The sequence below is a fragment of the Equus caballus genome, chromosome 5 (assembly GCF_041296265.1).
Source record: "Equus caballus isolate H_3958 breed thoroughbred chromosome 5, TB-T2T, whole genome shotgun sequence".
In the NCBI taxonomy this organism is placed as follows: domain Eukaryota; kingdom Metazoa; phylum Chordata; class Mammalia; order Perissodactyla; family Equidae; genus Equus; species Equus caballus.
This window is the reverse complement of record NC_091688.1, coordinates 63,184,905-63,245,852: the sequence shown is the minus strand read 5'-3', so window position 1 is coordinate 63,245,852 and position 60,948 is coordinate 63,184,905. Positions and strand designations below refer to the sequence as shown.

At 42.4% G+C, this 60,948-nt stretch overlaps 2 protein-coding genes across 5 annotated transcripts; both read right to left on the bottom strand.

The window, feature by feature from the left end:
* Positions 1-233: 233 nt before the first annotated feature.
* SLC16A4 (solute carrier family 16 member 4) lies at positions 234-33,344 on the bottom strand. 4 transcript variants are annotated; one of them, XM_014740126.3, is made up of 10 exons: positions 32,802-33,344; positions 23,689-23,734; positions 22,299-22,417; positions 16,875-17,007; positions 16,030-16,173; positions 15,700-15,861; positions 13,617-14,135; positions 11,421-11,632; positions 10,165-10,258; positions 234-964 (listed from the first exon to the last, which is right to left on the bottom strand). In XM_014740126.3, exons 3-10 carry the CDS (start codon positions 22,383-22,385, stop codon positions 840-842), a joined length of 1,476 nt encoding a protein of 491 aa, XP_014595612.1. In that variant the 5' UTR covers positions 22,386-22,417; positions 23,689-23,734; positions 32,802-33,344; the 3' UTR covers positions 234-839. The 4 variants fall into 4 exon arrangements, with proteins under 4 accessions (XP_014595612.1, XP_023497209.1, XP_070123331.1 ...); XM_023641441.2 differs by lacking the exon at positions 32,802-33,344 and adding an exon at positions 27,292-27,375; XM_070267230.1 differs by lacking the exon at positions 32,802-33,344 and having other exon boundaries at positions 23,689-23,850.
* A 5-nt stretch (positions 33,345-33,349) lies between these two features.
* Positions 33,350-39,199, bottom strand: LAMTOR5 (late endosomal/lysosomal adaptor, MAPK and MTOR activator 5). The gene is made up of 5 exons (XM_014740219.3): positions 38,891-39,199; positions 37,519-38,045; positions 36,434-36,495; positions 34,349-34,466; positions 33,350-33,677 (listed from the first exon to the last, which is right to left on the bottom strand). Exons 2-5 carry the CDS (start codon positions 37,551-37,553, stop codon positions 33,617-33,619), a joined length of 276 nt encoding a protein of 91 aa, XP_014595705.1. The 5' UTR covers positions 37,554-38,045; positions 38,891-39,199; the 3' UTR covers positions 33,350-33,616.
* Positions 39,200-60,948: the final 21,749 nt, after the last annotated feature.

Sequence of the window (60,948 nt, the reverse complement as noted above, 5' to 3'; positions counted from 1 at the left end):
TATTAATTAGTTAACATGATTATTCCATATTTAAGAAACTTCTTTTAATTTAAGTTTATCTCCCATTAAAAGCACCTATTTACCATTCATATAAAATTTGTAGTTCTAAAGACACATCTAGATATTTAGCTTGATATTTTAGATAATTAGGTGTAGTGAAAAAATAATACTGTTTGGATGGGCAGGAATACTGTTCAAATGATCTTGAAATAAAGGTTTATGGTTTGTTTGGGTTTTTTTTTAGCAAGTCCTATTTATTTTTTGTTACATAGCAATACATGTTTATCATAGAAAGTTTAAGAAACAAAATAATGAAAAGAAAAAAAAGATTACTTCTAATCAATACACAAGGATAAACTTTTTGGGGGGGTGTATACTGTTCCAGTCACTAAGCAAGGTGTTAATATGCATTCAGATTCCAGAGTTGTAGTCAACCAATGGCTGTGTTTAGTAACTCTTTAAACTAGGAAAAACTATTTTCCATCTTCACATATTTTAGTATTGAATTACTATGGTACAATTGAGAGTTTGATTAATTTATTGTTAAAGCACATTCTGATTTTCATTTAATACCTAAGGTAGCTGCTTCTGCTAATGAAAAATGTTGGCCTATTTGATTAACTACTAACAGTTTAATTTAAGTTGCTATTACTCTTTTCTTACTGCCAGTTAGATTCCTCAGAATGCTAAAGCAAAAAGAACTTAAAAACTGTCTGCTTCACCTTCTCATTTTGCAAATGAGGAAACTGTTTTCTTCCTAGCTTTTGTTTCCAATGACTGATTAGTTTAGATTTTCTTTTGTTACGCTCTCGCTTGATTGCAGTCCTCTTTCTTTCTGGTCAGACTCCGTTTTTCCTTCTCTCAGCCAATGGTACAAAGAAAAGGGAAACTGAAGAGAGGAGATAGCATATGCCAGAGAAGAAGAAGGAGCCAGTGTATGTCTGGGTATAATCATATAACCAGCCTGGAAGGAAGAAATGATTTCTGTTAGTGACACAAACCTTTCCATTAGTGATTCACAGCCATGACCTCCTCCTCGAAGGAAGGAGCCCCCTGTACTTACCGGTCTGTATTATGTATTCTGACCCATCAGAAAGTTGGTCAAGCTACTTATCTGTCTTATTTTCTATTGATGAAGTTAAATCAGTTCCACCTGAGTTAGGGACTGAAAAAAGCTGTGAGAGAAAAGTCACTGTGGTCCCAGAACTCATCTTCAATCTTATAAAGGAAGTTGGAGAAAATGAGGGACAAATACCATTTCATTTTACGATGAATCTTATTAGAAGGCCACTATTCTTACAAAGAAAATAATCATGAATTACTATTGTTCTCCAAAGAAAAAAGTGAGAGAGCTGATTATCTTTTTTCCTTTTCACTGAACGAACAATTGAGTACTTATTATGTTCCTAGCAATGTGCTAGGTGTTAAGACTATAATAATGAGCCAAAACAGATATGGTCCCTGCCCTCATAGACTGTACAGTTTAATGGTGACATAAATTACACATGTGATATGGACGATGAAGGGAAGATTCAGGAAGTTATGAGAACATATAAAAAGGAATTGACCACTTGGTCAAGTGGGTTGACTGATGACTAATTCCTCCTGAAATCAAAATGCTCTTTTAAAGCAAAAACGGGAGGGTCCTCAAAATCATTTGGCTAATGGCACATGTTAGAACTTCTTAAATGAAACACCTTTTTTTGAATTGTGAGAGTGTGGTATAGAAGAATATTTGTGCAAGGCACCAGCATTTAAATATGGTGGCAAAAGTCAACCCTGTGAAGAAGAGAAATAATGTCTCATTATGAAAAAAGTTTTGACCTCATAGACTCCCTACAAAGATCTCGGGACCTCTGGGGATCCACTGACTGCACTTTGAGAACCTCTTTTCTAGAGTATCATATACATATTATGTTTGTAATGCAAAGTTACATTATGGCTTTTATAAGTTTTTATGTTTAAAATCCTAAGGGCTGGCCCTGTGGCCACCTGGTTAAGTTCCTGCACTTGGCTTTGGTGGCCCAGGGTTTTGCTGGTTCAGATCCTGGGTGCGGACATGGCATTGCTCCTCAAGCCATGCTGAGGTGGCGTCCCACATAGCACAACCAGAAGGACCCACAACTAGAATATACAACTAGGTACTAGGAGGCTTTGGGGAGAAGAAGAAGAAGAAAAGAAGAAGATTGGCAACAGATATTAGCTCAGGTACCAATCCTTAAAAAAAAAAATTAGAAAAAAAATCCTAAAAGACCTTAAAAAAATTAGAGCTATTATTCTGATCACTTATTCAAAATGGGGTGCCAAAAAACTGCCAGCACAGTTCTGGGTACTGGGGATATACCTACCCATGAACAAAATAGATGAAAATATCTGCCTTCATGGAGCTTACATTGTGTCTTTTGATTTTTATTTATATCTTGGAACATGATTTCTCACTGGATGTGTATACACTTTTATTTTTTGGTCTGATTGTGTCTTTGTCTCCTGTCTTCTGTTTTCTTATTTGGCTCTGATAAAGACTTTTAATTTTTTTGTTTGTTTCATTAGCTTTATGTTTCCTGTTCTTAATGTAATAAATGAATGGAATTTTTTATAGCCTCTTAAATTCAGCTAACTTTAAGTTGCTTTTTACTTATTGACTCCTTGTTTGATCAGTGACCTCAAATGTTTCTTGTAGTTAAGCAAAGGGGTCAACTAGGACAAGTCTTTTTATTATGTTGATTGTTACTGACTTTTAGATAGCTAAGAAATAGGTGACCAGTCTTTCAACTCATCTAAAAATTTCTAGAAAGGAGGGAGTGTGGAAAGAAGCAGCACCCTGTTACTTTCATTCTTGCCTTAGTCCCACCAGTACAGCAAATTTACTAGTACATAGGTAACCTGTGAATTTTAAGACAGGGGTCTTAGAAGTGACACTCTGGGAAAAGACTAGAAATTCTTGGACAAGGAGATAGTGCTACTGAAAGATCAGGAGGGTACAGTTGAAAAATGTGAAAATGGATTGTTGTTTTCTTTATAAATCTCAGAGGGACTAAAACAGTTTAAGAGAAAACTGCTTACAAGCCTTTCATTTCACACACATACATACATTTAAAGTCAAAATGTTGTTTCTGAAACATTAAAGATTAAAATATATTTTATTTTCTTACCAGGGCAGGCAATCATTTAGCATATTTTAGAACTGTTTCCATGTTATTTCCATGCAAAATTTAATGAAATAATTTGTTTTAAATCTGTTTCTCCCATTCATACTTGATAATTGAGATATTAGTATTTTTTCACTCCTCTCTCTAATTACGATCCAATTGCCATTCAGTAGGATAATAATGTACAGTTTAATATTTGCTTTTAGGATGCTATTTATAGTAGCAAATATAAGGTAAAATGTAGGATGCAGACTATATCTTATTTATTGTCTTATGAAAGTATTAGTTGTCATAATAAAGCTTAGATTTAAGTGGCTACTAGGTAAAAGTTAAATTCAGAGCTTCATTGGTATTGAAACATCTACTCTATTGGGTTGAAATTATTAGCCTTTCCCCACCACTGAAAGTAAAAGAAGACTGTGTATTTGGTCTGATATTATTAGATCTCTGTACTTTTTTTGGTAACAGTATAAAAAAGCTATATACAAATGCATTTTCAACCCTAAACACTTTAATGCTTCTATTTCTTTTTAAAAGAAATTATTGTTGGTAGTTCAGAAGCCACTGTATTCTAACCATTTTAAATAGATACACACATATAAGTTGACATTCAAAAGACTGGGTTCCTTTGTGGTCATAGCCAAAGCATTGTGAATGACAGAGAAAGACGTGATTAGATACCAGCCACAATCCAGGAGAGTGTGCATGCATGTGAGTGTCCACTTCATGCTGAGCATTGCTGTATGTAGGCAACACTGAGGAGTACCCTGGCAACTGGTGCAGACTTCCCAAGCTGGAGTCCCCTGTCAGCATTTCTTCAGTGTGTCCAGACTACCTGCATCAGATTCACCTGGGATGCATGTTAATCATGCAGATTCATTGGCTTCCCTCAAGCATACCTCATCCTAGGTAGCACTCAGTTGATTCTTACACACAATAAAATTGTTGTCCACATTATTTCCTTATGTCTATGGGTGTGACCCTTGTTTTGGGCAGGATTTGTCTAATGTTTCCCATGATAATTGAAAACAACTAAGAAAATAGGGTTCAGCTTCCTTAAATAGTTTTGCACACCAGTTTTCTTACAGTCAATAAAAAAGGGATTAGAATAATCTTTCAAGTTTGATATGTAATATAAGATTCTGAATTCTTTTTTTTTTTTGAAGATTGGCAACTGAGCTAACAACTGTTGCCAATCTTCTTTTTTTTTTCCCCTGCTTTTTCTCCCCAAATCCCCCAAGTACATAGTTGTATATTTTAGTTGTGGGTCCTAGTTGTAGCATGTGGGACGCTGCCTCAACGTGGCCTGATGAGCAGTGCCACGTCCGCGCCCAGGATCCGAACTGGTGAAACCCTGGGCCACCGAACGGAGTGTGTGAACTTAACCACTCGGCCAAGGGGCCGGCCCCTGAATTCATGTATTTAAATGTCAACATTTTTAAACTATTCTACATCATTTTATGGGTTAAGCCATACACGTTTAAAAATGAGTTTAACATCCTGTCTAAAAAATATTCTTACCTCTGATATCTCAGAACTTGACTGTCGAGCTGAGTTATGAATCTTTTTTTATTGGGAATATTACTGTAAGTTTATTGTTGGTCATCTTGTTAAAACTTGAAATACCCTGAAGGCTCTTAATTCCAAAGTTCCTTGATGCTGGTTCAAGTTAGTGGTTGAGAATTCTGTAAGTGATTGGTCATTGTTGAACCAGAACTTCCAGCTGTTGGGCTGCAGCGTAGTGGCAGACTCCTGGGGTATACAGAGACAGTGATCTTCTCTCATCCCTGGGGTCACCAGAGCTGCCAGCTGGCTGTTAGCAGCTTTGTCATTTTACTTTGGATATGCTGTACAAATATTTTCTATATGTGCCATGATGGGAAAAATCTTGGGAAACGTGGCTTAGCAAATTTCAACCTCAAGTTCTTTTAAGACAGGAACTCTCTAAAGGCCCTATGATAGAAGCTTGCAGTAATATTTACTGGGAGTGCTTTAAGAATTGCCTCTGTGCTGTGAGTTTTCTTAGAAGGATTGTGGTCTATGTTAGGATTTTGAAGCTTGATTCCTTGGCCATGCAAAGGAACGTATTTTCAAAGGAAGAACTACTCTTCTCCTTTTTAAAAGCACAATAGAGAGCTATTTGGAATTTATTTTTGATGTCTTTGTAGGTATTCATCAATCTTAGGAATACTGAATCAAAGTAAAGTTCTGTGGGGCTTTGTTGTTTATGGGGAAAATAATCACTGGATAGGGGCTGGCCCCGTGGCCGAGTGGTTAAGTTCACGCGCTCCGCTGCAGGCGGCCCCGTGTTTCGTTGGTTCGAATCCTGGGCTCGGACATGGCACTGCTCATCAAAACCACACTGAGGCAGCGTCCCACATGCCACAACTAGAAGGACTCACAACGAAGAATATGCAACTGTGTACTGGGGGGCTTTGGGGAGAAAAAGGAAAAAAATAAAATCTTAAAAAAAAATAATCACTGGATAAATAAATGGTTTACATTATTTGCTTTTGCCTCTTCAGGGTATAATATATTCCTCAGGATTTAGAGGACAGAGAACTTTGCTCTGCCTTCTCACTTGTCCTCTACTTATCCCCAACCTCCAAAATGGATTTACATCAGACCAAAAGGTTGAGTAGTTTTGTTTTGCAAATAGAATTTCAGGCCCTGGAGAAACTCTCAATTGATAGGTCAAAACTGTAGATGGCATGGTTGGTAAAAGGTGGAGTGAGGACCAGGTGGAATATTTGTTTAATAATGTATCTGAAATGAAGATGGACTAGAGATAGGAAATGGCCTGTCATTTCGTGAGGAGATGAATAATTTATCTGTGTTAACGGGTAGAGACAAGTTAAGATGAATGAATTTCCGTTTTAGCCGTTGTCTTTTTTTATGAAACACAGATGAAGAAGCGCAAATTGACCAGTTTCACTCCATGGTATTTCTGATGTGGTGTGAGGTTGGCAAATAATAGCAAGAGAAAGATGTACTTCTCCAAGAGCTAGTTAATTTTAACTTATTCTGGAGTACAATTGACTTATAGTTATTCAGGATTAGAAATGGCTTTCCTTGAGTATGTTGAAAAAAATAACTTGTAAAACGACCTGCTTGATTGAGTGAAGCTTCAATAATATTTTAAGGTCATTTTTATTATACCATAGCTCAGAATATCTTTATTTAAAGGTAAGAAAATGGAGACATGGGTGACAGTGGCTTACCCAAATTTTCAATTAATGAAATGGAAGAAGAATGTAGATTCTAATAATTCTCAGTTTTAGAGGTTTTAGACTATATTCGTTAGTATTAATATTAACTAGTTAATATTAACTTAGTATTAAGTACTTAGTATGAAGTCCTGGCAGTGTACGTGGCAGAGTGGGTGCTATGACATGACTGAATAAACTCTGAAAGAACGTTAAGAAATAACTTTTGTTTTCTCTGTGTCCCATATAGTAGCTAGCAGAGTGCTGTTAATAAGTTGCTTGATAGTTATTGCATGGATATATTGACTTACAATCAAATAATTATTTATCATGTTTTAAGGGAGTTTTCAGGAGATATTTGTGATTGATTTAAATATATAAAATATATTAGCATAATATATGCATTTATCAGTTGAGATTGTATGGAGGAGAGGGGAACTGCATTTAGTTTCATTTTATAGGCAACTAATATGGGCCCTTGGTGGTTTATTTTTAAATGAAATTGAGCCTTTAGCATTTTGAGCTAACATGTCAAATGCCTTGGAGACAGGAATGGGAATTTCATATAAGTAGCTTACATCTGACCTGTATGTTGGAGAATGTGATTGTATACTTGCTTTTTTTGACCAAGGCACTATTTTTGTACTTCTGTTTGCTTTCTGCAGGTTTACTTTTGTTAACAGTGATCTACTAGAAATGTAATAAGGTTTTAAAATATCAATAGTTTTTATTTTTCATGACCTTCCAAAGCTTCCATATTGGTGGCAGCATGTAGTTCTGGGTGCCATCTACCAGCAAAAAACAGCCCTTGGGTTTGGATGAGTGATGACATTCGGCCCTCACTTAGGTCTTCTGACACCCGAGGTCAGGAAACCTAGAACAACCCTAAAACTGACCTAGTCTGAAGCAGGCCATATTACTAACTAAAAGTGAATTTGTCACTGAGTATTGGAAGGGAATAGAACGGGTTGTGGGGTGGAGTGGGCAGGGCAATGGCTTGTGGAGGAGGTGTGCATGTGGGAGGGTCATTTTTAACTTTTATCAATTTCAATCCCTGTCAGTTTCAGCAAAGATGTGATAAAAAAAAACTTTGTTACTACTATATATTTCTTACCATATTCACAGTTTAAAAAGGTGTATAATTTTCTTGCCATATTCTCTATTTACATCTTTTAAAAGAAAAGTCTATATTTTAAAAACTGTTATATGATTCCTATGGATTTCCTATGTTTTTTTTTTCTTTCCTTGAATTATTAAAATATGCTAGATAAGACTAACTTGTTTTTCTTTTTCATTTCCATACAGGAAGGAGAAAAATATTGTTCATGTAATCAGTGTTACCATTTTTAATTAGTGTTTTGATTGAGGATTATTGTGAAAAGTTTTACTGTTTGCTAGATTCCTAATTTAAAATGCCTGTAATCTTTTATAGGAATTTCAGCTTTTGCAATTTGGTAATAACAGATCTAGGTAAGTAAAAAATGAGAATCTCATACAGTTTTGAAGATCTAAGATTGGCTGAGAATTTAATATTTTAGAACCAGTAAGCCTATCAATTTAGTTAAAGTTAAAGACAATAATGTAACTGCCATACTTGTTGAGAACTGAGTGAACCTGTAAATCAAAACTTCTGATTTTTTTTGGTAGTTGCTGCTGGAGTCAGAAGTTAGGAATAAATCTAATGGCTTTTGTAAAATCCTGTCTGTCATTTCACAGAGGAATGACCTTCAGGAGCAAGGGCTATCCTGAAGTTTCTCTCCAACAAGGTGTTTAGCACAATGTTGCAGTCTGTGGGAGATAGAAAAGGAAATTTAACTGAATTATGTATTAATTATTATAATCTTAAGATACTGTGAGCAACTCCCAGATTGATAATCTATATATAAGCTTTCAGCAACAGCCTTATCACTTCCTTTAACTTTTTTGTGGAATTTATGATTGCCTAAATAATACTCTCAGAATTAGTGGGTAAAAATTCTATCGTGAGCTCTCTTTATCCTTACATACAGTGCTAGGGTATTGTAGACGTTGGGTAATAAAAGGCTTGTCATTTCTTTTTTTGACCCATTGAGAGGAAGAAATGTATTTTACATCACATAAATTTTATATTAACATAGGTGTGTGTATGAAATAAAAGTTTCACAATAAAGTGATGCACACTGTTTTCTAATCTGCTCTGTTGTAGTCTGTCCTTTTTCATAAATAAAAAAGACCATGAACCAACAAATTGATGTCAAGACAAATACACACATCTATAGCTTTTTCCTTTCGAGTAATAGTCCTCACAGACCCCACCTTGTCTTCTCATATATTGAACTCAAACATTTCAAGATGTATACAAAAACATAGAGAACGTAAAATCTCTAAACATGCTGCAGTTTTGTTACTTGCCTTTATCATTTGAATAAGATAGTCTATGCCCTGGTATTTGTTACCTCCCTATACTTTTGGCCTAATAGGTTTGAAAAGTTCCAAGGTATCACTGGGACAGCCAGTGAAGAAGGATCAAGATTGAAAAAATGCATCAGCAAACTGTATTTCAGCTCTGTTTTCTGTATCTCACTGACCTGGGCACTGGCCACAGAGGAGCTCTGACAGGTACATCTGGTGTTTGATCTCCTTTTACCAGTCCCTATATAACAATTCTGGGCTTGACTTTAAAATTCTAGCCTGCTTTCCAAGTATGAAGTACAGGCTTAGTTAGACCACATGGGAAGAACTGTGTTCACAAATGTAGATAAGGAGTTAGTTGTATGTTTGTATACATTTTTCCTTTAGAATAGGTGCACGTAAAATGAACCTCAGATGGCGGTGCAGTTTTTCCCTTCCAGTAATAATTTTTCTTTTTAAGTTTCTCTACTTTTCTTTTGATATTTGCCTTTTCTAAGTGTTAAGTTTATAAAGGTGTAAACCTAATGTCATTATAAAATTTCATTTTTAAAAAATGATAGTGGGGCAAATCATATCCTTTTTCTGCCTCACTTCAGGACTGAAGGAAACAAAAGTAAGTTTTAGGCTGCGTTCCCTTTTGTGGATGATTGGAAATGGTGTTGAAATTTGTACATTAAAATATATTGAGAACCTATAGTGTATAAAATACTAAAGTTTAAGTCTGTTTCCTAGAAATATTTCTGTGAGTCATCAATCTTTTGATAGCCTTAGATTAAATGCTCAGCAAGCACAAAATGTCCAGTTAGGTAAAAAGTGAATGTAAAATAGCACTTCAGTCTTAAAGCTAACTTACATCATCAGAACTCCCCAAATTTACTGTACTTGTATTTAATGTTCACCAGTGGCCCCACATATTCAACCCACAGAGATTCTGGCCTTTAAGCCAAGTATCCTCCCACCTTTGATAGAGACAGAATATGAAGGGCCTCCATCCCTCTTTGAAAATAAGAGATGTTCGGAAACTCTGGGCAGCTTTATGGTACATCTGAAGAGCTTGTAGCTTTCAAACTCTATAATGACTCCTGTTTAGATAAAAGATACTAGTGGTTTTTTGTTTTTGTTTTTAAAGCATCTCTGAGAATCTGGTAAACTCTGAATTGTCTCCCCAGACAAGTAGACATACAATCCCTACTCTGAAACTCCCAAGACAATATAAGAATCTGCTTAGTACACATCTGTTGAATTAACCCTTACATTCTCCTGGATTGGTGATGGAGTATGAGACTTCGTACAGGAACAGTAAAGATATCGTCAGTTTCTTTTAACCTGATATTGTTACTACATGCTACCTTTAATCATGGATCAGCGTTTTCTTTCATTGCTATTGCAGTTTGCTCAGAATGTGGCTAAGCTGTTACCTGCTATAGGTGGTCCAGCAAGAATAGCCATCCCAGCAAAGAAACTGGCAAGTCCCAAAAACCTGTGTACAGTGGAATTCCCAGACAGATCAACCTGTAGGAATTAGAATCCAATGTGAGCCATATTAAGGGTGAAATTCTGTAGAGTCCTCTGCCTACAAAGGGACAAATACTATTCATATCATCTCAAACTGTGAACAGCTGACTTCTGAGGTGATTTGGATGGCCTTTTGCGCTCAAATTATGAAAGAGCTGAGGCAAATAGGAAACAGTAGTTTCACTGGGTGGGGAATATTTTCATTTTATTAGTAAGGAACATTGGTTTTTGTTTTGTTTTGATCTTTTAGATGATTCAGGGGTACTATTTTTTCCCTGAACCTCACTGCTCTTCTCTATTAGGCAATGGTATTTACAGTCTGACCTGACAGTGGTATTCTTGAATCCACCTATGGCTGAGGACACAGCCTAACCTAGGAAACTGAGAAGCAGAGTGGAATCCTGCTGATCCCTTTCTTGCTTTCATTTCTTTCCTGTCCCATGTAGATAGTCCTCTCATCATCCCTCCCCCCAAGGTAAGACATCACAAAGAGCTGATTTCAACTTTAGAAAATTTGGTTTTTCCCTAAGCCTCATATAATAACCTGTAGCACTTATGCTAATATTGATATCAGACCAGAAGTTTCCCAGGGATTCTGTTCTAGTACATTGGGGACCTAGTTCTAAGAAGAACCCATGGGGTTACAAGAAGAATCCAGAAGTATCTAAAGTATTTCAGTTCCATTTGAGTCCAGGACTTTAAGCCAATTTGGGGTAAAAAGGGAGAGTTAAAAAAACAATGTCCTTATTAAAGTACGTGGAACTTCTTAAGAGAGAAGCCACACTGGTCAGGAAGCCCCTTTTTCTCTCAGGGAGCTCTTCAAGATGGTGTTGTAGAAGGAGCCAAAGAAATTTCTGGAGCTGAAGGAAAGAAGTGAACACAGCCTAACCTAGGAAACTGAGAAGCAGAGTGGAATCCTGCTGATCCCTTTCTTGCTTTCATTTCTTTCCTGTCCCATGTGGATAGTCCTCTCATCATCCCTCCCCCCAAGGTAAGATGAATAACTGGACAGGATATAGCTACAGGGTTTCTGAGGCCTTGGGTATGATTTTTTTAAATTATAAAATTAATACAAAATATGTCTTCTTTTGGGGGAGATGATTATTAATACTTGCTTTTACTCAATTGTTTCACAATGTTAATGAGTGTGTCTACTCACCAGTACAGGAAGTATCAATGCCAGGTAACCACCAGAGAAAATGGCAAAGAAGATGGTATAGGTCATAAGTAGTGGAAATGTGGTGGCTAAAGGAGCAAGCAGGTTAGTGATGCCGCAGAGGATGAGGTAAGACTTGTGGTAATGATACTTGTTCATCCAGTTTTGATCAGCAACCCATCCAGAGATAATCTGACTGACTGTCTCAGTGATACCTGGAACAGTATTGAAAAGGTCTTATGAAATCCTAATTCCATTTTCCTAGCCCTTTTGAAAAATGTAAATGCATAAGGCATCTTTTCCTAAGTAATATGACTTCATCCAGAGGCTAGGACATAGGAGAAAAAAGTGATTTCATTTGTCTGTCAATAGATTCTATCATTTACTTATATATTCCAAACACACCTAATAAAATACCAAAAAAAGCTCCTCCATAGTTGGGTAAGAAGACCCATTAGGTGTTTTTCTGACTGTGTTTGGAAAGCTCATGGCACCAAACTGGGAATGCCTGGTTACAGAGGACCCGGGGCTCAGGAGGCTTCCTCAAAGAGGTCCTGCAGGTGAGAAAGTAAGATTTCTAAAAGACTGTAGACCTCAGGTCAGTGTCCTGGGGAGGTCATACAGTGGAAGATTGGAGTGTAAATAATAAAGTTTTATGTTGAAAAAAAAATAGCTATTGGGACTCTTTCTTGTAATTGCATATGAGATTTTGGTAATTAAGTCCTTGAAAGGTTATTATGCTTAACTTGAAAATGTGTAGGAAGTCTGGTAATGAGCAGTCATATTTTGAACATTGGAGCTATGGTGTAACCTAAATAAGATTTAAGAACCACATTTTTCACTCAGTTTTATGACAACAGAACATTTGTATCCTTTATCCTATTATAAGCTAATGTAGCAGTTAAATACTGAAAGAAAGATTTTTACCAAGAGAAGCATGAGCTGCAGTTGCTTTGTACTTCAAATCCTTCCTATAGTTCAAACATAAATTGCTCCACAAACAAAAAGGGGAATGAAAAAGGCATACCACCATTTCTATATCTATTTTTACAGTTACTTCCCGGGCTACATCTTGAGGCTTTATGCTACGTTCTTTGGTCCACTCGTATAGCCCTAATCTCATCTAAATTGATATTACCGGACATTTTAGTGAAAACAGTTAGTTTAGCTCTGTAGCTTTTTCTTGTATACACAAGCTTTATTTGACTGAAGCAGAATATCTTTGCAATTGGAAATAGGGTACAGTCAGTTTTGTAAGCACTTGGTAAATAGTCTTTTCAAGAAATTAGCAAGAGAAAAGATTTCTAGATAATTAGAGCAAACCAGTTCCATTTCATCCCTTTTCAGTTTTTTAAGGCTCCCTATTTGGTCAGCTGAGAGAACCCATAGCTTCTGGATGAAGCATTCTGTTTCCATACATTTTTATAAATAACTAAAATGGTTCTTTTTATTTTTAACTTACATACTAATTTAAATATTTAATTTCTAGTTAAATATCAGCCAATCCATTAGTGCCTAGCCTTAACATGCATACTTACCTGTCTTACTATGCATTTAAGGGGGGAAATACTTAGCTACAAATATTAATAGAATATTATTGAATGCTTATGATAGTCCAGGCACTAATCTAAATTGTACATGCATTACTTGTTTAATCCCGATAGCCTTATAAGGGTAGGTACTATTATCTCTATTACAGATGAGGAAACTGAGGCACAGAGAAGGCAAGTAACTTGCCCAAGGTCACACAGCTAGGAAATACAGAGCAAAAACTTGAACCTAGGAAGTCTAGCTGCAGAACCAATCCTTTCAGCCACTGCACTATGCTGTCTACCTAGGATGTTTTTGTCTCCTGGAGTGGCTATTGCCACTGAGCATCAGCTTTTTAAGATTTAGTATTTTCCAACAAATACTTAATGTCTGCTGTGTCAGACAGACACTGACTTATGAAAATGAATAAGACTTGGTTTGGAAGTTCACTGTCTGGTAGGGAGATCCGGTGTGCAAGGTGCAGTGACAGATCTGTTGGGGGAAATGGCTGGTGCTCTCACCAGCCTTGAAAATCTTACTTTTCCTGGTCCTTCACAACTCCTTTTTTAAAGAATTGTCTTTCTTCAGCTTTTAAATAAAATTTGATACATTTTTGTAAAACTAAGTTCATTTTTCCTTTGAGTGTGAGGTTGAAGTAGGCTTTCTTACCAGCTACAGAAATGAGGTAGGAGGCATCCATCATGTCAATCCCCAGTGTTTTGGCTCTGGCTACCAGGTGAAAGGTAGGGATAAAATATGCCAACTGACTGAGGAGAAAAGTCCAAGTAAATATGGAAAAGAAAGGATTCTTAAAAAGAGAAATATCAAAGAATTTTTGTTTACAGCTCCATGACATAGCCTTTTTCTTGTGACTTTCTTCCTTAGTTATTAGGAACAGTCTGTTTCTCTCGGGCCCATTGTTGACCTCTTTGTTTTGACTTTGTGAAACCGTTAATGTTGTGCTGGGTTGTCCAGCCTTCTGCACAGTGCTGTCCCTCGTGGTAGACTCTTGTATCTCACGGCAGGATGCTGTTTCTGGCCCACACCCTGCCTCTGGACCACTTGCAGGCAAACTGTTCCCTTTATCTTTAATATCAGAATTGCTCTCACTTTTGATCTGGATGGGTGTTAAGAGCATACTAGAAGGCACCAAATTCAATGTGATAGCTCCAAATAATATAAGGGCACCTAAATAGGAGAGAAAAATTGAGAAGTTAAAAATTTACCACTCTCATTTCACAATACTCTGTTCTTAGGCTCAGAAGAGGCCCCACTACTAAATATTAAGTCATAGTGCAATAATTCCTGAAAACACTACTTACTGAAAGTATTTTAAATCTGCTGACTTAATTGTTAGCCATACACATCGCTGTATCCTTGTGAAATCAGGGTGTTCTTTGGAGGTAGAAGACCAGAAAGCTGCACCAATAGATGATATGGAAGGAGAGAGCGTGTTGTTTGTGGTAATGGAAGAAAGAATAAGGTTTGGGTGGCGGGGTCGGGGGGAGGCATGGAGTATATTTTAAATCTTAGAAAATTACAGTGTGTTTTTAAATAGAGATTTTAAATATCCTGAAGTGAGAGTGTAGATTTAGCTACAGAAAATACAGAATTAGATGATGGGATCATTTGGGAACTGACTTAGAAGAGGGGACAGCCTTTCATCTCTTTACATTTTTAATTTCCTTGAAAGAAGACATGCCAGTCTTGCCTTTGCAGGTGAGTAGTTGCTTGATTCAGCATGGCCTTACCAAAGCTGTGATGTGTGTATGTTGCTTCTAGAGAGAGAACTGGCTGGAGGTTCTTCTATCCTGTCTTAAGGATTTGTCAACTGGTCCTGTTCTCCATGAGACTACTGGTAGTTTTTTACTTAGGAAAGTAGAGATTCAACAAAATTGCTCTGTAGGTAGAAATAGGCTTATATATATTTGTATATATGTACATATACATATATTTTCCCAGTAATTTAAGATTATTTTAATCCAAATATTTTATCTCAGGTACAAAGAAAATTGTGGAGTGAATGGTTTTTATTCATTTGTGAAAATTTATAGTTGACAGTATATAAAAGGTTAAGTATTGAGGAGCATAACGCATAATCCTCTTTTTACCCATGCTTTTGTTTATTTTAGTGAGTTGGATTGAGGAGGCATTTTTATTTTATTTATTTTTGCTTGAGGAAGATTAGCTCTGAGCTGACATCTTGCCAGTCTTCCTCTCTTTTCTATGTGGGATGCCTCCACAGCATGGCTGATGAGTGGAGTAGGTCTGTGCTCTGGATCTGAACCTGCAGGGCCTCGGAGGTAGAAGAGCACTCTGAACCTTAACCACTTGGTGCCACAGCCTGGTCCGAGGAGGGATTTTTTTTTTTTTAATGCAGATTTTTTTCTTAAAGGGACAGTGTGAAAAGAGAATGCTTTGGTTGTGGAAGGGGAGGAGGGGAGAATCCTCATTCCCTCAAGAGTGACACCTTGCTTTCCCTGCAAGGTGTCACCCCAGCCGCAGCGTGCCCTCCATCCCCTCAGACAGGAACCCTGTGGTGAGCTCTGAGTTGTCTGTGTGGGCTGGCAAAACCTGCCAGTAGTTCACCATCTCTTCTGCTATGTATTCTCCAAGGAAGAAGAGCATGTTTCCTGTAGAAATCATGCTCATTTCCTCTAGCTCAAAAAGTCTTCACTTCTAGTCATCAGACGGAGAAAGATGAAAATTCAATCTTGCAGAGTTGACGGTTCATAAACTTAGAATGACTCACCTGTCCAGTCATACAGATCCATCAGGACTTTCGTAAAAGGTGCTAACAGAAACGTCAGTCCCATCCCAGAACGGGCAATAGCTGTAGAAAGAGCTAATCGTCTTTTGAAGTATTTGGTAGTTACCACTGCAGCTACTTGGTATAGGAAAGCGGAACCCAAACCTAAAAAGAAAAACAAATACCTTGGAATCACTCACCTGAAGTGGCTTGGTACCAGGTAGATATTCTCCTGGACCTGAGATGATATAACAGGCCTTTTGGAACCATGACCAGTAAAAAGGAAGGTTGCTAGTTCCGTCTTTTATAGTCTTATTTTTACAATGGACTCACCAGGTAAAAGTCCCATAGTCACACAAAGAAAGGGAATGCTTGTAGCCTGGCTGCTGAGCAGATATCCACCAAAAACAAGGAAAGCCCCAAGATGGGAGGCACTTTTCTCTCCAATTATGTCAGACATAATGGCAACCAGGGGACCTTGGGAAAGGAAAGAAAAGCAAATACTAGGTAAATGTGCTCTGGCACCTCATCTTCTGAAGTGCAATTTATACGAGCAGCTGAAGGAAAACAAGATGACTCTACTTTGGAGTATTGTGTATCCTTCAAAAAGATCTCTGTTGGGTTTCTTAATATTCTCAGTCCCACACTATCAGTTTTTGGAAAAAGACTTGGTTTTTGCTTTTTTTTCTTTTTTAAGAAAAGAGTATTGTAAATAAGTAGGCTTGGAGGGGAAGCTTATTGAAAATGCATTCTAAAACCTCCACAAAATGAGATTGCATCTAGTGACCTATGACTAGAACAAGGTTTGACCATTAATCTACTCCTCCACCATGTGATAGCTCCAAAGGGAACTAAAGGAAGTTTTGAGTGTACTTTTAGATAATCAGATCAAAACGTCATGGTATGACTTTCCAGTTGAGAGGCACTGTGGAAAGAAACAAGGCATGAAAAATTGAATCATGGAATTAAATATTTGGATTCCTCAACTCTGAACCCTAATTTTTCCAGTTTTGCCAAGTGGAGGCTAAACACTACAAGTCCTTACTTTTCTCAGCTTTACATATTAATAAATGAACCTGAGTTTTAGCAACGCTTCAGTCTTGAATGACTGAAAGATGAGTCTTCTTGGAATTGCTCTTTGTGGTCTTTGGACAGCGAACTTATTGCTGGGTTTATACCTCCAAAAAAACGAAGTGATGACATGATGGATCCAATCCAGCCAATTTGCTCTGAGGTGCCTTCAAATTCTTCTTGAAAAACCACAAAGAAAATTGCAAAAGTCTTGGTCATCCCCATCACAAACACATTTACCTAAATCAAAGCAGACCAGAGAGTCCAAGTCAGGTGGCGAGTGAGCCATACAGAGGAGGGTACAGCTGCTCAAGGTTATGATTCCCCTGGCTCACCAGTATTTACCAGTTCATTTGGTGGCTCTTTGTTATATATTATGGGGCGATCATCCCGTTAGAGCATCTAAGCAGCTCATTTAATCCTCATTACAAGGTTATGGATCACTATTGTATTAGAGATCAGGAAATTGAGGTTTAGATTAAAAGTTGCTCAAGATGGGGGTGCTGCAGCTGAGATTTGAATCCAGACAGATTCCAGACCAACCAGTACTCTACTGTCCTGTTAGAATAGCTTCTGTTAAAGACAGCTAATTCCAGTTACCTTTGTGAGAGGCTCATTGGTCTAAAAGATGAAGAAGTCTTCATATCACTTCCTAGGTTAGCTTTGCTTTAACTGCTCTTGAGCTGAGTATCCTCCCTCACTTGGTATACAAATAGGGTGACCATGTAGTTTATCATCTAAACTGAAACATTTGAGAGTGAAAGGGAATGCTAGTAATTTATAGCAGGACAGCAAGGGTAAGCCAGGATGCGTGGTCACCTTGCAGTTGGGTCAGTGTGCCCCATCCGTTTCTTTTGTCCCCCCTAACTCCTTGTCCACACTATCCTCCTCCCTTCCACTAGGAGAACTACTTTTGAGGTCAGGTTTCCCTTCTATAGAGTGTTAACATTTGTTTCTTGGAATCCTGATTGGCTTGGGGGCAGTGAAGAGCCATTCCTCCTCCTCTCCCTTTTTGCTTACCAGCCAAACTATCGTGTGCAGGGGTCAGGAGCGGGAGCTCGAAGGGGAACCAGCCAGAGTCTGCAGTCCCTCTCAAAGCCCAAGAGCTGTGTGTGCTGTCTTCAGGGCCTTCCTAGCTTTTCCTTTCCTTTTTTCAGCGCCCTTGGTTTTTCACGGCCGCTTTCTCTACTTTCAATCTGGCCACCATGCATTGCTTCTCATGAACCACAGAACCCTGGGTTCCCTTTCACTGACTCCACTTTCTCTCTCTACCTGGTAAATAGTTTCCCCCTCTGGTTCTGCACTCATTTCACTTTATACCTGCTCCATAGACAACATTCACTCTCTAGGTTTTAATTACCACTCTTGTACTCATGGTGTAGTAGTTTGCAGACTGTTCTGCAGTCACCCTGCCTTGGCCTGAATCCTGGCTTCGCTTCTTACTACGGGTGTGACCTTGGGCAAACTACTTTGCAGAAGTGAAGTTTCCTCTTTTGTAAAGTGGAGATGAAGTAAATGTTATCTATCTCATAGGACTGTGAAGATTGAGAAAACTGGTAAAGTACTTAATACTTAGCACTTAATACTCAAACTATTAACTATAATTTTGTTAACTTGTGTAACCATTCTGCTTTCCTAAGAAATTCAGACTCATTTATATAACTGTACCATATCTTTCTAACTCAGCTCAACTATCCAAAACTAAACTCATCTTTCCCTTATCCCACATCTACTCTTCATTTCTCTTTTGATTGGTACCATCCACCCACTCACCCAAGTCAGAGACCTGCCTCCTCTTAGGTGCCTCCTTTCTTCAGCCCCTACCTACTAAAGAATCAAGACCTTCCCCCCCCATCCCCGTAGACAGGCACTTATTTTGAGACTAGTATTTTTTGTCTGGAGTAAGGGATTAAGAATCAGTAGTGATGCTCTGAGGTTGCAAAAGTTGGAGGTGGTGAGGAGGAACACTATAATGAGGCATCAGTCTAAAAAAACCCTTCCGTTTTTTCTGTGGGCATGAGTTCCTTGCTTGCTGACCTCTACGTTCTTAGCTACCTGAATTTGGCTAGCTACTGGTCCCCCCAATTCAGAAACTTTTTTCTTGGGTCTGTCCTTGATGTCTGGGCATAGCAGCAGTGAATGGATGTGACTTGTCTCTAGTCACTGGGTCTGTGTCTTCCGCTGTGTATATCAAGAAGGCCAGGGACACAGCCTTTGCATCTATGCTGCCTCCCTCCCTTAACTTCCAACTTTGTTTCTGCTTTGACTCATATTAAAATTCTTTTTTGCAAGGTCTGGATTTTCTTTTAGTTAACTCAGCAGAACAGATAAATCTATATTATACTACTACATCTCATGCTTTGGACCAAGGTTGGTGGGTTTCAGTCCTGTCCCAGAGTCCACATAGACATTATAAATGGGCTCACCCCAAAATAAAAGCCCCTAGAAATTCTCCAGCCCCCTCATTTCCTTTTTATATTTAAGAGTATGCCTCTCCTCCCTCCTCCCTCATCCCACAAGAGCTCCCTCACCAGATCATTTTAATTAGAATATTGTCTAAGGAAAGGGGGCTGGATCAGCCTCAGTGGCCCCTTTTGAATACCGAACATCAGGCTTTGTCAGAAATTATTGTTTAATAATAAACAACTTTCTTCTACCCTAGGGCTCTGTCTAGTATCACCCTAGTTCTTCCTGACATTGACAGACAGACTTCTTTAAAGAATAGTCTATGAGGTTATCTCCACTCTCTCATCCCACCACTCCACCGTACCAGCTCTTATCAAGGTTATCAGAGACTTCCTTGTTGCTAAACTAATAGCCCATTGTCATTTCTCTCATATCTGACCTCAGCAGTACCTGCTCATCACTTTCTCCTGGGCATTTCTGCCTTAGCTTCTGTGACACTACATTTCTGGACTGTCACTTTTCTGACTGCTTCTCAGTTTCCTCTATGGGCCTGCTCTCCCCTAGTCCCCTAGACATAGATTTTCCCCAGGGTCTGTCCTAGGCGCTCTTCTTTCCCTGGTGATTTTACCCACCTTGCCCTAGAGTTCAGACCACTGTGTATGCTGATGACTCACACGTTTCAATATGCAGATCCTGTGCTCCAGATGCACACAGACTGTGCTGGACGCATGATTGGTTATGTCACAAGCCCCTCAGACTCAGTGTCCAAAATTAAACCATCCAAGTCATCTTAAGATTTTCTCCCCTTCTTCCTATGTCTTCCAGCTCAGTGACTGGCATTCATCATCCTCCAAGTGATCCAAACCAACAACCCAGGACTCCTTGACTCCCCCTCTCCCTGACATCCAGTCACTCTCCAAGTCTTACAGGTCTGTCTCCTCGCTATCACTCAGATCTGTATTTTCTCTCCATCTCCATCATTACTGCCTTAATTTAGGGCCTTACTGTTTTCTCACTGGGATAATTGCAACATCCCTCCAATGGATCACTCTGCTTCCAGGCCTATCCCCTACCAATCCATTATTCACCCTGCAACCAAAGCTGTTTTCCTGAAATAGAAATCTGATCCCTTTGCTCCCTGCTTGCTTTTTTTCATTAGCTCCTCATAGCCTCAATATAAAAACCAGTGTTCTTGACATGTCATACAAGATCCCTCCCTGCTCCTCTCTCCAATTTCATCATTTACTACCTTCCTTATTTATTTATACATAAGTATATCCGGTCAGTTCATCCATCCATCCTTCCATCCATCAACAGGAATTTATTGAGTGCCTACAGTGCGTCAGGCTGTGTGCTGGGGCCTGGGCTCAGCACTGAGCACACAGTGGTGAGAAACAGACATGGTCCCTGCCCTCAGGGAGCAGTCAGTCCAGTGAGACACTGAATACAGAAAACAGTCATACAAATATATAGTTATAAAGTATGGTAAGTTCATTATAATGAGGCCTTTTTTTGAAAGTAAGGAGCTCCTGAAGAACATTTAGTTATTGGATTTTTCAGTCCCCTTTTCAGAAGTTCATTTATTGTAGAAAAGTGTACTTGTAACTATGCAGACACAAAAGCATACGTAGTCTTCTATGTATCCATATAACCACTGTGAGAGATTAGCCCCTGAATTAATAGTTAACACTTTGAGGACCATGATATTTTTTATGCTCTTACAAGCAGCATCACACCCAAAAAAGTGGGACATTGTTTATTAATCTGGTTATTAGGCAGTTTGTCTTACCAGCAAATAAATTGGTCAAGTAACTTCCTATCCTCAGAGGATAATATAGGAAAATTAGGGTGGTTATTAGGGAAAAGGTGGGAGAACACAAGATCCTCACCAGCAATGCCAGTTCTGCAAAGCCTACGATTTGAGGAGGCAGCCCAGCCACAGGAAGTGTTCTCAGACTTAGAGCATTCTTAGTTTCCTTATTAGTAACATTTCTGGGAGAAAATAAAAAAAGGTTCCACATTCTTTGGTAATGAAGCTAATGTTTAACAAACAGTCCTCTGGTTAGGAGTTCTGCCTTACATAAATCCTAGCTGAGGATCTCTGCCCCTACTTTCCCCTTCTCTGTCACTGGGGAGGAGGCATGATGTTTTCCCATCGTCTGTTTATAGAGTTCTTAGTTATCCACGTGGTGGACTACAGGATTACTAGTAGTCCCCAGGACCTGCACTCCCCTCCCCTTGAGCTTCCTACTGTAGGACTGGGCAGGGGAGGAGGATCAGGCAGAAAGGGTGTCTGTGAGTACACCTCAATGTTAACAGAACTTACATGGGAACTCTTAAGAGGAATTGTGGAGCTGGTGCCACTCTGTGCAGGGTTGTTGCAGCATAGCTGTGATGGGATTCACTAGTATCCTAGAATGGCCATGCTGGTGACTCAGATCACCACTATCTTACATACGAACCTCAAGAGCTTCTGGGAGGATGAGGGAAAGAAATTAAAAACCAGAGTGCCTAGTCCAGTTGCTTAGGGATGAAAGAGAAAAATCAGGCTCCAGTTTCAGAATCCACATCCTTCTCTCCTTTTCCAGACATATCAGAAATATGCATTGGGCCTAATTCTTGCATAAGTTATGGTTGGTAGGGATGGGTTGGGAAGTGGACAGCAGGCAGAATAAAGGAAATGGCCCCGTCTTCTACGAGAGAATGAGGTTGCTGGCAGCAGTGCTCTGTATATGCTGGGCTGAGCTGGGGAACCCACCCCTAAAGCACTTTTTAGCACTTCCCAGTGCCACTTCTGGGATGGTTAAAGGTATGATTGCCTCCAAATCCTAATTGTCATGCAGCCAGGGCAGAGCTGCCAATAGTGACTGGATCACTCGGCAGGCTTAAGGGATGGTAGGGAGGAGAAGGAGGAAAATGGATGGGAATGCTCCTGCTGTCACTCAAGGGGGACGTTTTCAACTTTCTCCTGGGTTCAGTGCAGGCTGCTGGCTTTAGCAGCTATGGGCAGTTCCTGGCCTTGCTCAGATGCTAAGGATTTCATAAGTGATCTTGTTAGGCTGCTCTGAGCCTTTCTCCAGAGAGCCCTTTTTCAGGCAGTAGGAAAGAGAAAAGTAAATTCTTACCAGGAAGAAATGAAATACAACCATCCATCCCCAACCTCCATCTGGGGTTTTAGTGTAAAGTCGGACCTTCTCTTCCCTCTTCAGCATGATACGTCGCCTGCTTTAAATGCGGAAGATCCCTATGACAAATCCAAGATAGAGTTGGTTCAGTTGACAAGAAACTGATCTAAACTTTTAAACTTTTTTCTCTGTAGTGTAAAGCCACTTGTACTGTATTTTTTGGGGTTGTTTTTAGCCCACTCTATTAAAAATAGATGATTTCTTCTTGTTTGTAAGTTGTTTATAGACTCTCTGATCTCAACCTCAAAAAGGCAAGCAGAGCTTTGTACCATCTTTGGGATTTTTTTGGAGGCCTGCTGCCTGGCCTCACCTGGCAAGTCACATGGCTTTGCCAGTTCTCTTGGAGTGTGCCCTTCGTTACAAGGGCTGCCTCACCATAATGTCCCCCTTAGCTCTGTGTACTCCATAATCATGGTCTAAGCAGAACCATGGGATAGATGAGGAAAAGCTAATGAAAGGCTGTGATTTGAGGAACATCAAAGCTACCGAAGAAATCTCTCTTCCACCAGTTTGAATGGCATCTAAAAGGTGACCACTCAGTTTATTTAAGGCAGGAATTACAAAGGACTTAGCTGCAAAGCCTGACCTCACTGATTGTGGGGTGGCTGCTCCGAGCGCCGTCCTCTGTGTCCTCCTCCCAGGCCTGTAAGCCAAATGGTAGGGGAAGCTGTGCCTCCCTCTGGTCCTCTGGGTGAGCTCTTGACTTCAGAAAAATAAAAAAGGGAGCAGGAGCCAGGGAGCCATGGGTTTAGGAATTCCCTTTACAAAGCACTTGCTAAAATGAAAATATTCTAAGGGACTAGACAGACATGAAAACAAAATGCAATGACTGTTCCAGGACCAGAAATAAAGTTGTAAAGGACATTTTGGGAGGTCAGTTGCAGAAATTTGAATATAGACTGTATAGTAGACAAGGTTAAATCTCTTGGATGTGATGGTAGTCTTGTGGTTCTGTAGGAGAACGTTCTTGTTCTTAGGACATATATACTAAAAAGTATCCAGGAGTTACAGTCTGCTGCCTTCTCACAAATGGCTCAGTAAAAAAAAAAAAAAAAAAAAATATATATATATATATATATATATATATATATATATATATATATGAAGAGAAATAGCAAAAAGCAAATGTGAATGTTCTGAGAAAGGGGTACAGCATTCTTTATTTCCCACTGTCAGGTTGGGAGGCAGGCTGTATTTTACTGGAAAGGAGAAATTGCTGGCAGGGCCTGTGGAATGGCCGTCTGGTGAGCATGCCATGGGGGGAGAGATGCCGGTCATTCAAAACGTTATAGAAAATCAACCCCAACACACAATCCCGTTTTCATCTTACCTTTGATGTGGTGTTCAGCAAAGGAATCCTACACAGATGAGGGAATCTGGAAAGAAAAATAAATCGTACAATTTTCTAGAATGTTACTCTTTTTCCAAGGTGTTTCCTTCTGCTGTACTGTGAAAACAAGCAAGCATTGTAAGAGCTGGGAAGGTTAGAGCCAATTTAGGCATTCCTGCCAGTGGACTTTACTTCCTGAGGGGAGGAGGCAAGACTGTGATTTGACATCATCCTAGGCCCTCTCCACCCACACTAACTCAGAAGGTAGAATTTTTCACCACAGGCTCAAAAGCAAGTGGAGTAAACCAAGTAGAAAATCCTCTTGGTAACTATTGTTAAATTAATTAACAAGGAGGCCATTAGACTGAGGTGGCTCTAATGCCATGGTGGCCTATGTAAGCAAACCAAAATCTAAGCCTATAAAGCTCACAAGGTTATGAAATCCAAAACCCAAAGACAACCAATCACAAACTTAGGCTCTAAGATACAGCCAATTAATAATTTCCTAGCTTTGCCTCTGCCTTTTCTCTATATGAGTCTCTCCCTGAGTGCCTGTTGATGGAGGGCACCTAACCACTTCCGGTTTGCCACTGCCCAATTTGAATCGATGTTTGCTCAGAGAAACTCTTAAAATTTTTAATATGCCTCAGTTTACGTGTTAATAGTTCTGGTGTCAGAAGAGGGAACAAAGGAGGGAGACCCCTGACGACTCCCAGGAAGAATGAGCAACCAGATGTAGGTACCCGCTGAGTTCATTGAGCTTGCTGCTTTCTCGCTGCCTCTGAAGGTCTTGGGTAATCCTTCTTGGATCCTAGCTCCATAGGTTTTGCATTATGAACTTTCAGACTTTATTCGAGCATTTCTTTTTCCAGACTGGATCCAGAAACCAGTTGGAATCAGACTGGGTCCAACTTAAACTGGACTGGGGCCAGTGTGAGGGCTCAGGTGAATAAAATTTTGTTTTAAGGCTGAACAAGTAAGTTAACCTTACCAAAGTTAATCTTAAATTACAGTGGCCACAGTGGAGAACTTTTAACCTAGGTAAGTTTATCCATTTATGAGGTGTCCTAGAGAAAAAGGAGTCTCAGCCAAGCGCTTACTGTAAAGGATAGAGGGAAAATTATTTTTCCTCCTCTCCAGTTTCTGGTGACCAGGATGAGACCTGCTGGGACACTCCACTCACTCCAGAACCTACAGATGGGATCCTGAGAAAACTGGCAGAAGCTCACAAAGGGTGAAAATTTTTACCAAAGTCAGCTCTCCTGGGTCTCTATCTATGGTGCCTGGTTGAGAGAGGAAGGTAAAATTTCACGTTGTCTCTTCCTTTCCAAATTTGGATTGGCAGGAGAAAACCATTTGTAAGAATTAGATCTTTGAATTGGGGCTCATGAATTTGCATTTGGGTATCCACTGGTTATCCATCCTTTCTCTCCCAGTGACAGCTGTTTCTTTCTCATTTGTCTTGCTTTGTGTCCTGAGAACTTGGCTTGGCTTTCTGTCTGTTGGGGCACTCAGGTTGTCAGTTCTTTAGGTACAGGCAGATCAGCTGTCAGGTTGGGGGCTCCAAAAATGTGACTGGACAGAAATGTGGGTTGCACCTCATTTGTGGCTAGTGTCCTACCAACTGTTGCCAGCTATCAGGGGAATTGTCCAAGTCTTTCTTTCTTTTGTTATCTTTGGAAATGGCTGTGGTTCTTTTGCACCCTCTTGGGGATGCCTCTTGCATCCATGGTTAAGCCATAAAAGGCTACTGGTTTTGAGTCATTTGTTAGGGATATCTTTGGTTGAAAAGAAAAAGAAAAGAAAAGGTTGTTCAATACTGCCAGGAATATTTACTGTTTGTCCCACCTAAAACCTGTTAATAAGATATTTGAAAGGATTTATTTAGTGAGCTCTATGGTCAGAAGTTGGCCAAATTGGCAGCTGATATTCAGAGCCTCAGAGGAACTCTTTCTAAGGCCTTCTCTAAGCTGAAATGAAACTATGTACCCAGAGGGAAAGAGAAACATTCTGAAGCCACTGTGAAAGATTTACTAAATCACAAAGACACACAGTTCTAAATATAGAACATAGGAAATCTCCTTTATATAAAGAAGGGAACTGAAGATCGTGTAGTTGAGTGAGAGAGTCAGCCTCTTGATATCATTCAGGTTGAGGAATTAAAAACTGTATTTATGTTACAAATAGAATCTTGACAGAATGTAAATGCAGCTCTAGAAACAATTCAAAGCCCATCTCTTTTATTTACCAACTCCCAAACTCCCCTATTCATCTGAAAAGGCTTGCAGATATTGTAAAACATCTGGATTTAGGGAATAAGAGTCCTCCTGGGTGGATCTTACATCCTTTCTCTGTGCCTTTGAGATGTGAATGTTCTACCCAGTGTTTTCTGGAACTGGGAGCTTTTTCTTTGAAATGCAAACTTCAGGGAGGTAGTTCTTATCAGAAGAACAAAAAAAAAGGGGGGGGGGGAGGCTACTTGGAAATTAGGGAAAAATTATACTAAGTTAAGTGCTGGATATTTATTGAATATCTAGGTCACTTCCAAATAAGATAAAATAATGAAACATTAATTATTTGATACGTTTATCTACTTTTGGCTTCTTATTACAGAAAAACTAAAGACATTTGGGTCTATTGGTAAATGTGTTTTATGTCACATTGAAAAATTTACTGAAGAAAAATATACTTCTAGAAATTATAAAAGGTATTTCTAAATGTGCCAATCCACAGAACACCAGTGTAACAGTCCATAATTGCTTACTTCTTAGTTTTCACTAGAAATTAAGGATTCTAAAGGTTAAGAATTCTAATCATTATATAGAATTAATACTACTTAGAAATATAAGGGTGAAAGAAACAACTGTGTATGAAAAGTAGGTAAGGAAAGTAGAATGTGTTTTTTTGATAAGGAAAGGTGTGAAGGATATTTTTATTAAAGTCTTTTTGTCATTTACAGACAGTAGTTGTTTTATTCTGATGCTTTTGTAAAAGTGCTTCATCTTCAGAGAGTAATGGAAAGGACTCTGACAAATACCCTAGAATACAGGTTTCTGATAACTTTAAGATCATAAAACTGAACTGGGTAAGAATTTCCAGATTTAATAGAAAAACTGGATTCAAGCAGAACAAGAATTAATAACATGAGATTAAATGAACTAATGAGGATGATTATAATTTTTTTACAACTTTTCTTTGAAACATTACTTTGAAACATTGCTGGTTCCTCAATGTTTCATTTTCTAGATTTAAGGAAATCTTTTTCTGAAGCAATTTATGATTTAAAGCAATTTGGTATAGTATATCTTTGTAAACAGAATTGGAACACTTACTTTTTCTCCCTACCTGGTACCTTTGAAATTCAGAAATTTGTTGAGTATTCTTATTTTCATGACAATATAGTTATTTGCATAAACTCAATAAGAATCTACTCTTAAACAGGACACAATTGGAAATGTTGGTTATATTACCAAGGCTTTGACTAGAACGTCATATTTGAGAATATGCAAATATGCATAAAATCACATATGGCTAGACAGTTTTAAGGAAATAAGGTTGACTTTATGGAGCCAATAAAGGCCCTTGGAAAAACTGGTCTAGTACCTTGTTTATAGAGTTCCCAGCATCCTTACTAGGTGAGTAATGAAGGTTACTTCTCGGCAGGCCCAGGAACCTCAGGATATCTTGGGGACCTTGAGAAGAGAGGAATGAACCCAAATCTACAAGTATTCCTGGCAGAGTCTGATGGTGAGTCCATGACTTGCCTTCTTAGTCTGAAGAGGCTTTAAAAGTCCCATTTAAGATTCCTTAAGAAAAGTTCCACCAAGCAGATTTAACAAGAAACTGTACGGTCAATCACTATTCTTACAGCACCTATGTAAATAATTGGGCCAAGTTTAATGAGATTAGACTTATTTTGCAAACAAATTAGTCTTACTGTGATTATCTTTGAGAGAAATGAGTGTGATTGTAGAGAAAAAAAATTCTTTCAGTAGAAAACTATAACACAACTTTGTGGATATCAGATTCTAGTCTTGTTCATTGTCTCTGAGGTTTTGTTATATACCTGTAAAACAGACTGGATCCTGAATTCTTCTAGTTTTCTCAAATATCTCGCTACCCTCCAAACTAAGATTTCCAGTTTTCTCCCAGCCTTCTGATATGAAATCACTAAGAACAAAGACTGCCCTTGAACCTTTTTGGAACAGACCATACCAAGTCATCAGCCAAACTTCAGGGGCTTGAGCCTTGGGTCCACATCTCCCAATTAAAAAGGGCTCCTCCGGACTCTTGGAACTGCACACCATCTGGAGATCTAAAATTAAAATTGGCTAGGGAGGTTCCTCCCTAAAGCAGACAACATCTTGAGGGTGGACAGCTCTCCCGAGATCATGGATCAACATCTTCATTTCTAATGTGAAACCTTTATGCCTTTTGTCTTTTCAGTACTTGCCTTCTCTCTCTGTTAATGCACAGGAAGACAGTGCTCCTGAACTCTGGCAACTATCACTGAGTCTACTGCTAAGGCTATAGCCACATAACAAAAGTCTCTAGGCTTTCTGGCTGAGGCACTTTTAGATAATAGAATTGCTTTAGATCACTTGTTGGCTGAACAAGGAGTCGTCTGTGCAATAGCAAGTACCTCCTGCTGTACCTGGATCAGCACCTCTGGTATTGTAGCAAATATAAGAAATTAAACAAGCCACATGGCTAAAGCAACAAGAGACCATTAGACTGAGTTGGCTTTATGCTGTAGTGGCCTACATAAGCAAACCAAAATCTAAGCCTGTAAATGCCTCAAGGTTACGAAATTGAAACCTAAGGATAACCAATCACAAACAGCTAACTAAGCTTTAAGTTACAGCTGACCAATAATTTCCTTACTTTGCTTCCACTTTTCTCTATAAAGCTTCTCCCCAAGCTCCTGTATGTGGAGCACTCCTAACCACTTCTGGTTTGGTGCCGCCCAATTCAAGCTGATTTTTGCCCAAATAAATTCTTACCATTTTTAATATGCTTCAGTTTCTCTTTTAACAGTATGCTTAAGGCAGGGGGTGGAGCGCCAGAATCCTGATACCTTTGCCTCTGCTGTTCCTCCAGGAGGTCCTCGGGACATGCTTATTTTACAGAAGAAAATATACAACTCTCCCAGAGTTGGGAGGTACATTTCCTGGGCTACAAATGGCAATCTTCAGTAAGTTCAGCCTATTTGTATGACCTTTTGTGTATTGACTAAAGATTCAGGTTGGTAATTTGGAGTTACAGGCCCCATTTTAATTGCATTTTTTTACACTTGATTGCTGTAACTCCAAACACCTTCCATGAAAGGTATATACTTGTGATTTTAATGAAACTTTTTTTCTTATTGCATTTTGGAAATGATTAAGGCTGAGTCTCCTAGAAAATTACTGGGATAATTCAGCTCTCTTATCCCATTTCCTTCCTCTTCTCCACCCTCCACATTAAAGAAGAAAGTCAATGGGAAATTGCCTTTGATCTCCCCAGCACCAACATTCCAAGTTTTAAACTAGAGTGTATTTTAGGCCAAAGTGTGTTTTTCTTGTTTTATCTGGAAAATATGCACATATTTATGCATGTTCCTTTTTAAAGAGTAAAGGGCTTCTCAGGCTTTTAAAACCAAACTCTATAATACCTTTTGATTAAAGTGCTAGCAGAACCACAACTTAGTGGTTTGGGAAGATGCTCTATAAGTGTAATGGTGGAAAAGATTATGCAATTATGTGATGCTGGTGGTAAGGATCAAACAAACCTTCAGCAGAAGGCAAACATCCAAAAGAGAGAAGGTGAATGCTTTTCAGAGGGTTGTTTGTAGTTAGTAACATATTCTAGAAAGCATTTTTTAGTAAACATCTGTAGAACTGATTTTTTTGTGTGTGGGTGCTTGTTGCTCTTTCAAAGCACGGCTGTCTCTATGATTCTGATCACAGGATGAGATGAGGCTGGGCTTTATATTGGTAGAGAGCTCTGATGCTGAGGACCGGGGTCAGGTTTGAAATGTGGCAGAAAGAGGAGTTATTCATAGAGGCTAGGAGGGCTGCAAAGTCCTCAAAGATGAGCACCTTGAAGCGTATCTTTCATACAATAGGCTTTGAGGCATAGTGGAAAATACAGACTTGGTTAGAATCTTAACTTTGCCATTTTTAAGCCTGCAGACTCTGGGCAAGTTACCCTCTCTGTTTCCAAACTTATAAAATGTGGCTAATATCATTTTGCAAGTTTGCTGGAGGACTAACTATATATATAAGGTGACTGCACATTAACAGACCCACTATTGGTACTTAGTTCATTAAAAATGGTTCTTATTGAGCCAGCCCTGATGGCCTAAGGGTTAAAGTTCAGCATGCTCTGCTTCAGTGACCTGGGTTCAGTTCCCAGGTGCAGAACCACACCACTCATCTGTCCGCAGCCATGCTATGACAGTGGCTCACACAGAAGAACTAGAAGGAATTAAAACTAGAATATACAACTATGTACTGGGGCTTTGGGGAGGGAAAAAAAAGAGGAAGATTGGCAACAGATGTTAGCTCAGGGCAAATCTTTCCCAGCAAAACAAAACAAAACAAAAAATGGTTCTTATTAATCAGGTGAGGCCTAATATCAAGAGCAAAGAGTTCTTAAGCCACTTTTGAGATGTTAGTTAACATTTTGGCATCTGTATCAAATCAACTTAATGAAGTTTATAAGTCTTTAACAAAACACAAATAATTCCCTCAACCTCTACTTCTCTAACTCTTGTCCCTAAAGCTATTCAGCAAGAATGCAGAACAATTTCCTAAGTCACTACTATCACCCTCATTCCACTGTCAAATAAAGCTTGTAATTTTTAGCACACAGGGACTTAAGAGTATAATGCAGCACTAACATCTAGAATTAAGAGATTTTATTTTTAACTGAATCTTCCCCTGTCCTCATTCAATCTTTCAGCAGAGAAGTTAAGATTTCGGGGGGGTTCCAATGATTCCCTAAATTATGAGTAGATCACTGTGCCTAAAGTATTTGTACAAACAATATGGTTTATGCTGAACACTTGCTTTCCTTGTGGGAGTTTAGAATTTTGAGCAAACTCCAGGGAGAGGGTACCTATATGGTGATACTATATGGTACTATAAGGAATTGGCTCATGTGATCATGGAGGCTGAGAAATCTAAGATTTGCAGTCAGAAAGCCAATGGTATAGTTCTAGTCTGAGTCCAAGTCTGAGTCCAAAGGCAGAAGACTGGTGTCCCAGCTGGAAGACAGGCAAAGAGAAAGAATTATTTCTTACTCAGCCTTTTATTCTATTCAGGACTTCAGCAGATTGGATGAAGCCCATCCACATTGGGGAAGGCAATCGACTTTACTCAATCTACTGATTCAAATGTTAATATCATCCAGAAACGTGGCACACACACCCAGAAATAATGTTTAACCAAGTATCTGGGCACTCCATGGCCCAGTCAAGTTGATATATAAAATTAACCATCTCAGGGGTGGTCTTGGGTAACCCCCATCCAATCCTACTTTAGCTCTATAGTTCAGCTCTGTACAGACTAGAAAATACTTTCTCCAGCCCTGAGCTCTTTCCAGCACAAGTCTTAACGTTTCATCAATAAAATTGGGTGCACTACACCCTACCTCAAAGGTTATTACGAAGAATAAATGAGGAAGTACGTTCATTTATTCATTTCATTCGATCCAAGTGCCTCCTGTGCCAGGCACTGTGCTAGACAGAGGGGATATGTGCAGGCAGAGGGTAGCATGATGGGGCACAAGGGTGGGCAGGGGCTGGATCATGCAGGGCTTGGGAGACCATGCTAAGAACTTCAGATTTTGTCCTAAATGCAACGGGAGGTCCCTGAAGGGAGGTTCAGCACTGTGCCTGGTACACAGTGAGCACCCAGGACATGTTTGTTACTAAGCATTACCACCAGGATGTCGTATCAGAAATTCGACATATCTAAAGTCAAACCCAATCCTCTCTTCTCTGTAATTCTTCCGAGTTGACTGCTTCTTTCTAAGACACTCAGTTCTTCCTATCACTTAGACAATTCAATTGATCTTTAATTCTTCATTCTCTTTTGTTCCTCTTCTACCAATTTGTTCTTTCAGTTGTCCCTCATATTTGATCCTGAGCTAATTATCTTGCTGAGCCTACTTCTTCCTCTCTAATATGGGGATCATACCTCAGAAGACTAAGCGGATTAAATCAGCTAAATGCATGTGAATTGCTTACCCTGTGTCTAGCATGTAGCAAGAACTCACTAAAGGTTGACTTACTACTTGTGCTACAAATTGCAGATACGTACAGAAGAGGAAGCAGTTCTTGAAAAAATGAGCCCTGTGTACCTCAGATTAATCTTAAAGCTCAACCTCGAATCTCAATTGTTCCAAACTCCATTTGTTAACAGGATAGGGCCTAGGATTCTTAAAAAGCAATATTCCAGTTCCTTGAGGTATTTGCCCTAATGTCCAGCTTTTTCACCTCCTACCTCCCTGACCAAACTAAAGCATTTAGTATTACATAAATATTCCTTTTGGTTTCTGACCTGTCTTTGCCATTGCTCCTCCTCCTGCCTGGAAAGGCCCAGTTCATACCACAAAACTCTCCTGCATATATTTACCTATTTGGCAAGTACTTAGGCAGTGTCTACTAAATGCTGGGACTGCTCTAGGTGCTTGGGATACATCTGTGAATACGACAAAGCTCCTGCCCTCAAAGCGTCTATGCTAGTGGGGAAGACAGATAATGAAACAAACATATATATATGTTGGGTTATTGGTAAGTACAGTGAAAACATACATGCATATCCCTTCTATCAAAGTACAAACTCAAAGGCTGGAGCCAGGTCTTATTCAGAATCTTTGTTTCCTCACATAGCACCTTATATTTGTAGATGCTTGATATTTTTGAATAAATAATATTCTGGAGACTTTTTAATACTGTCAAATATTAAATTGCTACAGAGCAACAGGAGTTGCATTCAAATTCAACAAAATGAAGTCTTCTGTGACTGCTTTTGCATCAGTCTGTTGTTGAAAACTACAAACAATGAAGAGAAGATAACGTCCTATACTTTCAAATGGTAGAAGACATTTTTGTGGCTTACACATACCTATTTCTGTAGTGGTCTGAGTGTTGCATCATTTAACGACGAGGATATGTTCTGAGAAGTGCATTGCCAGACGATTTCATCGTTGTGGGAACATCAGAGTGCTAGATGGCACAGTCTACTGCACACCTAGGCTATATGCCTCTAATCTTATGGGACCACTGTTGTAGATGTGGTCAATCAATGTCGTTATGCAGCACATGACTGTACATGCTCTGAGCTGGAATCTTAAGTCCAAATGGTGACTCTAGTAATCCCTTAGCCTTGGTTACACAAATGCAAAATGGGGCAAATAACAGTACCTACTATTTAGGGTTGTTAATGAGAATTAAATGAGTTGCTGACCTATGTTAAGTACTTAATGATATTACCTATTATGTTATTATTATGGGGTACAAGTATGCTTGATTTCTTTTAAATATCCACGGACACTTCTGTGAGAATATATGTACTTCAGGAAGTGTCTAAAAGAGAAGAGAAGAGTTTGGCACAAGGACCTTTTTAAAAGAAATTATAATTTGTTAACTGAAAAAACGAACATTTGATAAGAGTTTAACAAGCTTTCCTCCAACCAAATTTATTGAACATAACAAAATTCTATATACAAAATGACCTGGACCTGCTGCTTCAAAACATGATCCTTTCTTAACTAGTAGTCATACAGTGTCAAAAAGCAGCTTACTCTAAAATTAACAGAAAAGTGCTCAATGTACATTAAATGAATGGCTTAACTACTGGAACTTTAATGTTCTATAAGATAATTAACACAGATAAGATCAAGTGCCTATGACACGCTGCTGCAGAACTGACAGGAGACGTCAAGAAGCCATTTTGTGCACTGCCACTGTGATGCCATCATGTTTCTGGATCATAATGTTCCTGAAAGGCAAAGTGGAAGATATTCAGTAAAATGTTCTATGTGAGAGTCAGTGCAAGATTAAAGATGCTGTTTGGTTTAGAACACAACTAAAAAAATAATATTTATCATTTTCCTATGTATAAAAGCAATACATGAACATTACAAAACACTTGGGAAATATAGAAAAGTGTAAAATATAAAAATTAAATGAATCCTATAATCCTATCAGAGACAACCACTACTAATACTTTCCTGTTTTTTAATCTGCATGTAATATACATTTTTTCTCTTTTTACAAAACTTATCATACTGTGCCTAGTTTTGTATTCTGCTTTTTTTCCACTTACTATTATTCTGAGGACCCTCACGTAGAATATCTTTGGTATTTCTATTACTACAGAAGTAGTTTCTGTTGTTTGTTTAGTCTTCCTCTGTGCTATTTATTACTTTCTTTTTCTTGATAGACTGATGTCATGACAATCCTTACTCTTCATTAAATGTCATTGTGATGTGAAAGCACAGTAGCTTCAGAGATCAATCTATTTGCTCCTGTGGTCCAAAGGGTGAAGACCCTCCCTCAAAGTACTTTGAATGAGGAATCCCTGATGAACACACGGCAGGCCCCAGTCAAATTTCCCAGGGATTTTCCTGAATAAAAAGGAAAGGAAGGGATCTGCTGACATCTACTCACCCATTATCTGATTCTAGACATACCACAGGAATATCAGTGGGGTCCGAGGTTAGCTTAGCTGCTTGCTGGGCTAGAACAGATATCACCCCAGCATGCTCATCTGATAGGGTCCCACGGCCTGGAAGAGAGAGATGAGATGAGGCCACCTGATTGTCCAAAAATGATTATAGAGCTATAGTAGTATCTTTCATTGAAGTATTCACAAAAAGAAGGTTCAGTTCATGGTCTCTTAGGTTAGGTACTGACATGAAATGATTTTGCCCTGATACAGCTGGTTACATCAGTAAGAAAGCCAAACAACAGTTCTTAAATCAATAAAGTCATAACAGACACTCAATCTTCAAAGTCATTCTCATCACCATCTCTAAACACCTTCTCACGCATATAAGGAAGGTGTAATTCACATCAATTTGAAAGTCATAAATTCATTTTACAGGAACCTTACTGAAACCAACAACAAGTTCAGAGGTGACTGACAAAAAGCAGTCAAAAAAGGCAAGACGCTTGTTGAAACAAATTAATTCCTCATGGGAAATCTGACTTCCTTTTACTGACTCAACCTCAAAGGATATAAAAGTCTTTCGTCAGGAGTTCAGCTGTAAGATCACCTTGACAGCACATGGGAATATTCTGTGAGCAATTACTTCCACTAGAATAAGCTGGCTGCTTTCAAATGTCAACAAAACTGGCTTTTTATTAATGTTTGTTTTAGCCTGTAGCTAATAACTAAATCTTGGGTCCAGTTACAAAAAGTGGTCACTAAGTTTACTCCACAATATATTTCTATATATACAGGCAAGACAAGCCTAAGTGCCTGAGGGTGAGTCAGGTGACAGACACGCCACTATGGCAGAGTCAATCAATAACTAGTGTTATAGGTAATATTCAATCGATAGCAAGTGTTATAGATAACATTAACTAGCCAGATCCAGTGCAGTCTTTCAGGCCTTGAAGGTTTCTGGAAGGAACTCATTGAGTTTTAGACCTCCACACTTGAATTTCAGCCCTTCCGTTAGTGAACCGGGCAACCGCCTCAAAAGAAAATCTGCCTTTTTTCTCCCAACTAACTGATTTGTGTGTAAAACCTAACTGGCTACACGGATTACCTCCTTCAGTTACCCCCCCAGCTGAAATTCAGAGCTTTAAAAATCCCTGCAGTAGGAGTAAGGAGTCCTGGTTTTACTAGTCCTGACATTAACTGGCCGAATGCTTTAGTTATTTACCTTTCTGGGTTTATTTCCTTATCTGTAATTGTTCCCCATGATTGAATACTATGTCTGGGTGTTTTACACATATTATATAATCTTATAGCATTGTGATTAAGAGGCTTTGGAGCCAGACTCAAATCCCAGCTCAACTAGCTGTCTGACTGCGGATAAGGTACTCCACCTCTGTACCTCAATTTCTTTATTGACCTCACAGCGTTGTTAGGAAGATTAAATTACTTAGTATATGCAAAGCATTAGTATGGTGTCTGGCACATAGTAAGAGCTCAATAAATATAATTCTATAATTATTATCATTATTAAACAACAACCAATAAGAAACTGAGGCTCAGAAAGGTTCTTTTTGGTCCAAGTTCACACTATTGAGAAATGCCAGAGCAGGGAGTTGAACCCAGGGCTGTCCAACTCTGAAGTCCCTGTTTTTACTGCCTACTCACTTACTGTTAAGTGTAGTTGGACTGAAAAATAGCACCATCCATCTTGCAGAGTGACTGTGAAAATCAGAGATAACGTATATAACGCCTAACAGTCGCAGCATATACCATACATTCAGTAAATGGTAACTGTTGTCATTATCTGAAGTCCTTTCTAGATCCAACTTAAAGTGACTCCAACACTATTTTAGTAGAAACAACTGTGTGGCACTAGAACTGCACAGAACATTCCTACCTTCACACATACCAACGGAGAAATTTTAAGTTTCTGATCTTGTTATCTGGAGATAATCTCTACTCTCACCAAAGTACCCAGAAAGTGGCAGGGTAACAAGAAATAAAAATGAGAGAATAACAGCACACTAGGCTCCCAGTCAACATCAAATGCTGTGCAATCCACCAAAGGGCTGACGTGAGATACTCACAGCCCAGATTAAGCCCTTGTGAATCTGTGCACAGGACTCCAACGATGGATGGATTCTTCATTCTAATTCCAGGAACACAGGAGGGATGAAGCAGATGACGTGAGAAAATGAATTTAAATGATTATAACAACACATACAGGATTTCTACGGACCAGGCAGTGCTGAAAGTGCTTTCAAGGGGCCCAGCCTGATGGCATTGTGGTTAAGTTCGCAGGCTCCGCTTCAGGGGCCCGGGGTTTGCAGGTTCAGATCCTGGGCGGACCTACACCGGCTCATTGCGCCATGCTGTAGCAGCACCCCATATACAAAGTAGAGGAAGACTGGCCCGGATGTTAGCTCAGGGACCATCTTACACACACACACACACACAAAAGTGCTCTCAATCAGTGTTTCTCCATCTTTTTTCACCATCGCCCCCATCCCGACAAAAATTAAATTCTAATTAGCCAATTTAAACAGTTAAACTAATTTCTCTCTAATGAAAGAAAAGACGATCAGGTACTGTTGAGCTTTGGAGGGCCACAAACACTGCAATATCGAGGATTTTGCTGCCCTCGTTAAAAAGGCATGCTTTAGCATACAAAGTCATTTAAAACTGTTGAAAGACTTAAGTAACACGCGTTGCCTCCTGGAGAGGAAGTGGGAAGCGAGGGGCACTGGTGCGAGGTAGGCGTTTCCCTGTAGCCTTCTTCCACTTTTCCAGTTTTGGATTTTACGTAGATATTACTCATTCGAAAAATTTAAGGGATGTCTTTCATCTTCTTAAGCACCCAGTACTGGTTACGCACGGAAGGGAATACGTGCGTGTGTTTATGTTTACATCGCAAGGCTCGACTTTGCGCGAGTGGTTTCCCCTAAATTAACCCATTTCCTGAAACTCCTGAAGAACGACCCTGGCCATACAGTCAATCTCAACAACAGGACAGGCGATTTGGCCGCGGAGGGTCGCTCGCTCGGGACGGGGCGGAGGCCCGGCGGGATTTTAATTTTAATTCTAAACGGCGGGGCAGGGATCACCGTCTCACCCCGCGGCCCGGGGGACGCCGCGCGACCTCAGGACAGGCCCAGGAGGCCGCCCTACTCACGTGTCCTCTAAGTGCTGCTCCAAAGTCGCCTCCATGCCGCCCCGCCGTCCGCCCTCGCCCAGGACCCGCAGCTCCTCGCGTCCACCGCCTCAGGCCCCCGAGCGCTCCTCGGTCACATGATACGAGCGGGGCGCAGACGGGGACGGCGCCTCCAAAGGGACAAACTTCGCCTCGCAGCGTCCGCTTTGAATACGGGAAGACGTCATTCCGCTTCCGCCGCGCGAGCAGGGCCGAGAGTTCCGCTGCTGGCGCGGCGATCCGCTCCGGAGCCGGGAGGCGCGGGTTGTTCCCCAGGAGAGGGGGCTGCAGCCGAATCTCGGGGCCTGGCCTGTCACTTTGTGTCGGTGACTTAAGCCTTTGGATTCGGATTCAACCCGCTCCGAAACGTCGGGCCAGATCTTAAGTTTTATAATAATCCGGCCGGTCAGGCAGGGTCTGATCCGCGCGGTGGGGCCGGGACAGAGAAGATACAGGACCCCGGCGAAGGGGTCCACAGGCTTGTAGAGGAAAAGACATGCACACAGGGCCTGGAGGACGGGATGGAACAAGGTTAAAACCCAAGCTGGGTATCGGGAAAGTGTCGGGATTTTAACGAAGACTTTTGTTCTTCCTTTGGCGGGGGCGCGGGAAATTTTGGGAAGTTAGGTGAACTTGGAAAGAAGACAGTAGGACTACTTAAAAATCATTTTTTAAAAAAGTTAATTATAAAAGCAGTTGTAAAAATAAGGGAAGAACGCCACCCATCGTCTCTGTCCAGGATGACTATTAATCTCTCGAAGAGTATCCTTTCAGCCCATTGTCTTTGCAAATGTATACTTTTAATGTTTTTTCTTTTTTAAGCTAAATTGACACAGATACTGGACATACAATTCTGTAGCTGGCGTTTTTCACAGAATTGAGCAGAAATGTCTTTCCACGTCAATAAGTATTCATTTATATCCTTCGTAATAGGTACAAAATATTCTATATTATAGCTGTACCTTAATTGATTTAACCAACCCCTTATTAACGTGCAACTGGGTTGCTTATAGCTTTTTTTGAAGGGGAGGCTATTACAAATGCTAGGTGAATATCCTTGTAGCTAAATATCTATGCAGTTTAAGATTTTCATTATGATAAGTTACTAGAATGGAATTACTGGGTCAAAAGATGTGGACATTTTCAAGACTTTTGATATACATTTACAAATTGCCCCCCAGAAAGGTGGTACCAATTTACGCTCAGATTGGTAGCATTTTAATGCAAATGGGAGTATGTTCATAGGCTCTCCCAGCCGCCCGAAGCCTCTACCCGCTCCCTGTGCTTAAGTCCTCCTGACATCGCTCCTAGATCTACGTTTTCTCCGACCCTCTCACCTCCAGCTTTTACTCACAGTCTACCTTCTGGTCTGGGGCCGAGCTTCAAGGCTTCTCTGGACTTGAATTCAGTCTCTCTTCATTCCCTGGCTGTGATGGCAAAACTTGCAGCTTCCTTAAAATTCTAGGCTTGAATATTGTAATTCAGGAGTTTTAGACTCCTGCCCTAGAAAAATTATTTATCTTAATCTTAGGAATAACAATATGGGCCATTTAAATTTTGGAAAAAGCAGTTTAAAACTACCCTTAAAAGACAGCTTTAGAAAACGTAAAGAGCCAACCTCCTTCCCGCCGAAGTCCTGCTGGGGAAAGGGCGGCACTGCAGTACCGCTCCCTTGTGGTCCCACGCGGTGTAAAGTTTTGCAGGGCTAGGACTTAGCTCCGGCTTTTTAACCACGAGGGCAGTCACGTCCAATAGTGTCATGCGAGCCACATCTGTAATTTTAAATGATTTGGTAGCCACACCAAAAAAGTAAAACAGGTGAAATTAATTTAATAAATTTTATTTATTCAAATAATATCTCCAGAATATTATTTCAACATGTAATCAATTGAAATAATACTGAGATATTTTACATTTTTTCGTCTGTACTAAGTCTTCAAAATACGGTGTATATTTTACACTGATAGCACATTTCAACTCAGACTGGCACATTTCAAGCGCTCAATAGCCACGTGTGGCTGGTGGCTCCTATGTTGGCTACTGCAGCTCCAGGGTACCTCTGATTATCTCAAAGCCAGATCAGTGACCAAAAGATTCTGAGCAAAGCAGACCATTGCTTTTCAAACTGTAAGGAAAGCCTCTGAAGGGAAAACGTGCAAGCAGGAAGAGGATGACCGCTGGCCCACACATCCTTGCTGTCCCGGAGGTGGGAGCACAGATTACTTCACACTATCGCTCTTTCTCTGCCCTGCGGCTATTTTGCCCCTGCCCAGGTAGGCAGAGGGAGCAGGGTAACTTATATAAGCAGGGAAAGTGCTGGGGGTCTGGGGTGATGGTTGGAGGTGGCTGACCGCTAGTTTTCTACTGTCTTCAGCTTGTAGGGTATTTGATGATTCTTTGGTCTCGGTTTTGAGTACTGATAAGCATTTTTTGGGTGACTGGAAAAGTCCCATGACACCCATATTAGAGTACTTGTGTCCTTGTCTTGTAATTTTTTATATGTTTACTTTTCAAGGACAAGAAGAGCATCTTCTCCATTTCTGCATCTTGACTGCTGCAGGGCACAATAAGGATCCAGTAAATATTTATTGAAGAATCTCAATGGGTCTTTTGGGGAAAGGACTCTGTGATGTGAAGAACCTTTAAGTCCTGAACTTTAATCACCTTTATCCTCTTTATTCTCCTCTCCTCCGTAAACAAGCTCTTGAAAATGAAAATCCCAGGGGAGTCTGGCAGAGAATGCCCATGCCCACATGTCCCAACTGAGAAGTGGGAGATGAGAAGCTGTGTAGGGGGAACCAGACCTTGTAGGTCATCTCACTGCTGTTGGCCTGAGACCCTAACCCTTCTTCCTTGACCTCTCAGGAGCAGAATCCTCTTGGAGGATTGATTTAAGAAATGCCACTCCCGTAGAGAATCTAGCTCTCTTTTGGGTACAGAGAGCTCTGCTACCCTAGGACCGGCCCCATTGGTCACTCTTTCAAGTGCTTAGGGTCACAGGCCTGAAGCTGGGCTGGGAAATGGGCCTTCTTGTGCCACCAGGGGGCACCACGGCCATGGAAAACTCTGCTCAGGCTGGAGGATCCTAGATGAGGGAAAGGGACCAAGAGTCTACTGAGTACAGCTTGGTGAGGATAGCACTATGCGAGATTGGTGGCCTTGGAGTCAGAGGCAGAATTGAATCCTGGCTTGGCCACTGCCTAACCTTGTGACCTCAGGCTCAGGGGCTCATTGGTAACATGGGAGTACCATTACCTGCCTCCTCAGGTTGTGGGGAGGACTGTATGAGATGTTCTGTGTAAGAGGGGCTGGTGCATTGTGGGAGTCCATAACTAAACTTTGCTAAATCTGAGTAAGAAGACCTGTCTGTTTCCTCAGATTGCTTACAGTCTTGGGGAGGACACACATTGGAAAATAACTAACAGTTCGATGAAGGTGAGAGCTGAATGCCTGCCACAGACCTCAGGCGATCCAGGCTTCTTGCCGGCGTGAGCTCACAGGGCTGGAGTTACACAGCTGCTCTATAAAGCTGTCTTAAATGACATAATTAAATATGTTTTCTTGCACTTTTCTATGGTATAAAAATTATAAACTACAGTGAGAAAGAAAATCACCTGAAGTCCTCGCTCTAACCCTAATGACGTGAATGTGAATGAGCTGCATAGAATGGGATAGGGTTTGGATGAGGTGGAGGTGGGGAAAGGCATGTCTCAAGGTTGACGAGAATCTTGCCAGCTAAAGCATCTCACTGCAGGCGAGCTACCAGATAGGCCCCCGGCGGGGGACATACCCCTGCCTTCTGATAGTGGACACCACCTGAGAGCTGAGTCCTCCGTGCAAAGCCTGATTCCTCATCATCGTAACAGCAGTAATATCGTTTACACAGAGCGACAGCTGCGCGCCAGGTAATTCCCAGGCCTCGTTAGTCCTCATGACCTTTTTGGAGTAACTACTGTCACTATTCTCCTTTTACAGTTAAAAAAAACCCCTCAGGCTCAGAAGATCAACTCCTCTCACTTCGTCAGCGACACAGTTCTAGAAATGTGAGAGGGATCTGGAGGCCCAGCCCAGACCTCTCACTCTGTAGAGAAAAAAATCTGAGGCTCAGAGAGGGGAAGTGGCTAGTTTGGAGCTTAATTTCAGATCCTTAATCTCCTATCCAGTTCTAACTGTATTGTGCTGCCAGAGGCTATCTTAGAGCTTTAGTTAAACCAATTTCAGAGACGTTCTTTGTTATGGGTTCAATATGTCTCCCCAAAATTCATATGTTGAAGTCCTGACCCCCAGTACTTCAGAATGTCACCTTATTTGGAAATAGGGTCTTTATAGAGATAAGTTAAAATGCGGTCATTAGGGTGGACCCTGATCCAATATGACTGGTGTCCTGATATAAAGGGGAAATTTGGACACAAAGACACAGAGGGAAGACAATGTGAAGAGATGGAGAGAAGATGGCCATGTACAAACCAAAGAGAGAGGCCTGGAACAGCTCCCTCCCTTGGCCCACAGAAGGAAGCAACCTTCCTGACACCTTGATTTTGGACATTTAGCCTCCAGAACAACAAATTTCTGTTGTTTAAGCCACAAAGTCTAGGGGTGAAAGTCAGTGTCTGTGATAATCACAGACATTTGGCAGCCCTTGATAATAGAAAAACTGGTTGAGAGGGTCGCCCTCCCAGAGACAAAAGGGTAGAGTGGATAATCTTTGCAGCTTGCTCCCGACCTTGATATTTGGCTAAGACATTTTCCTTCCGTTGGCCAACAGAGGTGGCATGACCCATTTAACTGTGATCTTTTCGAGTCTGTTTTGTATCCCTGAGCCTGGCTTACAGAAGGTGCTCAGTAACTGTGTATAGAGGGAATGAGTGGGCAGATGGGCTGCTGGCCGCTCGAATCCAAGCCTCTCCAAGCAGTGAGCTGGGCAGGGGAGTAGGGTACAGGCTGTCAGTGGATAGAAGTTGACGTCAGGCACTGCCTCCTAAAGTTTACAGCTGAGCCCCAATTCTGGAAGACACAAGCAAAATATATTCTAGATGACTCAGGGTTGGCTAAAGAAGTTCCAGCTCAGGAAGCGATTTTCCTGCTGCTTTAATAATTTTGCTATTGAGGATAAACGAGGTGCAGACTTCCGTATCCAAGTCTTCATTAGATGTCCCGTTAATGCAGCCGTGACAAATGGGAGGGAAGCCCTTACGAATACAAAAAAGATCAACCCGGTGTAAAAGATCGTAGACTAGGGAAAAGAAAATTTAGAGGAGCTGATAAAATACCCTGTCCTTAATTGGACTCTCTGCATCACACATCAAATCAGCCTTAATGCCGAGATTTATTGGCTTTGGAATTGAGTAAATGAAATAAGTGCTTGAAAATGAATGGAAAAGAAATTACCTGTATTAAAATGTATTTGCAATGAGGTCTGTGCATTGATGGTTTTAGTCAAATGCAGATTTCAGCTTCCTTTGCTATGTCTCACTGTCTACCTGGCATGCATCCCCTTAGCCCTTGGTGGGTTTCAGAGAACATGCTTGTGGGGTCACAAGATGTACCATTGTCAATAATCTCTGCCATTGTCCTGGAAAAATCCTTCTTGGGCAGTGAAATACCTTCGTGTCTTTATTTCACCATCTGTGAACTTAGTAAAGTGTCACTGGCCCTTGCTTCACAGTAGAGAATGTTGTGAAGACAAGATGACCTGCCTAGTTCTGCCCATCCTGCCATGGAGAGCAGAGCGAAAGCTTTCTTATTGACTGCCACCATCTATCTTGGAATCCATGTTTAGCTTCAAAAGCTTATCTTCTATCGCAACATTTAATTAACTTCTGGTAAGACCTTGGACAAGTCCTCTAATGCCTTCATAGCTCAAGTTTTTTTCACTGTCAGTGAAGATAAGAATAGTACCTCCCTCCTGGTGGCGTGTGAGAATTCCATGAGACATGCATGTAAAAGCCCCTAGCACAGCCCTGGGCACCGCTGCAAGCAGTGAACAAATGAGACCTGTTGTTGCTAGGACCTCGAGAAATGAGAGCTGGGGCAAATTTGAATTAGACTATCATTAAGTGTTCTTAGTTGTAAGCAACAGAAGCTGACTCTGGCTTATGGGGTAGGAAAGGAAGTTTTAAAATGACGTTGGGTAGCTTATGGTTGCTCCTTTGTTGGGAGGGCTGGAGAGCTCAGTCTAAGCCTCCAGCGACAAAGCTCCAAACTCCCGTGAAGAAAACACCCTGCTGCCGGCCTGACTGCCGTACACCCAGTGCCGTAACCACTGCACCCCTGGAGCCACACCCCTTTGCCGCTGTCTGGCCAGCAAAGTGGGATTTTCTCGGAGCCTCTGAATTGAGGTCTTGTGAAGGTAAATTTAAGCGATGGAGCCTGGATCACGTGCCCGGCTTTAGTTGCAAAGGAGGAGGAGGCTGAGGAGGAAACATTCTGCTTTCTCTGTTTTGAAAGGGCCCTGAACCCAGCAAAGGTATTCACGAGGGGCAGCAGGAGAGCATCTCAAGCATCTCTACAGAAGGCTTCCTGCTTTTGTGAGGGAGAACTCTTGGGCAGGACAGCCACAGCCTTTCCACAGCTCAGACAGCAACTTGCAAAGGGGAGGGCAGTGCTTTCTGTTTTCTCTTCTGCGGGAGCCCAGTGTATATGGAATTCGAGAACGCTGGTCATTTTGCTTTGTGCTCCTAGAGGTAAGGGCTGTAAAAGTGCATTTCAGAGTCTGCCTGTCCGCCAACTTCATGCTGTGGCCTCACTGTAGATCTCCAGTTCCATTTCTTTATCGATTTCTCACTCCTAATTTGCCAAATTCTATGCTGGGAGCAATAGTGGATCAGGCAGAGTTTCCTCAGTCATGGGGCTTGTGTTCTGAATAAGCTAGAGAGAATGAAAACAAACCCAAGTCCTATTTTGGATAAGAGAAACTCTTCAGGCCAATGGTCATTACCAATAACAACCTGCACGTTTGTCCCTGCCTGGAGCCTGGGGCCAGGCACTGTGTTTTCAGGTACCAGACTCCAAGGAGAGGACTCAGTAGGGCAGGCATCGGTCCCTCCCCACACCTTTCAGGGACAGAGCTGCTTCTGGGAAGGAGAAGATGAGAGACAGACAGACAGACAGACAGGAGGATGAAAAGAGAAACCAAAACCTCAGGGTCAAGGTCTTTTCAGAACTTGACAGTTGTGTCTTTACCCTCCATGGTGCCTAGAAGAGCATCTGGCACACAGAAGATGTTCATAAATATCCGTTCTAGTAGTGAAGAAATCCCCTGTGGAAATCTCTTAGGAAACTGAGCCCCTCCAACCCTTCATCTGTACGATATCCTAGCTCCCAAGAACCAGTTGAAATGGGGGAAACCAGTGTTAACAGCAGTGGACAGTCTTGCTAACTTACTTGATGCTACAGATTTCACCTCTCTAGGCCTCAGTTTTAATATCTGTAAACTTGATTAACTTCTCAAGAACTTTTTCAAAAGGTAAGTTTTTGAATTTACTTTTTTGCTTAAAGGTGAAAAATTAACATTTACCCAGCACATCCATTCATACACGTTCTCATTTTAATCTCGCAGTCATTCTGTGAAGGATCTCTATCCCAATTTTTTAGATAAAGTAGCTGAGGTCTGGAGAGGTCAACTAACTTGTCATGGTCATAGAATTTGAAAGTGTCATGGCCTTGGGACTTTAAGGCCAGGGCCCGCCACTCTCCAGGATATAGATCCCAGGTGAGTCAGTCCCTCTGCAGCTCTTGTCTTCTCAACCAGGTTAGACAACACAGGCCTGTGAGCCAGTCCCGTAAAGTGGCCAAGGGCTGCTTTCTCCCCATCTGCCCTGCCAGCAGTGGGAGGACTTGTCCACGTGCCTTTGGCCACCACACAGTAAATCAATTCCACATTAATTCTGGACCATCAGCATTTTCCCTTAGGAGAAAGTAGAGGCAAGAGACTAATGTCTCATTGATCTTTCCAGTTGCCAGAAGGGAAGTCAGATGAATCTAATCCCATCTGTCAAGGTAGAGAAGGGCTCCTCTGAAAGCAGCACGGATTACTTTAAGGAGATAACAGTTCATCACTCTCTGGACAAGCCAATATGAAATTGGGGCTTACCTCGTTGATGAGTTGGTAGAAGCATCGATCAGCAAAGAGAGTGTCTAGGAAAGTGAGAAGCAAGTTCCCTGGCCCTTTTTCCACTTGTCCTTTCCCTAAGACTTCCTGTTTTTTATATATACACACCCATACAAACAGGACAGAATCCACCCTGAGCCCCAAGAAAGAGTCAACATGTGTTGAGGATTGATTCTTGCCAGGTACTGTACTAGCTGTTTTATATTTACTGTCCAGCAGCTTTATGAGGAGTTCTTGTTAGCACTGTTTTACAGATGTGGACCCTGAGGCTTAGAGGGGTTGAGTACTTGCCCAAGGTTACTCAGCTAGTGAGGGGGCGAGTCAGGTGCAGGCTGGCCGCCCTTGAGCCTGCCCTCAACCACAGCCAGCACGTGCAGGTTACTCAGCCTGACAACAGGCCCAGACAGCCCTGCTTCGAGACCATCGTGCCTTCTCTGCACTCCACTCCCTCCTTCCTTGGTCAGCCCCTTTGGGAGACCTGCTGACCCAAAGGGGAATGTGCCCTTTACAAGTTATAGAGGCTGAACCAAGGCTGAGGGGTGGGAACACCTGGAGACCTCGGTCAGGGTGTCTGGACAGCAGAGGCTCAAGGAGGGGTGGAGGGGTGGGCAAGCCAAAGGCTGGGGGTCTCAGCAGCAGGCGGGGCTCAGGCTCTGCTGAGACTCCTCTTGGTGACTGCTGTGCATGAATTGCCACGGAGGAGAAGTGAGGACAGTGACAGTCTCAGCCAGGCAGGAACCAGGACATCCAGAGTGTCCAGCTGCAGTGAAGGCTGCTGTGACCACTGGGAGCTTGAGAAAAGTCTGTGGCCCTGGGATGGGAAGTTCAAGTTAGGAAGGCCTGGGGACCACAACAGTGTGATCTCAAAAACCCAAGGAAGAATGTGTACACCCGAGATCCTCAGAAAACATGAGTCTCAACGTTAAATTCTGACCTTTTGCTTCATCCAGAAGCATGCATCAGAGAGTCCCACGAGAGGGGCTTCACTGGCAGCCTTGGCTGGGGACACACGCTGCCAAAGCAAAAGTCACTCGAGGACTGCAGTTTTCATTCTCTGTGGCCAGAAGTAAGTTTCTAGTTAATACCGCTTGGGATCCAACAAAGATGGCTGCTCTGTCTCGGGCTCATTTGCTGTTTATCCCTGTGATTGATGCTGGTAACATTTAGAGTCTGTCAGGGAGATATTTCATGGATGCCCCATGTGGCAGGATGGAGACAGCCAGGAAATGCAATTCTGTAGTTAAGGCAGAATCGGAGATGAATTGAAAGTGTTGATGGAAAGGCCCAGACCCTTTCTAACTTCTTGTGGGGTAGGGGAAGGGGCTGAGGGGGAAGTGGAGGCCTTGGGAGGTGCTGCACTAAGCTGGGGTTGTAGCAGGGACCTGTCGTGAAGGGCTGTGATGAGAAACAACATATGAGAGAGGTAAGAAGCTTTTTTCTTAGGCTTACTCGTGTAAAAGTATCCTATCTGTGCTGGCCATTGGACTTTGCTGGCTAAGATGTCCAAGAAAGGAAGCAAATCGGAAGGAAGTGCTCTTTGCCTTTCCTGGAGTCTTCAACGTCTGCCTCCAACCTCCGTTTCTACCTTCCAAACGTCCACCCATTAATCATAAGGCCAATCTCAAAAGTGAAAGGGCTTCTGAATCCCCCAACCAGAAGTGATCTTCACCCTGACTCCCACACACTTGGCACGTTACTATCAAAACGTAGTGTTCAAAGGTTTGAAAACATGGTTCTCATAAAATATAGACTGGACAGCTGTCAAAGATTCAGTAACTCGTGAATGAGGGAACCGGTAAGATGACAAAGCTGGGTCAAAGAGCGTTTTGAGGAACAGGGTGTTTATAAGCACTTAAAAAAATGTTTGAGTAAAATTTTTAGGTTAAAAACAAAACTGGTTGCCCTCACATATGTGGTCAAATGATTTTTGACAAAAGGGCAAAGGCCATTCAGTGGGGAAAAGACAGTCTTTTCAAAAAATGGTGTTGGGAAAACTGAATATATACATGCAAAAGAATGAAGTTGGGTTCTTACCTTACACCATATACGAAAGTTAACTCAAAGTGGATCAATGGCCTAAATGTGAAAGCTAAAACTATAAAACTCTTAGAAGAAAACATAAGGGAAAAGCTTCATGACATTGGATTTGGCAATGATTTCTTGCATATGACCCCAAAAGAAAAAATAGATTGACTACATCAAAATATAAAAGTTTTGTACATCAAAGGACACTATCAACAAAGTGAAAACATAGCCCACAGAATGGAACAAAACATTTGCAATTATGCATTATGTATCTTGATAAGGAGTTAATATCCAGAATATATAAAAGAACTCCTACAACTCAACAACAACCAAAACAATCTGATTTAAAAAATGAGCAAAGAACTTGAATAGACATTTCTCCAAAGAAGATATACACATGGTCAATAAGCTCAAGAAAAGATGCTCAACAGCACTAATCCCTAGGGAAATGCAAAGTAAAACCACAATGAGATACTAGCTTTTTAGATCAAAAAGACAATAACAAGTGTTGGCAAGGATCTGGAGAAATTGGAACACTTGAGCACTGTTGGTGGTAATGTAAAATTGTAGAGCCTCTTTGGAAAACAGTATCGAGGTTCCTCAGAAAATTAAACATAGAATTATTATATGATCCAGCAATTCCACTTCTGGATATATATCCACAAGAACTGAAAGCAAGGTCTTGAGAGACATTTGTACATCCGTGATTATAGCAACGTTATTCACAATAGGCCAAAAGGTGGAAGCAACTCAAGTGTCCATCAGTGGATGAATAGATAAACAAAATGTGATATATACACATAATGGAATATTATTCGCCCTTAAGAAGGAGAGAACTTCTGACCCAAGCTACAAAATGAATGCACCTTAAGGATATTATGCTAAGTGAAATAAATCAGTCGCATGGACAAATACTGTATGATTCCACTTATATGAGGTACCTAGAGTAGTCAAATTCATAGAGACAAAAAATAGAATGTGGTTGCTAGGGGCTGGGGAGAGGGAGGGATGGGAGTTGTTTTTTAATGGGTGTTGAGTGTCAGTTTTGCAAGATGAGAAGAGTTCTGGAGACGGATGGTGGTGATGGTTGCACAACAATGTGAATGTACTTACTGACCCTGAACTGTACACTTAAAAATGGTTAAGATGGTAAAATTTTATGTTACATGTATTTTACCATGATTAAAAAGCAAAACAGAACTAGTCACTGTCCTATGGGGCAATTAAAAATCTACCTTTGGTCTTGTCTTTTCTGTTGGATAGGAATTGTTTATACCTTTAGTGGACACAATCTACAAGTTAACATGTAACTTCACAGAGTCTGAGTCCTTAATTGATGGTAAGTAGCCAAGCCAAGCAGAGATGCATTCCCCTAGGTTGTTAAGCAATCCTTGGATGGGCTTGTGGAACAATGACCAAATGACCTTGGAAGGACATGCTGTCTTCTCGTGGCCTTATTTGTAGGTTTTGGATTATTAGTAGTATTTTTACTATCACAGTCATTTACATCCTTGTTTTTCCCACCAGTCCCTTGAAGGCAGGGGCTCTGTCTTATTCATGTTTGCCTCCTCACTATGTGCTCTGGTTTGTTGAATAAACTGGAGAAAGAGCAATGTGGTAGAGCGAGTTGGGAGCAGCAGACTAGCGTTTCCATTGTGTCTGTGACAGCGACCAGTCCTGTCGTTTCTCCGGGTCTCCATATGCTCACCCATCAAACGATGACATTGTGCTTAAGTCCTGGGCACCATGCTGGGCGCTGGGGATGCTGCCTAATCTCTGGGCTTCCTTCCAGCTCGAAAATGCTTGGATTCTAGTTTGGTCTCATCATCTGCACAAAAAAGGATTTACTCGATGCAAACACATAAATGAAACTTACTGTGAATAAACAAAAGAGCCTCTTTCGGGAGCAGGCAATACACAGAGGCATTTTTGTCTTGCAAGAGCCACCCTTGATGCCATGTGACGTCTGTGGCCCTGGCTTCTGGGCTGGGAGGTGGATGAGGACGTGTTATTTTGTAGCTTTGCTAGAGAGGGAACAGCTGCTGTTAGCTGGTGGCAGGAGAGTCTCCTCCCAGAAGAAGAGGGCTCTGGGTTAGCAGGTCCCAGAGGGAAGGTCCCCAGCCTCCGGGTCTGCCTTTGAGAAAGCAGCCAATTAATGTCTTATTATGTATTCACAAGATGCTCATTGCTGTTTTCAATTAATTTCTTGACAAATTCTGGCTGTTCCTCTTCTTGTTTTTCTTAGGACAGAAGGACTCCGGGTGATTCATTAAGAAGGTGGAATTATGTGCCCAGTTGGCAACTCTAGGGAGCTCTCACTGAAATTAACTTGAGTGTTTGGGGTGAGATTTACTCGACAGAATGGAGCCGGGCCTGCTCCTTTTGGCAGGCGCTGCTGTGCCACTGTGGATGTCGCCACTATTTTTCCCATGGTGTTCAATGTCCCCAAAGTCCTTTGGAGCCATGCTCAGCCCCATTCTGGCATCCCCATGTCTCTTGTGCCACTACCATGGAGGTCCAGCCACTTTACTTGGCTGTGGGTCTCACCAACTTGCAGGCGAATTCATCTATCCGCCCCGTCCCAGCCCAGCTTGGCTCTTCACTTGCAGGCGCTTACACAGTGTTTCCTAAAGAACATGCCTGCTGGCTGTGTTGGGAGTTGGCGTCCCAGACTCTTGAGGGTCAGCTCACATTAGTTGTGGCCGTAGACAGGGCTGGAATCTTGCTAACTGGAGTCCCAGAGGATTCTGGTTTCTGTGCTCCCCGTGCCTGGGTCGTGGGCATGTGGATGGCATGTGAATGGCAAGTGTGGATGCTTCCCAGCTGTATGTTTCCTGGGTTCCCGCAGGCTGCCTCACGTCCTAGAGGGCCCTCAGTCTCAGCAGAGGAAACCTAAAATCTGCTCCTAGCACCACAACCATCTTTTGCTGGCTGCTAAGCATCCTTGCTCTGAAAACAACCAACCCCCGTAAAACAATAGGTCTGCCATCTCTGAGCATGCAGTGTCTAGGTGATCTAGGGAGAGGAAACAGAGGCCCGAGGAAGATCGATAATTTGCCCAAGTATACCAACTAAAAAGAGACAGAATGAGGACCTGAGCATAGTTCTAAATAATCTCAATACTCATGTTCTTTTTTGTTTTTCCCTTTCCCACCCGTTTATAATTATTTTAAAATAGCATTTACTTCATTTTCTATTATAAAGAAAACACATGCTCAAACAGAAAACTTAGAAAACAGAGATGTATGAAGACAAAAGAACCAGCAAGACAAACACATAAATGAAGTCAAACCCAAGGTCATGAGCTATTCCTCCTCACTGGGACGAAACGTTTACATTTCAGTTCCTTTCTTTTTAATCTGTGTGTGTGTGTGTGTGTGTGTGTGTGTGTGTGGGCACACATACACATAGCCACACATGTGCAAAATGGAATCACGTTGTACATTCTTTTTTGCCTCCAGCTTTTTCCACTCCCCAATATAATGTTAACATTTCCCCACATCAATAAATGATCTTCAGTCCCATGCTCATTAACTCTCTCATCCAAGGCTGGTTCTACCCAATTTTCTTTTCTTCTCTGTCCAGTCACATGTGGCTTTTCTGGGCTGCACCCTAGGGGGGCATGGAAGAACTTTCCAGCAGATTGAGTTGGTTTGTACCTGAGGGGCTTGCTTTGCAAGTGCCACATACTGCCTTTGTGAATCTTCCAAACTCTACTCAGATTGCGCCTGTTATCTTGTTCAAAGTGAGAGAGAGAAAGAAAGAGAGAGAGAAAGCAGCACCACCCATCCGTGGTAGAGTTCCCTTCCCAGAAGGACACTCCCAAACGCAGCGTGGCCCCCTCCACCTCCACAGTCGATTTAGAACCAGAGGGATGTATGTGGAGGATAAGGCACGTCCCTGCTAGGATGGCTGACCCCTCGCAGCCACTCCAGCTCCTTTTTCCTGAAGGGAATTAGTTATTGGCATCTGGGAAACAGTTCTCAAAGTGGTGTTGCATGGGCATGGTGGGAACCACTGACCTTGAGACCTGAACCACTGACCTTGAGACCTGAATGTGCTAGGTCTTATTTTCAGCTCAGAGCTGAAAAGAACCACTTTGAGAGCGTAAACATTAACTGAGGAAAAATGAAGACTATTTCATTGTTTGGGGGGGACCCGCTGAGCCTGTAGGAATCATCTTGGCCCATGTGTATGTGTCACATAGCTTCTGTCCAGGATGGCCAAAGTGGGTGACCTCCCTAGAAAGGACGGGCATCCCAGGAGGCAGCCTTTCTAGGGTTCATCCCTGGCCTCTTGGCCAAAAGGTTAAAAAAAAAATTTATTCCATGAACAACTAGGGCTGGGGGAAGCATTGACGAGTCCTAACCCCACTGGCAACACCAACAAACCATAGCTCTCGATGGAAGGAACTGTGATTCCAACTGGGTGACCTGAACCAGGAGGCTAAAGGCATTCTTAGAATTCAATTCTGTGATCAGAGGCAAACACACAGCCAGGGCCTCCCACTAGGAGTTGAAACTCCTTTGATCTTGAACCTGTGGTTGTTATCTCAAAGATGTTTTCTAATGTAATTGGATTATTTCTGAGTAGAGTCCCTTGGTTAGAAAATACATGGCACCAGTGCCAACATTTCCCATCCTGAACTCACGGCAGACATCACCAGTCAATGCTGGCACCCCTTCCCACTGAGCACAGAGATGGCTTCAGACTCAGTCTCAACACGTTTCTCTACGCAGCCATTCTGATCAGTCAGCACTGGCCTGTGGCATGAAACCCTTTCCCTTCCCTGAATTAGTTTATAGTCATAGGCAGAAATTATATGCCCAGTTCCCATTAGATGGAATACTTAGAAGACCCTCAGATTGGTTATTTTCCCCCCATAAGAATGAGGGCAGGAGGTGGCTTGGAGGGGCCGAGGTAGATGGAGAAAGTTGGGTTAAAGAGAGCCAAGGAGTCTTTTTCTGGTCCTCCCATTTTCTGATTTAAGCCTAGGTGTGTCTCTGTTCACATTGCCACAAGCAGCCTCCACTCCTGCCTGTTCCTAATACAACCCTGGGACCCTTCCCACCTCTAGACGGGCAGCTTGAAGCGAGGGCTGGGGTGGGCTTCTTCCTGAGGGCAGACAAGGGGCAGAGCTCCCTCCCTGGTGCCAGGCAGCTGGTCCATGCCCTCGGGTCATGTGCCCCCTGCCTACTGTGCTTCCTGAGACCACAGACCTTAAAGAATCCAGCTGTGCCCATCCATACCCTGTTCTTCTTGTCTTCAAGAAAAGGCACATTCTGTCATTAAACGTTATGTGGGGGAAAGAAGGGAGAAGCAGCAAATGTCCCTATGCTGAAGCAGGTCCCCAATCTGCCACCAAGAGAATTATTTGTTTTTAATTTAATTGCTTTTATTTATTTTAATGAAATATTTCAAATGCATAAAAAAGCTTGGACTAAAGAATAATATTAAAGCTGTCACCCACAGACTCTCTGCAGCTTCAGAAATTGAAGGATTATCCTTTAATGAGAAGGAGAGAGCAATGTAGCCCCTGAACTGGGCCAGGGATCCCCGGGAGCTCTCGAGGAGGATGCGGCCGACATATTTTAATGGGGAATTGGCTATCGCAGATTTATTGTCCAATATGAAGCTTCGGCTGTCAGAATTCCCATAGCACCTTCTGCTTATTGCCTTGTTCCATCAACACCAGGTGGAGATAATACCCACTGTGGTATTCCTGTGGGCACCCCCCTCCCTGTGGGTACCTCCCTTCCTGACTGGCCATGTGGGCAGGTGGCTTCTGCGGCTGTCTGCTCCGATGCTCCATTAACGCTGTATTCACACCATCCTGAATCTTTTTCCCCCAAGGGTTTCCGTGGTTTGTCCATGGTCTCTTCTGGAGCTCAGCGGCTCTGCCCTTCTTTTCCAGGGACTGGCAAACAACCATTTGCTTCTTGTTGGTGACTCACAGACCACGACGCCCCAGTAAACCAGTTTGAAATAGCAGAGCACAGAGGGAGTGGCAGGGCTGTGTTGAGCCTTGTGCGTATATGAGATTTCCCAGGTGGACAGGCTCCTAGTGTGAGAGGCTGAACTGACTGCGTGTTTCCAAGAGATAAGCGGGGCTGGACTGGCTTTCAGAGGTTTAGCGCACAGAGTGACCCCACCCTCACTAGAGACCCGGGCGCAGCTTGGTGGGCTGGCACCTCTCATTTGCAAGACAAAAATTGCACTCGAAGAAGCCTCGTCACAGTAATTATTATTATAACAACCATCTGATGCTGCGTACTAAATATCCCATGGCAGTATCCGCTCCAAAGAATGTCTGACTATGTTCTTCTGCTCAAAACCCCTCAGGGGGCCCGGTTGCCTTGGACGTGCTTAAAAGTCCAGACTGGGCGCTCAGGTCCTCCTTGAGCTCCTGTCTGCTAACCTCTCTGATCTGGTCTCTCACTCCTTGCATTCAACTTTTGTTCTAAATACTGAACTGGGTTAATCTCTACACGACCCCTTCCCTGCCCACCCCCTCTCCCATCAGGCTTTGCTCATTCTCAGGATGATTTTCAACTTCCTGCACTTTCAATCTGCCCGCCCCCCTCCCCGAATGTTCTGTGCTCAGAGAGGCCATGTGGGCGGCTCTGTCTTGGGGAACTGTCGCGCTTGTCCAGGTGGCTGTCTCTCGGGCACAGAGACTGAGCCTCTAGTCTTGAGCACAGTGTCTGCCACATGGTAATCCCTAGTCAGTGTCCATCAAGTGGACGCAGGGGCTTGCCGCCGTCCCTCAGCCTGCGGTCCTGCTCCAACCCCAGGCTGTGTTCTACCCTCTGCTGGAAACTGTGAACCAATCCCCTGTTCTCAGGAGCAGATTCTTCTATGTTGTTGATTCATTCACTCAACCAACAGGGACTGAGCCTGTGTCAGCCTAGATGGCTGGGGGACAAGGGTACTCACACTTTGATGGGGAGGCATGTGGAAACCATGACAACAAAGTCCTGTGAGAGAACTTGAAAGAAAAGTGCTGGAGGAGCCCAGAGGAGGACGCTGGCGACTCTCTCTGGTGGCTCTTTCCCAGCCTGCTTCCTTGGAGTGCTTCCTCAACCTTCCCCAGGTCCCCTAGTCCCTTTGCGCCTGCTCTGCATTCTCCAGGAAATGCCAGCCACACCTAAGGTATCTACCTTTCCACTCATGCCTCCTAAGTATTCAGCCCCAACCTCTCTCTGAACGTCAGAGAGGTTAAGTAACTTGGCCAGGCCACACAGTAAGGAGCAGCAGAGCCGGGGCTCTCGTTGGCACTGAGCTGCACTTCTCCAAATCTGCTCTTTACTCAGAGTGCCCATTGGCTCCTTAAATCCACTTCTGTGCCCTGCACTCTGTCCTGGAGGCTGACCTATGGGGGTGGCATCAATGGGTTCCCGTGCTGGCTGGCTTCCAGTTGCGTTTGGCTAGTAGAAAGCCCACTGGAGGAAAGTGGAACTAGGCATTTATTCTTCTGGCATGCTCCTGGTGAGGTCACCTGGGTTGGCTGTCCCTTCGACGAAGAGCCACAGATCCTCTTATGAGAACTTCTCTTCAAGACTCCCTTCTTTTGGTCCAGGTGACTGGTCTCTCCCTTGTCTTCTGGCCTGGAGGTGGTAGGAGCTCCTCCACTCTGCTGTTCCTGGTCCTGGGTTCCTGCATTAGCCCTTGTGTTTATCCTATACCGTGCCCATACCTTTGTGTAGAAACCCTCCATGCATTACCTTAATCCGAGCGGGGCCGCTGTTTCCCCAGGCTCACCATTGGGACCCTGACAGATGCATGTTCCTTCTCCTACTGCCCCGAATTGGTGAATCGCATCAACATCTCCACCGTTCTCTCAAACCTCCATCATCTGCTACTCTTCCTTCTTCCTCACCCAACTCCAGGAGCCACATGCTTCTAATGTCTATCCCTTTGGCCCAGATTGCTTCTGCTGTCTTAGGCTGGGCTCTCCTCCCTCTCACCCATCTGTTGACATGGCCTCCTAGTTGGCCCAGCATCTCATCCATCTTGCATTTCCTGGAATGGACATCTGTTTGAACATCAACCTCCCCAAGAGATGTATGCAGAGCAGGAGTTGGACCCAAGAGCTGATGTCCAAGCTCATGTCCTTTCCACTACTCTGTATCCTGCTCCCCACAAGAATATTTACTTCATGGGGTTATTGGGGGTTGTGCCTGACATACAGTAGGTGCTCAATAAATACTATTATGAATGAGTGACCAGGCTGGGAGTCCCCTACCTCATCCCTGGTCTGTGTCTCTCCTGGTCCTTCTGGTCTCTTGCCTCCCCTGTCTGGAGTATGTTCCTGGAGGTTACAAATTGTTGAGGTTCCAGTGAGAGATGAAGCTCCATCAGCGAAGACTGGATCCTGGGCCAGCCGTCAGGAAGCCCGGTTTGTCAGGTTGGAAAATTAAAACGTCAGTGATCGGCAGCACTTCTGGTGAGGGCGTGCATGAGTGGTTGCACCAGCACGCTGAGGAGGTGCTATCCATCAAGGGCAGGAAGCTGGATCTTGCCTCCCGGCAGTCTTGCCTAGCTGCTGGCCTCATTCGACTGTATCTCCAAATTCCCAGTTTCTTTGGAAATCTCACATGGTCTCTTCCCAGGACCAGAAAAAGTATTTTTATTCTTTCTTTCTGAAATAGGGTACCTTAACTCCATGACTTTACTTGCCTACCACTGAGAGATCTTGGTTACATTAAAAATTGCATTTCTTTCCCATGCAGCTGGCAACATTTCATTCTAACAAAGCCTCTCTCCCCCAAGGTTTTGTTATAATGTGATGGAATTTCATTTTTAGGGGAAACCCCTTCAGTTCAGCCTGTAGAAGCAGAGGCAAAGAGCGGATAGCCATTCCTATGGGGACGTATGGAATTAGGGGGCTCCTCTTGGCTTAGTGGGAAGTAGTTGATGAGGACAACTGTTATGCACCCTATCTCCTCTTCTCCTCCCAAACACCAAGAACAGAGGGGAGCTGAACTCAGCCTTGCTGCTCTCACACCAGAGTCCACCCACTTGGAGACCCACGTTGTCTCAGCCTGGCGTCTGCCTGGATGGCCTGGGTGGGGTGCAGTGAGGGGAAACAGTGCCTTCTTTCCTTCTTTCTTACATTCCTCATGAGCATCAGCTTCTGAGAAAAACCAGAGAGCCCCTGGCCTGGATGGCTGGGGACCCAGGCATCTTTCTCCTCATTCTCCTCCTCCTGGCCCTACTAGGGGTCTGCAAAGTGGACTTGGAACCAACAAGTTCCAGGCCCTTGGTGAGCCTGTCTTTTTTTTTTTTTTGGTGGAAGATTAGCCCTGAGCTAACATCGTGCCTATCTTCCTCCACTCTACGTGTGGGATGCCTGCCACAGCATGGCTTGATGAGCAGTACTAGGTCCGTGCCCTGGATCTGAACCGGCAAACCCCTGACCACCAAAGTGGAGCACGTGAACTTAACCTCTACACCACTGGGCCACCCCCAGTCTGTCATTTTTCTTATCCTCTCCATCCTCGCTGCCCTCCCTGTCACAGCACCTGCTGACAGTAATTGTCCAATAGAATGCTTCTCCTGGCCTCCCATGGCAGGGTGGGGCGGGGGGTGGAGGAGGCTGGGCAGTGGGAGAAAGATGCCTGCTGGAAGGTTCTGGCTTTGGTTACTCTCCTGACTCAGCCCCAGGTCTTTCCCCATTTTCCCAGCCCATCAGCCTAATGCCCCCAGAGCCAGTCCCCACCCAGGCCTTCCTGGCAGCGAAGTCACAGGTCAGCAGACAGCAGGATAGCATGCCATACCTGTCTCTTTACGGCAGTTATGTAGGATTTCGACATGCTGTCTCCCTTGCTGCCCTCAAAGCCCCTCACTCGTTTCTCTTTCCTTCTTCTTCATTTTTTTAAATTGTGGTAAAATATACATAACATAAAGTTTACTATTTTAACCATTTTGAGTGGCATTAAGCACTCTGCTTCCTTCTTGCTCCTGGCAGCCTGAATGAGATTGGTCCTGTTCCCCTCGACCCCAGGCCACAGGGGAGGGTCAATTTGGGTGTCTGATATCTCCCATTTGGATTAAGAGTCTCTATTCCATGTTAAAAAGAAACTGAGGTACATTAAAGTTTTTATTTGCGCATATATCAATTCCAGTCGGGCAGTGCCAAACCAAAGGTGGTGAGGACTGCTCCACGGACAGAAGCTAGGGGCAGGGGCCCAGCCCAGTGGCACAGTGGTTAAGTTCACACGTTTTGCTTTGGGGAACCAGGGTTTGCCGGTTCCAATCCTGGGTGTGGACCTATGTACCGCTTGGCAAGCCGTGCTGTGGCAGGCATCCCAAATACAAAGCAGAGGAAGATGGGCATGGATGTTAGCTCAGGGCCAGTCTTCCTCAGCAAAAAGAGGAGGATTGGCAGCAGATGTTAGCTCAGGGCTAATCTTCCTCAAGAAAAAAAAAAGTAGTTAGGGGTAAAGTTTTTACAGAGAAGACCTGAAGTAAAGTAAAGAAATTATTTGATTGGCTGTAGATTAAGCAGTTACCTTATAGGGAAAGCCTAGTTGGCTGCTTGTGGATGGTTGTCCTTACGTTTCCTTTTCTCAGATTTGAGTGCATTGGCTCTGGGTTTGGATTTAGTTGGCTCACATAGATACCAGGGCATCAGAGCCCCCTCAGTGTAACGGCCTCCTTGTTTAAACACTTTAATACCCAAACCACCCATGTGATAAGTGTAAAGTTCCTACTGAGTCTGCCTTTCCTCAGCCAAAGTCTAAGGGGAGGCTTTTTAAATAAAAAAATTAAAGTGAGTTCGTCTTGATTTTGGAATTTGTAGCTTACTCTTCTCAGCAGTGTGGGTGAGGGAAGAGCGTTGGAACCTCAGACGCCTGGAGGGCTGCCGGCTTCTCTGGGGCTGGCGCACCGTGGGGAGAGAAGACAGTGGGCAGCAGGTGAGGCAGCTTGGGGCCCAGCTGCTTGCAATGAGGACTGTTGGTCTTTCCCCAGAAGCTTGTCGTTGTTTGGAATAGAGCCAAAGTTCTCGCCGCGTGCAGGGGCTGAAGCTGCCGTGATGTGTGTGTACCAGTGTGTTTTGGCTACAAGATATAGAAAGCCCCAACTTAAATGTGGCTTAACATGTGGTCCAATCAAGGATCCAGATTCTTCTCATCTGTCTGCTCTGTCATGCTCAGCATCAGCTTCTCCCTAAGACTGATGGTCCCAAGCCTTCAACCTCCCATAGTGCCAGGGGAAATTGGGGCTCTGTGCTTCCTTGTTTCATCCAATGGGAGAAAGAAAGCTGATCTTCCAAGCATGGACTTTGTCTGTCTCTGAAGAGAAGGCTGATAGGTCTACCTTAAGTCATGTGTCTATCCCCAGAGCAATAGCAATTGTCAGGTGAAAGACGTGGTAGGTGGCCTTTGACTGATGAAAATCCAGCGGGTACAGAGAACACAGTCACTTTCCCCTGAATCACAGTTTATAAGCTTCCTGGGGACTGTGCTTCATGGGGAAGAGGTGCACACTGAAGGAAATTTGGTTTCTTTTAGGGGGAAAGATACGGGGAACAGTGTCTAGAGCAATGTTTTTCAAACCATGGGTTGACCCGTTAGTGCGTCATGAAATCAGCGTAGATTACAGCCCATGGGCCACAGTCAGCCCACCACCTGTTTTTGTAAATAAAGTTTTATTGGAACACAGCAATGCCCGTTTGTTTCCTGTTGTCTATGGCAGCTTTCCCCCTGCAATGAAAGAACTGAGTGGTTGCAACAGAGATCGTATGGTCCTTGAAGCCTAAAATATTTACTGTCTGGCTCTTTACAGAAAAAGTTTGCTGATCCCTGACTTAGAGAGTTGCAACCAGCATTAAAAGATGAAATGGGGCTAGACTAGGATAGAAAATATCAGAATGCATTGCATGTGGTAAGAATGAATATTATTGTATGAGCCCTTTCTTTCAGTTTTATACAAACATACATTCACGTTTGTGGGTTCTGGGTTGTAATTTATTTCTAATGATGGGTCTTGGTCAAAACAGTTTTGAGAACTGCACCAGAACACTATTCATTTTCTTTCTTTTTTTTATCAAGGTATAATTGACATATAACATTATATTAGTTTCAGGTGTGCAACATAATGATTTGATATTTGTATAGATTGTGAAATAAGAGCACTGTTCATTTTGATGTGGAAATAGCTTCTTCAGGAGGTCTGTTTGTAATAGTGCTGTCCCTTGGGGTGGATGTCACCTACCTACCTGAGAGCCCGGGTTCTAGGGGAGATGCCTTGAGTTACCAAGAGAGGCCATGTAACAGTTTTTTGGTAGTGACATGGGAGTGCTGGGTGAACACGCAGAGGACAAGAGGGAGTCTTGGGGGAGAAAGCCGGACTGCTGGGGTCAGACTCAGAAGGATCCACGCTGGGAGGTGGAGGCATGCCAGCGGAGATCAAGAGTCCCAGCCCTCGCCCCAGGCTCCACCACAGCCCAGTCGAGTCAGTCTCCAGCCTCTCATTAAGACGAAGAGACTGTGCTGGAAAACCTTTATGCCTCTGCCATTCTAACATTCTGTGATTTTCAGAGGAGCATCTACCCTGTTCTATGAATGGAATACCAAGGAGCAGAGGAGACCACCCACTGAGAACGCAGGGGCAGGATTAGGCTCTGGCCCCTCAGGGGCTTTCTACCCATCCTCCTCCTGATCCTGAGTTTTCTTTGGCTTGTGCTCCAACTATGCCTAGAAAGAAGCTTGTGTAGACTGGACCAGATGGGACCCCCTCAGTTTTCCTCTCCTGAGGACTCTGCTCTGGCTGCACAAAGCGGAAGAAATCTCTCCCAACTGCTCAGGGGAGGGAGTCTGGTCCACCACAAGATGTTTGTTTCTGGGCCTCTGGCTTTTAGCAATTGCCCTCCTTGCTCTGCAGCTCTGGGGCATCGTCCCACTACTGGGAGTAATTAGAGTGCAGGGAGGCTGAGTCATGGACTGTCTCTGAGACCTCCCTGCCCTGTCATTAGCAAGGCAGCACGAGGGCTGTTTATGGCCGCTGCCACTTCAAAGACATTGCTGGACTCCCACAGAGGGGACGGCTTTGACATTTATAGGGGAACCAACAAGTTAATGAAGCAGAGAGGTTTCTGGTGCCTGGGAGATCCTCTTACGAGAAGAAGAAATCCAACCCAGATAGGACTGTCCAGAAATTTTTTTGAAATATCTAGCCAAGGGCATGTACTAACACCATGAATCTTTTTGATGTGACCTCACGACTAGACAGGCAGAGGGCTCTGAGTGTGTCCTTGGAGAGGCCTAAGTCAT

Excerpts from the sequence above, each read along its gene's own strand:
- SLC16A4 (XM_014740126.3), bottom strand. The coding sequence starts at position 22,385 with ATGCTGAAGAGGGAAGAGAAGGTCCGACTTTACACTAAAACCCCAGAT. Across the intron at positions 10,259-11,420 it reads CATTGATACTTCCTGTACTG|GTTGATCTGTCTGGGAATTC; the intron begins GTGAGTAGACAC and ends TAATTCCTACAG. Across the intron at positions 965-10,164 it reads TGCTGGACCACCTATAGCAG|GCTGGTTATATGATTATACC; the intron begins GTAACAGCTTAG and ends TCTTCCTTCCAG.
- LAMTOR5 (XM_014740219.3), bottom strand. The coding sequence starts at position 37,553 with ATGGAGGCGACTTTGGAGCAGCACTTAGAGGACAC. Across the intron at positions 36,496-37,518 it reads GAGCAGCACTTAGAGGACAC|AATGAAGAATCCATCCATCG; the intron begins GTGAGTAGGGCG and ends TCCTGGAATTAG. Across the intron at positions 34,467-36,433 it reads ACAAGGGCTTAATCTGGGCT|GCCGTGGGACCCTATCAGAT; the intron begins GTGAGTATCTCA and ends TCTCTCTTCCAG.